Raw genomic sequence first — 72089 nt, forward strand, 5'->3', positions numbered from 1 at the left:
AAGTTGCTGATCTTTATACTGGGTTTCTTCCCCAATATGGCAATTTGGAAATTTTGAAGGCTCTAGCATTACAGTCTATTTATAAAATCATAATACTTGAAAAGGGAGACACTGATATTTAATGTGGCCCACGAGCACTTTAAAACCTACTAGGTCAAAGAGAATGAGGAAAACATTAGGTATTCTGCAGCTTTACTAGACTAGCTAACATTTCTCAGCCTCTGCTGACACAACCATTAGTTGGCCATCTGGCTCCGTGTGATTTTATTCATCTTTTGGCCAAATCAGAAACCCCAATCAAGACATCATCAAGACACTATGTCAATTCATGCGGTTTCTCACCCTATATACCCATGGATGGATTTCACAGACTCACATTTGAGCATTTTTCCCATCTTCTGGAAATACACATTAAATGATGTAATTCGAAGATGTTTGTATTAACTTACAATATGTCACGTACAACATTTAGTAAACAGCCCGTTCTATAGCAGCCTTATCCAAGCAAGACACCCATTTGCCCCTACCACTGTAATCACCACACAAGTGTCTCTGAGATACTGTCTAGATACAGCCATCAAGTCTGTGGTCATTATTAGAAGACACCACCAAGGCAGGTTAGACAAGTGCAACTTTGGAGATCAAATAACTACCTGTGGAAAAGGCTAGCAATGCATCATTAATACCTTGCAGCTCCTCCTGAATCTGAAAATACTGCTGCAGCATGCAAAACCATTTTAGGAAAATGAATGGCGAGTGGTGGTAGACCAAGGCTCAAGGGATCCACAGCTAAGTGGAAGAAATCCATCCAAGGCCTTCTCTGCTTCCCTGAACCGTATTATAATAATAATAATAATAGTATTTGTTAAGCACTATGTGTCGAGCACTGTTCTAAACACTGGGATAGATATAAGGTAATCAGGTTGCCCCACATGGGGCTCAGTCTTAATCCCCATTTTATAGATGAAGTAACTGAAGCACAGAATCAATCAATCAATCAGTCGTATTTATTGAGCGCTTACTGTGTGCACAGCACTGTACTAAGCACTTGGGAAGTACAAGTTGGCAACATATAGAGACAGTCCCTACCCAACAGTGGGCTCACAGTCTAAAAGGGGGTGACAGAGAACAAAACCAAACACACTAACAAAATAGAATAATAGAATAGATATGTACAAGCAAAATAGAGTAATAAATATGTACAAACATATATACATATATACAAGTGACTTGCCCAAGGTATTGACATAGTTAACTGTCACCCCTGAAGTTAGTCACAAAGAGTAGTAAAGCGCTCAGATATGAAAGCATGTTTACAAAGATCTCCGAGAAAGGAGGGACTACACCATTGGCTCAAATCTCTGCACTGACTTTTTCCTAAAAATATGGTCTCCTGAGGTTATGTCACAGATCAAAGATCCTACTGTACATCTTAGTCAAGAAGACGGAATTCACTTCTGCTTAACTCACAGTCAGCATCCTCCTGAAAAGTACTTTCAACTGTACATTCCCAGAATCCCAGTGTGACTTCAGATTACAGAGGAGCACAGCAGATATGGTCTTTACTGCGTGACAGATTCAAAAGAATTACAAGGAGCAATATCAAAATCGTGTCAAATGCAGACCTGGGCTCTGGCAACTGGAAAAGTTTTCCAGTTCCTAAGATTACTCCATGATAGTATGGTGAGCTCTGTCGGATCTGAAGGGATTCTGCACGGTTTCTTTTCCCCATCAGCAATGGAGCAGAGCTGGGCTCCGTCTGAGGTTCGGCGCCGCATCTTACAGAGCAAGGTCTGAAGATGCAATCGAGAATCTGAACCCTGATGTCAAAATGATTCTGACGCTGCTTCTCATTTGGTTCTTCCAACAAAGGCAGAAGAACGGATCAGTGTGGTCTAGTGGAGAAGGCCCGGGCCTAGGAGCCCGAGGACCTGGCTTCTAGTCCCGGATCCACTGCTTGGCTGCTGTAGGACCTTAGGCAAGTCACTTACCTTCTCTGTGTCTCAGTTTCCTCAACTGCAAAATGGGGATTCAAATACCTGCTCTCCCTCTTACTTAGACTGTGAGCCCCATGTGGGACAGAAACTGGGTCTGACCTTGCATCTCCCCCAGCACTACCCACAGAAGAAAGCTTGCCACGGAATAGGTGCCTTACGAATACCATAAAAAAGGGCACAATTACCTGGATAGAATTCTGTAAAATGTCAAAAGAAATGGTTGTGAGCATGCACGTCATGTTGAACAAGATATGCATGCTATGCATTTGAATTATTCTTTAAGGCGGGTTTATCAGGAACATGCTTCCTATGTCATAGGAACAAGTGCATTTTGGTTCTGAAGAAGCTGCACTGTTGATCTAATTGCATTTTAGGGCTCTCAAAAAACAAAAATGAGATGTGAATGAGTTGATTTTAAATATATATTACCAAGAAGAGATGCAATGAAAATTCTGAACCGAATGTTTCAGAAGTGTTACGAACATTAATTTCAATATCTAGAAAAATATTGCTCAATTTCAGGCAAGGCCAAAATGAGACTGGCCCAATATATGTCCTTTATACTGTCAATAAAAGCCACGAGTCCGGAGGCATAGATTTTTTTTGTTTTGGTATCTGTTAAATGCTTACTATGTGCCAGGCACTGTGCTAAGCACTGGGGTAGATACACACTAATCAGGTTGGACACAGCCCATGTCCCACATGGAGCTCAGCGCCTTCATCCCCATTTTACAGATGAGGTAACAGACTGTCTACCTTGAGATAGCTATCCTTCAGCAGAAGGGTATAGGAGCTGGCAGTATATACAAGTATATACCTATTGTGCTTGCAAAAAGAAAAATTCTGAGTGTTCATGCAGTCAATTAAAAACACGCATGTTTCATCTTTTTCCCCCTAACCAAAACATACCTGATCCACAACATACTGATAACTTCAAAGCCATTTATTCTTTATTCACGGTTGTGAATCTGTGTTTATATTTATATACACGTACATGTGTACTGGAATTTTGATTATATGCTCCTGATTTATCTCCCCCACAAAGGAAAACCTCATGTAAATTCACCAGTGCACCTATGAAAGCGATATACACAATGTCTGCTGTTGCCAATGAAGTAACTCGTGCATTTTTCAACAAACTCAGGTTGGGATTCATGGTATGGGGTTTTTTAAAATGAAAGTTATAAGCCAAGGCATCATTAAGCAAATAACGAAGACCTTCTCCTCTTAATGGTATCTGTTAAGTGCTCACTATGTGCCAGGCACTGTACTAAACACTGGGGTAGATGCAATCTAATCAGGTTGGGCACAATCCCTACCCTATATGGGGTTCACAGTATTAATCCCCATTTTAAAGGTGTGGAAACTGGGTGAGTGGACAGACAGAAAAACCATCACTTCAAGCGGTCAAAAGAATTCAACAGATAATTCATTCAATCACATTTATTGAGCGCTTACTCTGTGCAGAGCACGGTACTAAGGGCTTAAAGCTCTGTACTAATTCAAGAACTTTAGACCCAAAGTGGTTTTGTTTTTTGTGACCACACCAAAATTAAATTTTAAAGAATGTAATCTGAACTGTAATGCTTTCATAAACTTTTCCCCCAAATCTAAATGAAATGCAACACGTTTTGGGAGATGTTGCGTCATTAACCCCAGGTTCTAACCCAAAAAAGCAAGGGTTTCCAGGCTCCAGAATCTGAACTTCTTTCCTACCTATGTCTCTAACAGGTTCATTTTGGGAAATGTCATTCCCATAGCTTTTAGAAAGTTATATTGAACCTAATATACCTGGGGAAATCATGAAAGGATGCAGCACCCTAACATCCTTCCTCTTTTCCATTCTCCTTCAGTCATTTTACCATATTTCAAAGACAAGTAGAATTGGCCTTACTGGTGAATGCTGTTTTGAAGGACACTGCCTCTTGGAGGTGCACTTATTCACATACCACTAGAGATCTCTGGCAGCATATTTCTGCACTCTTACATAAAATCAACTACAAAATCCTGCCAGATTTTTCTGCACATTTCCCGGGTCCGCCAGTTCCCCTTCACCCAAACGGCCACAACTCTCGTCTCGGGGACTCGTCATAACCTACTTTATCGCTCTCTTCGTTCACCTTCCTACCTCCTGCCCCTCCCCACTTGAATCCATGTAGACGTAGCTGCCTGGCTCATCTTGAAATCTGCTTGGCACACATCTCTCCCTTCCTCAAAAACCTCCACGGGCTACTCATCCCTTTCCGCAACAAACCAAAACTCCTCACTGGGGGCTTCAAGGTTTCTCTTACCAAATATTCCCCAGCTCACCTTCCTCTTTGCTCCTTCCACACTCACCTTCTCTAGCTACACCTCACTTTCAAATCTCCCACGCCTCAGTCTCTGATCCCCTGGCCCGAAGCGCCCTCCCGCCAAACCACAGCTCGCCCTATCTTCAAAGCTATCTCATCCTCTCCAGGAAGTCTTCCACGATTAATTACTCACACCTTAATTGTGCCAACCCAACAGCCACCCTTGGGCCTTACACGTTTGATTCCTATCCTCAGCACTTATATTGGCACTTGAATGCTTTACATGCGGCTCTCCTTCGGGTCACCGAGGAGACCCAAATCCATCGTGCCTTGCACCACCATGAAGCCTCCGCGAATCCTCGGGAAAGCTGTGACGGCTGCCTGAGTGGCCACTGTGGCTATGATGGTGACCACTGGCCTCTGACCCCTGAGAAGCCACAGGACCCTGCTGGTTTTCATTTTGACTTGGTGTCTTTGCCCTTACCTTTATGTTGTCTTAGGGTTTGATTTCGACGCTCCCTATGTGTTTGTCACTAGTCCACTCTCCCCCTTTATATTTTTAAGACGGTGAGCTCCCCAAAGTCCAGGGACTGTGTCTAATTCTCTCCTGTGTATTCTTTACCAGCACCCAGTACGACGCTTTGCAAAAGTCAGGAGCTAATACTGACAGTACTAGTACTCACTTCACCCTGACTTACTTGTACTACTTCCTGTTGTATCCTTGCTGCTCACACTATTTATAAATAATTTTTATTGGTCTGCCCTATTAGACTGGAAGCTCCTTTAGGGCTGAGGCCATGTATCTTGTCTGGTTGCCTTCTCCCAACTGCTTATAGCGTGCCTTGAACTGAGCAGGAGTTCCGAAATGCTAGGAAAAAAAAATGCATAAATTACTAAATTTAGTTAATTAGCCAAACTCAGCTTTGAAATCTAAGGATTTAACAGAAACTCTCAATCTCCACAGCAAACACTCCAGACAAAAAGAAGGCTGGTCTCTAAGGTAGCCTGGATCTATGTCTCCCTGAACTTGAAGAAAATTATTGCTGTGAATTATACTTCCAAGTCAATGCTAGCCTGCTGCTCTACTGCATGACCCTATTCAATTTTTAAGCAGCTGACCTCTAAAACAACCAAATTTAAGAGTGCTAAGAGCAGTCTCCAAAAGAGTAGTAGGCGGGATTACAGATTAGAAAGACTAGGTTAATTCCAGGTGGCTCTGAGTGCCTTTTCAATCATGACTAATTGAAAATTGACAGCTCCAGATGCATTCCTCTAAAGCAGCTGAATTCTCATCAACAGAAAACATCATCATTCTTGCCATCAGATCCTCGGCTTTCCCTACACCTACCTCCTCACTTTAATCTTGATGCTTTCATAAAGCACTCTGAACTTCTTGGGCAGGTCCAGGGAGACAGATGAGCCTGCGGCATGTATGCCTGAACTTCCATGTCTGCTAAAAGGTCAACTTCATTTATGAACCGTGTATGAATAACCAAGGGTAAAAGTAAATATAAAGGGCAGGGGGTAACCGATAAATTCTGCCTGAGGAAAGATTTAAGGAGGTAGAAACAGAAGAGCAACTGATAGAGTGGGAATGGCAAAAAAAAATTTTTTTTTAACAGTCATGGGTAAAGGAGTAGAGTGATCCAAAGATGAAATTCTAAAGATGTGAAGAAATTCTATATGATGCTTTTAAAGCCAAAAATTATGCATGGAAGTTAAATTTGCTCTGGGAATTGGTGTCCCATGGGAAAACAAATGGAGAATTGTTTAGGAGGAGCTCGGAAGACAGATAGGGTGTTATGAAAACCTTCACAACATCGCTAAATCTGCCCTTTCCTCTACATCCAAACTGCTTTTAGACTGTGAGCCCACTGCTGGGTAGGGACTGTCTCTGTATGTTGCCAATTTGTACTTCCCAAGCGCTTAGTACAGGGCTCTGCACATAGTAAGCGCTCAATAAATACGATTGATGATGATGATGCTACCACCTTGGCCTGCTTGCTGACCTCCCTGCTTCCTGCCTCTCCCCACTTCGGCCCATACTTCTCTCTGCTGCCGCATCATTTTTCCACAAAACCATTCAGTCCATGTTTCTCCCTCTTCAAGAACTTCCAGTAGTTGCCTACCCTCTCAGCATCAAAGAGAAACTCCTTACCACAGGCTTTCAAGCACTCAATCACCTTGCCCCCTCTTAGCTTTCCTGATTTCCTACTACCACCCAGCCCGGGCGACCCCTCCCACACATCCTCCTCTGGCCTGTATCTCCTTCCCTCTTCACTTCTGACAGATCATCACTCTTCCCACCTTCAAAGGCTCATTAAGAGACCATCACCTTCAAGAGGCCTTCCCTGCCTGAGCTCTTACGTTTTTCTCTTCTCCCACTCCCTTCTGCGTTGCTCTTGCACTTGGATTTGCACCCTTTATTCATCACTCCCCTCGGTCCCACAGCAATCATGTACGTATCCATAATTTATTTATTTAATGCCTGCCTCCCCCTCTAGACTGTGGGCAGGGATCACGTCTACCAACTCTATTATACTGAACTCCCCGTGCACATAATACAGGGCTCTGCACAGAGTAAGTACTCAATAAATACAATTAAGTAATAAATAGAAAGAGCACTGGAAGATCAGAAGAGAAATCCCAATAGTACTTGTAATTTGCTCTTTAACTGGATAATTTTTGTTGAGACAAAATAAAGAAAAACTTTCTGATGGGAGCTAAATCTAAGTACCCTCTCTACAGATGCATATAACACCTTGTAATGTCATAGCTTTACCAGCATCGTTTTGAAACATCTAGAAGGAACAGACCACTGAAGTACAATTCCTCCTCATACAACAGAGTACATCAAAAATCCCTGGCTGATTAGAGTGATCGGCACGTTCACCTCCTTATCAACACAAAGGATCAGCAGCCCAATCCCATATCAGCAGACTATCCTACTCAAAGCTACGGGAAGTGCCTCAATAATAAGGAAGACTCCAGAATTTTAAAACTAGTTCTCCAGAACCTTTTCACTCTTGAAGATGACCACTGGCCAGGCCAGGAGTACCAGGAAAGCTGTGGGTTTTTTTAAAAAAATTATCAACTTATGTCCCTTGATTTACCCACTGCCCTCCTAAAATTTGCCTAACTTAAGGAGAGAAGTACACAGGTTTCTTCCTAAACACAAGACATCCATGGCAAAAGTCCATGTGAGGTTCTTAGAAAGCCCCTAAACGCAGTATGTGGCACCCCTTCACACATCTGTGACCACACGACAGAGGTGAGGGAGAAGCCAACAATTCTTCCATTACAGCTACGATCAGATTTTATCAAGAAAATCTGCACCAGAGTGGGTTTTTAAACACAATGAGAAACACAAGCACAAATACGTTTTTGACTCGACCGAAGAATAAAATTCAAAACCGAACAGAATGGTGAATGCCCTTGATCTTAAAGTGAGATCAACCTGTAACGATCATTTTTAAATGGCTTGACAAACACATTTAAAAACAAAAACAAAACAAAACTGTTTCATTCCTGGTAGCTCAAGATACCTGATGGCCCAAAGAGTTGGAAACTAAATACAAGGCTCGTCACTTCTACCCAGACAATTCAAAACCACAGGCCCAAGCAAGGACCTAAAAAGAAGTGCCTCCTGTTCAAACCACCAGTTTAGAAAAACTTTTAGACTTCTTGGAAAACAGGTTCAAATTCCAACAGGGTCAACTCTACCTTTGGTCTTTATGAGATAGTAACCAGAACAGGGCTGAATTTTTGTGGCCGGCTTTTAGAACAGGACACGGAAAATGAAGGTTTTAGCTGAACACAACACGTATACCTAGAAACGCCTTCTAACACTATAAGCTTGCCTTCTTTACCAAACCTGACCATCCTGGCTGAAAATTGTGGACATGAGGAAACCTGGCTTTTACCGTACTTAGTTGCCATAACTCTAAGAGGTGCATTCTCCTAAATGTATTACACCAAGTAGATGAGAAGTGGGCTGTCAGTCAGTTGCCAGTACCTAGTGTGCGTTAGTCTGCCAGTAAGGGAGAAAATTGCTCACTTTTCTCAGTTGCACCAGCTCCTTCAGGCCACCAAGATCCAATTTGTAGAAAAGCATCTTTTCCAATGTCCTGAAAGGTACTCTAGTAGCCTGAAAGAGTAAATACAGCTTCAAAACATGAACAATTTACTTTTTCTCACTGGTAGACCGTGCCTGATCATTAGTGGCAAACATAGTAGCTCATTAAAAGCCCGTGTTGGCAGGCTCAACAAGAAAGACATGAATTAAAATTAACAATGAGAGTATCATTGGGAGAGTAAACTTTTCTCTCACACCCAAGAGCGGTTCTTCAAGGAAGAGGCCAGGTTTGGGGTTTTGAGGAGAAACTGGGGCTTTCTGCTGCCCATGATGCACCTCATATTTATCCAAATACAGAAGGTATCACTTTCCAGAACTGTCACCCAGCACTTTTTTTCTCCAACTTATAAAGCTTCCCAAATGCCTACTTCCTGTTAAAAATCCTCAGGACGGATTTTCTAGAAAGATCACAAGGGGGAGGCCTGGAGATCAGGGAGGAATATAAAGGAGCGGGATTCATCGGGAATAAAAGCTGGATCCTCCCCGCTTCTGTTTCAAATTTCCCAGGGCCATTCTCCAGGTGTGAAGGCAGAGCACAGCCACAGATCCCGGCGGGCCTCCAAGTCCTGGCCTCCAAGCCCCAACCTCCGCTAACGGGGTGTCTGGCTGTGCGGGCTGTGAGTGAATAAGGCAAGATGAGACTTTTAAACACTTCTAACTGCCCGTACTCAATTTGAGAGAAAAGATCTACTGTGCCATCTATTTTGCCAACTTTTCAAAAAGAAAAATATTCCCGGCAAAGTCGTCTTAAGGAATTATCCCACACGAAATTATACTCTAAATACGATCTGTACTCTCCCAAGGGCTTTGTACAGTGCTCTGCGTGACCATTTTCAAAAGGAACGTTTTAAGATGCAATTAAGAATATAGAACTTTGAGCGATTCCTGCCTTCTTACAATATTCTAGAAGTACCAACGTTTACCAACTATCAGCTGAACATCTTCTGCTTCAATTATATCCATCTGTGCTCAATAAATACGACTGAATGAATGAATTATAATCACGAGAGTACTGCTCTGGTGTACTTCCACATACAGCCCTATAGAGAAGTACCTTATATATCAGCAAATATCCAGATCGTCTTTTGTGTATTTTAAACGAATAATCTAAAATGCTGTGAAGGTGTGTGGAGCGATGCTACTGGATGAGAAAGCAATGATACTAAAATAGCTGGGAGATAAGGAATTACTCAAGAAAAGTCATTAAGTGTTTAGAAAATGGACAGTAAAATAATTTTTTAAAATACAGTTAACTGTGAGCCCCATGTGGGACAGGGGCTGTGTTCAACCTGACTACCTCGCATTCTCCCCCCAGCACGTGAGACAGTGTTTGACACATAATAGGCGCTTCAATACCATTAAAAAAGAAAAAGAAAAAAAGAAACCTGGGCTATTGCCCGTGATTTATAAATAACTGAATGAAAGGGGCAAAATCCCTATTCTCTAACCCTGGTCTAGCTGGAATGTCACTAATACAGATCCTCTAGACTATAAACTCGGTGTGGGCAGGGACTACATTGCTGAATTGTACTTTCCAAGCACTCAACAGAGTGCTCTGCACACAGTAAGCGCTCAATAAATACGATTGAATGAATGAATCCTTCTTGGTTTGAGGGATTTTCCAACATGAGAAGAGCACTTTACACTGGTCACTCACCACTCCTGACAATTTCTGGACCTGCTTTTCTGGTACAGGTCTAGAGGGCAAATGTGAAAAGTAACAGAAAAGAAATTCAGAGTTTCAAAAGATGGGAGACAATACTTTTAGCACTGGAAAGCTGCAACTGGTGTGTATTTCGCCGGCAGATTTTAAAAGAGCTGCCTGAAAAACTCATTTAAGAATCCTGGATTTTGTGGATCAATTTAAAAAAAAAATGTCTAGAGAGACCCCCCAGTGAGTTCCGTATACTGGGTAATTTGAAAGGAGTGAGAAACAAAGAGTAGCTTTGAACTAAATGGTCAGAGGTTATCAGAAAGAAGATATATAAACACCTGCGGTAGATGATAAAGAGGGCCAGTCCACTGGAAAACATGTGGTGGCCAGAGAAGCTGAGGCTGGACTTGTCAGATAAAGCAAAAAACACTTCAAATTACCCCTACATCTGTAAAGAGTACATTCTTAAATTATTTATAACGCACCTCATCAGAAAGGCTATTTAAGAGGCACTGCACATAGTACTTGAGTGAGTCAAATTGGGCCCTCCTAATGAAATTCATACATCTCTCGCCAGCATTTTATGCACTGCCCAACATTTTTTTTCATTTAGGTAAAGCTCCTGGGAGTTATTTCCCACAAAATCTTTGGTGAGGTAGAACGTCTGTGTTCCTCAATGAGAAAACGTGAATCTTCATAAGGCACACCAAGTTCCCAAGCCTGCACCAGGGAAAGATAGTCGGGACACCTGACTTGACATTTGCAATCCAGCACTCTGTTCTCCAGGCAACTTTTCTTGTACTGCTGCGACACTCTAAAACAGGCAGCCTTAAATATTCACCATTAGAGTTAACGATAATATTTACTACTAAATAACACCGCACTCTCCTGCTTTGAAAAGGGTTTCTTTATCTCATGAACACTTACGCCTCTGGAGTTTTGCAGTTAAGAGAACATGTGAATGAATTTATCTGGAGCATTAATATACATTAATGCACGTCGCCTGCATCACACAAACTAAAAGCTGGAAGTCACTTTTCTCTAAAATTAGGTGAGTTACATTCTAAAAGATCCGATTTTCCAGTTTCTGCAAAGAGTGAACTATCCAGTGGTCTGGGAATAAAAGAGAAGTTCAAGCTTATATATATATGTATATATATATATATATATATATATATATATATATATATATATATATATATATATATATAAAAGAACATTCTAATGAATAGGAGACTTCTTGGATGAACCCTCTGAGACAGTTGGGATGAAATACCATATATACACACACAGACCACCCATCCGATGCCCCAGAGAGAGGAGGGTGGTGGTACGAGGGTGGCTTTGCAGTCCGGGCCTCCCAATCCCCTTCCCCAGGGGAAAGGAGAAGTTAGAGAGGTCAAAACGTTCTCCAGGCAATATCTGGGGTGCAGACAAGACCCAGGAGATTTGAGGCAACTAACTGGTCAATCAATCAATCAATCAATCGTATTTATTGAGCACTTACTGTGCGCAGAGCACTGTACTAAGCGCTTGGGAAGTACAAGTCGGCAACATATAGAGACAGTCCCTACCCAACAGTGGGCTCACAGTCTAAAAGGGGGAGACAGAGAACAAAACCAAACAGACTAACAAAATAAAATAAATAGAATAGATATGTACAAGTAAAATAAATAAATAGAGTAATAAATATGTACAAACATATATACACAGTGTGGTCAGTGTGAGGGTCCTCCCACAACTGGTTGGGAAGGATAAATTTATTTATTTTATTTTGTTAGTATGTTTGGTTTTGTCTCCCCCTTTTAGGCTGTGAGCCCACTGTTGGGTAGGGACTGTATATGTTGCCAATTTGTACTTCCCAAGCGCTTAGTACAGTGCTCTGCACACAGTAAGCGCTCAATAAATACGATTGATGATGATGATGACGACGAACCCAGTAGGCGGTTGAGCGATTATTGCCGGGGACGGGGCATGGATCTCCCCTGAACATGTTCTGCAACCCTAACAGGAAGAAGGGCAGGGGGGCTTTGGGGTAATGATAATAATAATAATTACTATTAATATTATTTTTACCTCCTCCGGGCACTGCAGGACCCACCACCCCTCCCCCTAAAAACCAAATACAATAGTAATGATGGTAATTCGTTAAGCGCTTACCTCATGCCAAGCGCTGTTCACAGTCTTCATTCCCATTTGACAGATGAGGTCAATGCGGCCCAGAGAAGCGAAGCGACTTGCCTGAGGTCACCCAGCATTCAACTGTCGGAGCTGGGATTAGAACCCAGGACCTCTGAATCCCCAGCCCGGAGAAGCAACGTGGCTTGGTGGTAAGGGCCCGGGCTTGGGAGTCCGAGGCTGTGGGTTCTAATCCCAGCTCTGCCGCTTGTCTGCTGGGTGACCCTGGGAAAGCCACTTCACTTCTCTGGGCCTCAGTTCCCTCACCTGCAAAATGGGGATGAAGCCTGTGAGCCCCATGTGGGATCACCTAATGACCTTGTATCTCCCCCCTGAGCTTAGAACAGTGCTTGACACATAGTAAGCGCTCAATAAATACGGCTGAATGAAAGAATGAATACCCACCATCAGTGCTCTGCATTCATTCATTCATTCCACAGTATTTATTGAGCACTTACTGTGTGCAGAGCACTACACTAAGCGCTTGGGAAGTACAAGTTGGCAAAATATAGTCTGAACCCCTGAGTCAGTGCTCTGCATATAGTAAGCACTCAATAAATATGGTTGAATGAATGACTGAATGAACCCCCACCACCACCCCGTCAGCACTCTGCATATAGTAAGCGCTCAATACGGTTGAATGAATTAATGAACCCCATGTCAGTGCTCTGCAATATAGTAAGCGCTCAATAAATACGGTTGGATGAATGAATGAACCCCCCAGTCAGTGCTCTGCATATAGTAAGCGCTCAAGTCATTCATTCCATCGTACTGAATGAGCGCTTACTGTGTGCAGAGCACTGTACTAAGCGCTTGGGAAGTACAAGTCGGCAACATATAGAGACGGTCCCGACCCAACAACGGGCTCACAGCGGTGGAATGAATGAATGAATGAACCCCACCCCCAGTCAGTGCTGTGCATATATGATAAGCGCTCAATAAATGCAGTTGAGTGAATGAATGAATGAATCCCACCTCCCCCACACCGGTCAGTGCTCTGTATAAAGTAAGCGCTCAATAGATACGGTTGAATGACTGACTGAATGGATGAAGCCCCCGGTCAGCGCTCTGCACATAGTAAGCGCTCACTAGATACGGTTGAATGACTGACTGAATGAAGGAAGCCCCCGGTCAGTGCTCTGCACAGAGTAAGCGCTCAATAGATACGGTTGAATGACTGACTGAATGAATGAAGCCCCCGGTCAGTGCTCTGCACATAGGAAGCGCTCACTAGATATGGTTGAATGACTGACTGAATGAATGATGCCCCCAGTCAGTGCTCTGCACATAGTAAGCGCTCAATAGATACGGTTGAATGACTGACTGAATGGATGAAGCCCCCAGTCAGTGCTCTGCACGTAGCAAGCGCTCACTAGATACGGTTGAATGACTGACTGAATGAAGGAAGCCCCCGATCAGTGCTCTGCACATAGTAAGTGCTCAATAGATACGGTTGAATGACTGAATGAATGAAGCCCCCAGTCAGTGTTCTGCACAAAGTAAGCACTCAATAGATACGGCTGAATGACTGACTGAATGAAGGAAGCCCCCGGTCAGTGCTCTGCACATAATAAGTGCTCACTAGATACGGTCGAATGACTGACTGAATGAAGGAAGCCCCCGATCAGTGCTCTGCACATAGTAAGTGCTCAATAGATACGGTTGAATAACTGACTGAATGAATGAAGCCCCCGGTCAGTGCTCTGCACAGAGTAAGCGCTCACTAGATACGGTTGAATGACTGACTGAATGAAGGAAGCCCCCGGTCAGCGCTCTGCACATAGTAAGCGCTCACTAGATACGGTTGAATGACTGACTGAATGGATGAAGCCCCCGGTTAGTGCTCTGCACACAGTAAGCGCTCACTAGATATGGTTGAATGACTGACTGAATGAATGAAGCCCCCGGTCAGTGCTCTGCACAGAGTAAGCGCTCACTAGATACGGTAGAATGACTGACTGAATGCATGATGCCCCCGGTCAGTGCTCTGCACATAGTAAGCGCTCAATAGATACGGTTGAATGACTGACTGAATGGATGAGGCCCCCGGTCAGTGCTCTGCACATAGTAAGCGCTCAATAGATACGGTTGAATGACTGACTGAATGGATGAAGCCCCCGGTCAGTGCTCTGCACATAGTAAGCGCTCAATAGATACAGTTGAATGACTGATTGAATGGATGAAGCCCCCGGTCAGTGCTCTGCACATAGTAAGCGCTCAATAGATACAGTTGAATGACTGATTGAATGGATGAAGCCCCCAGTCAGTGCTCTGCACACAGTAAGCGCTCAATAGATATGGTTGACTGACTGACTGAGTGAAGGAAGCACCCGGTCAGTGCTCTGCACATAGGAAGCGCTCAATAGATACGGTTGAATGACTGACTGAATGAATGAAGCCCCCGGTCAGTGCTGTGCACACAGTAAGCGCGCAGTAGATACAGTTGAATGACTGACTGAATGGATGAAGCCCCCGGTCAGTGCTCTGCACATAGTAAGCGCTCACTACATATGGTTGAATGACTGACTGAATAAATGAAGCCCCCAGTCAGTGCTCTGCACATAGTAAGCGCTCACTACATATGGTTGAATGACTGACTGAATAAATGAAGCCCCCAGTCAGTGCTCTGCACATAGTAAGCGCTCACTACATATGGTTGAATGACTGACTGAATGGATGAAGCCCCCGGTCAGTGCTCTGCACATAGTAAGCGCTCACTACATATGGTTGAATGACTGACTGAAGAAATGAAGACCCCAGTCAGTGCTCTGCACATAGTAAGCGCTCAATAGATATGGTTGACTGACTGAGTGAAGGAAGCACCCGGTCAGTGCTCTGCACATAGTAAGCGCTCAATAGATACGGCTGAGTGACTGACTGAATGGATGAAGCCCTCAGTCAGTGCTCTGCACACAGTAAGCGCTCACTAGATACAGTTGAATGCCTGACTGGATAAATGAAGCCCCCAGTCAGGGCTCTGCACGTAGTAAGCGCTCACTAGATACGGTTGAATGACTGACTGAATGAATGATGCCCCTGGTCAGTGTTCTGCACATAGTAAGTGCTCAACAGATACGGTTGAATGACTGAATGAATGAAGCCCCCAGTCAGTGTTCTGCACATAGTAAGCGCTCACTAGATACGGTTGAAAGACTGAATGAATGAATGAAAGAAACCCCCGGTCAGTGCTCTGCATATAGTAAGCGCTCAATACGGCTCAATGAATGAACCCCCACCCCCCCACCCCGGTCAGTGCTCTACATTCATTCATTCCATCGTACTTATTGAGCGCTTCCTGTGTGCAGAGCACTGCACTGAGCGCTCGGGAAAGTACAAGTCGGCAACAGATAGAGCCGGTCCCGACCCAACAACGGGCTCACAGCGGTTGAATGAATGAATGAATGAACCCCCCCCCCCCCGCCCGGTCACATTCATTCATTCATTCACGCAATCATATTTATTGAGCGCTTACTGCATGCAGAGCACTCTACTCAGCGTTTGGGAAGTCATTCACTCAATCGTATTTATTGAGCACTTACTGCGTGCAGAGCACTGTACTCAGCGCTTGGGAAGTCACTCAATGGTATTTATTGAGCGCTTACTGCATGCGGAGCACTGTACTAAGCGCTTGGGAAGGCACTCAATCGAATTTATTGAGCGCTTACTGCGTGCGGAGCACTGTACTAAGCACTTGGGAAGTCATTCACTCAATCGCATTCATTGAGCACTTACTGTGTGCGGAGCCCTGTACTAAGCGCTTGGGAAGTCATTCACTCAATCGTATTCATTGAGCGCTTACAGCGTGCGGAGCACTATACTAAGCGCTTGGGAAGTCATTCGTTCAATTGTATTAATTGAGCGCTTACTGTGTGCGGAGCACTGTACTGAGCTCTTGGGAAGTCCAAGTTGGCAACGTATAGGGACGGTCCCTACCCAACAGCGGGCTGAGCGCTTACTGTGTGCGGAGCACTGTGCTGAGTGCTTGGGAAGTCCAAGTCGGCAACGTAGCTGCTCCAGAGAAGCAGCGTGGCTCAGTGGAAAGAGCCCGGGCTTTGGAGTCTGAGGTCATGGGTTCGAATCCCCGCTCCGCCACCTGTCTGCTGTGTGACGTTAGGCAAGTCACTTCACTTCTCCGAGCCTCAGTTCCCTCATCTGGAAAATGGGGATGAAGACTGTGAGCCCCACGTGGGACAACCTGATCACTTTGTATCCCCCCCCCCGCCCCCCCCCCCCAGCGCTTACATCAGTGCAGTGCTTTTAGACTGTGAGCCCACTGTTGGGTAGGGACTGTCTTTATATGTAGCCAATTTGTTCTTCCCAAGCGCTTAGCACAGTGCTGTGCACACAGTAAGTGCTCAATAAATACGATTGATGATGATGATGATGATGACTGTCTATGTTGCCGACTTGTACTTCCCAAGCACTTAGTCCAGTACTCTGCGCACAGTAAGCGCTCAATCAATACGATTGGTTGATTGATTGATTTGCACATAATAATAATAATAATAATAATGGCATTTATTAAGCGCTTACTATGTGCAAGGCACTGCTCTAAGCGCTGGGAAGGTTACAAGGCGATCAGGTTGTCCCACGGGGGGGGGGGGGGGGGGTTTCCCCGTCTTCACCCCCGTTTTACAGATAAGGTAACTGAGGCCCAGAGATGTGAAGTGACTTGCCCAAAGTCACACAGCTGACAATTGGCAGAGCCGGGATTTGAACCCATGACCTCTGACTCCAAAGGCCGGGCCCTTTCCACCGGGCCACGCTGCGCATACTAAGCGCTGAACAAATGCCACCATTATTATTACCATTATGATTAGGGACTGTCTCTAGACTTTTAGACTGTGAGCCCACTGTTGGGTAGGGACTGTCTCTCTGTGTTGCCAATTTGTACTTCCCAAGCGCTTAGTCCGGTGCTCTGCACATAGTAAGCGCTCAACAAATACGATTGATGATGATGATGTCTCTATATGATGTTGCCAATTTGTACTTCCCAAGCGCTTAGTCCAGTGCTCTGCACATAGTAAGCGCTCAATAAATACGATTAATGATGATGATGATGTCTCTCTATGTTGCCAATTTGTACTTCCCAAGCGCTTAGTCCGGTGCTCTGCACATAGTAAGCGCTCAACAAATACGATTGATGATGATGTCTCTATATGTTGCCAATTTGTACTTCCCAAGCGCTTAGTCCAGTGCTCTGCACATGGTAAGCACTCAATAAATATGATTGAGGGTGATGATGTCTATGTTGCCAATTTGTACTTCCCAAGTGCTTAGTCCGGTGCTCCCAAGTGCTTAGTCCGGTGCTCTGCACACAGCAGGCGCTCAATAAATACGATCGATGATGATGATGCTGTCTCTGTATGATGTTGCCAATTTGTACTTCCCAAGCGCTTAGCCCGGTGCTCTGCACATAGTAAGCGCTCAATAAATACGATTGATGATGATGTCTCTATGTGATGTTGCCAATTTGTACTTCCCAAGCGCTTAGCCCGGTGCTCTGCACATAGTAAGCTCTCAGTAAATACGATTGATGATGACGATGTCTCCATATGATGTTGCCAATTTGTACTTCCCAAGCGCTTAGCCCGGTGCTCCGCACATAGTAAGCGCTCAATAAAGGCGCTTAGTCCAGTGCTCTGCACATGGTAAGCGCTCAATAAATACGATTAATGATGATGATGATGTCTCTGTATGTTGCCAATTTGTACTTCCCAAGCGCTTAGTCCGGTGCTCCGCACATAGTAAGCGCTCAATAAAGGCGCTTAGTCCAGTGCTCTGCACATGGTAAGCGCTCAATAAATACGATTAATGATGATGATGATGTCGTCTCTGGATGTTGCCAATTTGTACTTCCCAAGCGCTTAGCCCAGTGCTCCGCACATAATAAGCGCTCAATAAAGGCGCTCAGTCCAGTGCTCTGCACATGGTAAGCGCTCAATAAATATGATTAATGATGATGATGATGTCTCTGTATGTTGCCAATTTGTACTTCCCAAGCGCTTAGTCCAGTGCTCCGCACATAGTAAGCGCTCAATAAAGGCGCTTAGTCCAGTGCTCTGCACATGGTAAGCGCTCAATAAATACGATTAATGATGATGATGATGTCTCTGTATGTTGCCAATTTGTACTTCCCAAGCGCTTAGTCCGGTGCTCCGCACCTAGTAAGCGCTCAATAAAGGCGCTCAGTCCAGTGCTCTGCACATGGTAAGCGCTCAATAAATACGATTAATGATGATGATGATGTCTCTGTATGTTGCCAATTTGTACTTCCCAAGCGCTTAGTCCGGCGCTCCGCACCTAGTAAGCGCTCAACAAATACGCTCAGTCCAGTGCTCTGCACATGGTAAGCGCTCAATAAATACGATTAATGATGATGATGATGTCTCTGTATGTTGCCAATTTGTACTTCCCAAGCGCTTAGCCCGGTGCTCCGCACATAATAAGCGCTCAATAAATGCGCTTAGTCCAGTGCTCTGCACATGGTAAGCGCTCAATAAATACGATTAATGATGATGATGATGTCTCTGTATGTTGCCAATTTGTACTTCCCAAGTGCTTAGTCCGGTGCTCCGCACATAATAAGCGCTCAATAAATGCGCTCAGTCCAGTGCTCTGCACATGGTAAGCGCTCAATAAGTACGATTAATGATGATGATGATGTCTCTGTATGTTGCCAATTTGTACTTCCCAAGCGCTTAGCCCGGTGCTCCGCACATAATAAGCGCTCAATAAATGCGCTTAGTCCAGTGCTCTGCACATGGTAAGCGCTCAATAAATACGATTAATGATGATGATGATGTCTCTGTATGTTGCCAATTTGTACTTCCCAAGCGCTTAGCCCGGCGCTCCGCACATAGTAAGCGCTCAATAAAGGCGCTTAGTCCAGTGCTCTGCACATGGTAAGCGCTCAATAAATACGATTAATGATGATGATGATGTCTCTGTATGTTGCCAATTTGTACTTCCCAAGCGCTTAGCCCGGTGCTCCGCACATAATAAGCGCTCAATAAATGCGCTTAGTCCAGTGCTCTGCACATGGTAAGCGCTCAATAAGTACGATTAATGATGATGATGATGTCTCTGTATGTTGCCAATTTGTACTTCCCAAGCGCTGAGCCCGGTGCTCCGCACCTAGTAAGCGCTCAATAAAGGCGCTCAGTCCAGTGCTCTGCACATGGTAAGCGCTCAATAAATACGATTAATGATGATGATGATGATGATGTCTCTGGATGTTGCCAATTTGTACTTCCCAAGCGCTTAGTCCGGCGCTCCGCACCTAGTAAGCGCTCAATAAATACGACTGACGACGACTACGGGGACGGCCCCTACCCGGCGGGGGGGCTCACGGTGTAGGAGGGGGAGGGGGTCACCGGGGCAACGCGGATGAAGAGGAGGAAATAAAGGGAAATACGCGCATTTGGGGGGGGGGGGGGTGGAGTGCGGTGACTTACGCTTTGGGGGTCGCTGGGGCGGGTGGGGAGGGGGGTCGGCTTTCGTCCTCGTTCTCCCCCTCCCCGGGGGCTCGGAGGGATGGAGGGATGGAGGGATGGAGGGATGGAGGGAGGGAGGGCGTCCCCGCCCGGGAGGGAGGGGTCCCGGGCGGAGAGCCGCTTCACATGGGCTCCCCTCGTCCGTCCCGCCGTCGGTCAGTCCGCCGCCCGCCGGTCGGGGCTCAGGCGACGGCCGGGGGGGGCGGCGGCGGCGGCCCGGCTCCGGCCGCTCCTCCGCCACGACGGCGCCCGCCCCGCCTCCGGCATGGGGATGGGACCCGGACCGGGACCGGGACCGGGACCGGGACCGGGACCGGGACCGCCTCCTCCGCCGTCCTCCTCCTCCTCCTCCTGCCCGGCTCCGGTCTCCCTCCGGAGAGGACGGGCGGGACGGACGGAGGGAGGGAGGAGCGGCGCGGGCCGATGACGTCGGTCGCCTAGCAACGACGGCCCCGCTCCCTCCCGCCCCCCCGGTCCGCCCGCTCGCTCGCTCCCCGGCCGCCGGCGCAGGCCGATGACGTAGGCGCGGAACGGGAATTCGGCCCGGGAGCCCGGGAGGGGAGGGGGGAGGGGGAGAGGGGCTTCCTTCCCGGGCCCGCTAATGCCAATAATAACCATCACCATAATGACCGTAATCCGAATATTCATTCCATCGGACTTGTTGAGCGCTTTACTGCGCTGTACTGGGCGCTCGGGGAGTACAAGCCGGCAACATGTAGAGACGGTCCCTACCCAACATTTATTCATTCATTCATTCCATCGTATTTATTGAGCGCCCACTGCGCGCGGTGCGCTGTACTGGGCGCTCGGGGAGTGCAGGTCGGCAACATGTAGAGAGGGTCCCTACCCAACATTTATTCATTCATTCATTCATTCGTATTTATTGAGCGCCCACTGCGCGCGGTGCGCTGTACTGGGCGCTCGGGGAGTACAAGCCGGCAACCTATACAGACGGTCCCTACCCAACATTTATTCATTCATTCATTCATTCATTCAATCGTATTTATTGAGCGCCCACTGCGCGTGGTGCGCTGTACTGGCCGCTCGGGGAGTACAAGCCGGCAACATATAGAGACGGTCCCTACCCAACATTAATTAATTAATTAATTAATTCATTCATTCATTCATTCATTCCATCGTATTTATTGAGCGCCCACTGCGCGGGGTGCGCTGTACTGGGCGCTCAGGGAGTGCAAGCCGGCAACATGTAGAGACGGTCCCTACCCAGCATTCATTCATTCATTCATTCAATCGTATTTATTGAGCGCCCACTGCGCGCGGTGCGCTGTACTGGGCGCTCGGGGAGTACAGGCCGGCAACATATAGAGACGGTCCCTACCCAACATTTATTCATTCATTCATTCATTCAATCATTCATTCATTCATTCCATCGTATTTATTGAGCACTTACTGCGCGCGGTGCGCTGTACTGGGCGCTCGGGGAGTGCAGGTCGGCAACAGAGACGGTCCCTACCCAACATTTATTCATTCATTCATTCAGTCAGTCGTATTTTTTGAGCGCCTACTGCGCGCGGTGCGCTGTACTGGCCGCTCGGGGAGTACAAGCCGGCAACATATAGAGATGGTCCCTACCTAACATTAATTAATTAATTAATTAATTCATTCATTCAATCGTGTTTATTGAGCGCTTACTGCGCGCGGTGCGCTGTACTGGGCGCTCGGGGAGTGCAAGTCGGCAACATATAGAGACGGTCCCTACCCAGCATTTATTCATTCATTCATTCATTCATTCCATCGTATTTATTGAGCACTTACTGCGCAGGGTGCGCTGTACTGGGCGCTCGGGGAGTGCAAGTGGGCTACAGAGACGGTCCCTACCCAACATTCATTCATTCATTCATTCATTCAATCGTATTTATTGAGCGCTGACTGTGCGCGGTGCGCTGTACTGGGCGCTCGGGGAGTACAAGCCGGCAACATAGAGAGACGGGCCCTACCCAACATTCATTCATTCATTCATTCATTCATTCATTTATTCAATCCATCGTATTTATTGAGCGCTTACTGCGCACGGTGCGCTGTACTGGGCGCTCGGGGAGTACAAGCCGGCAACATAGAGAGACGGGCCCTACCCAACATTCATTCATTCATTCATTCATTCATTCATTTATTCAATCCATCGTATTTATTGAGCGCTTACTGCGCACGGTGCGCTGTACTGGGCGCTCGGGGAGTACAGGTCGGCAACATAGAGAGGCGGTCCCTACCCAACATTCATTCATTCATTCATTCATTCATTCATTCATTCATTCATTCGTGTTTATTGAGCGCTTACTGTGCGCGCTGCGCTGCACTGGGCGCTCGGGGAGTACAAGTCGGCAACAGAGACAGTCCCTACCCAACATTCATTCATTCATTCATTCATTCATTCATTCCATCGTATTTTTTGAGCGCTTACTGCGCGCACGCTGCGCTGTACTGGGCGCTCGGGGAGTACAAGTGGGCAACAGAGACGGTCCCTACCCAACGTTTATTTATTCATTCATTCATCCATTCATTCATTCCATCATATATATTGAGCGCCCACTGCGCGCGGTGCGCTGTACTGGGCGCTCGGGGAGTACAAGCCGGCAACATATAGAGACGGTCCCTACCCAACATTAATTCATTCATTCATTCATCCATTCATTCATTCCATCGTATATATTGAGCGCTTACTGCGCGCGGTGCACTGTACTGGGCGCTCGGGGAGTACAAGCCGGCAACCTAGAGAGACGGTCCCTACCCAACACTCATTCATTCATTCATTCATCCATTCATTCATTCAATCGTATATATTGAGCGCTTACTGCTCGCGGTGCGCTGTACTGGGCGCTCGGGGAGTACAAGCCGGCAACATATAGAGACGGTCCCTACCCAACATTTATTCATTCATTCATTCATTCATTCAATCGTATATATTGAGCGCTTACTGCGCGCGGTGCGCTGTACTGGGCGCTCCGGGAGTGCAGGTCGGCAACAGAGACGGTCCCTACCCAACATCATTCATTCATTGATTGATTGATTCATTCATTCATTCATTCAATCGTGTTTATTGAGCGCTTACTGCGCGCGGTGCGCTGTACTGGGCGCTCGGGGAGTACAAGTTGGCAATACAGACGGTCCCTACCCAATATTTATTTATTCATTCATTCATTCATTCATTCATTCAATCGTATTTATTGAGCGCCCACTGCGCGCGGTGCGCTGTACTGGGCGCTCGGGGAGTACAGGTCGGCAACAGAGACGGTCCCTACCCAACATTTATTCATTCATTCATTCATTCAATCATTCATTCATTCATTCCATCGTATTTATTGAGCACTTACTGCGCGCGGTGCGCTGTACTGGGCGCTCGGGGAGTGCAGGTCGGCAACAGAGACGGTCCCTACCCAACATTTATTCATTCATTCAGTCAGTCAGTCGTATTTTTTGAGCGCCTACTGCGCGCGGTGCGCTGTACTGGCCGCTCGGGGAGTACAAGCCGGCAACATATAGAGACGGTCCCTACCCAACATTAATTAATTAATTCATTCATTCATTCATTCATTCATTCATTCATTCATTCATTCCATCGTATTTATTGAGCGCCCACTGCGCGCGGTGCGCTGTACTGGGCGCTCGGGGAGTACAAGCTGGCAACCTAGAGAGACGGGCCCTACCCAACACTCATTCATTCATTCATTCATTCATTCATTTATTCAATCGTATTTATTGAGCTCTTACTGCACGCGGTGCGCTGTACTGGGCGCTCGGGGAGTACAAGCCGGCAACATAGAGAGACGGTCCCTACCCAACATTCATTCATTCATTCATTCATTCATTCATTTATTCAATCCATCGTATTTATTGAGCACTTACTGCGCGCGGTGCGCTGTACTGGGCGCTCGGGGAGTACAAGCCGGCAACCTAGAGAGACGGTCCCTACCCAACATTCATTCATTCATTCATTCATTCATTCATTCAATCGTATTTATTGAGCACTTACTGCGCGGGGTGCGCTGTACTGGGCGCTCGGGGAGTACAAGCCGGCAACATGTAGAGACGGTCCCTACCCAACATTTATTCATTCATTCATTCATTCATTCAATCGTATTTATTGAGCGCCCACTGCGCGCGGTGCGCTGTACTGGGCGCTCGGGGAGTACAGGCCGGCAACATATAGAGACGGTCCCTACCCAACATTTATTCATTCATTCATTCATTCATCCATCCATTCATTCATTCAATCGTATTTATTGAGCGCTTACTGCGCACGGTGCACTGTACTGGGCGCTCGGGGAGTACAGGTCGGCAACATAGAGAGGCGGTCCCTACCCAACATTTATTCATTCATTCATTCATCCATTCATTCATTCCATCATATATATTGAGCGCTTACTGCGCGCGGTGCACTGTACTGGGCGCTCGGGGAGTACAAGCTGGCAACCTAGAGAGACGGTCCCTACCCAACACTCATTCATTCATTCATTCATTCATCCATTCATTCATTCAATCGTATATATTGAGCGCTTACTGCGCGCGGTGCGCTGTACTGGGCGCTCGGGGAGTACAAGCCGGCAACCTATAGAGAGGGTCCCTACCCAACACTCATTCATTCATTCATCCATTCATTCATTCAATCGTATACATTGAGCGCTTACTGCACGCGGTGCGCTGTACTGGGCGCTCGGGGAGTACAAGCCGGCAACCTATAGAGAGGGTCCCTACCCAACACTCATTCATTCATTCACTCATTCAATCAATCGTATTTATTGAGCGCTTACTGCGCACGGTGCACTGTACTGGGCGCTCGGGGAGTACAAGCCGGCAACCTAGAGAGAGGGTCCCTACCCAACACTCATTCATTCATTCATTCATTCAATCAATCAATCCATCGTATTTATTGAGCGCTTACTGCGCGCGGTGCGCTGTACTGGCCGCTCGGGGAGTACAAGCCGGCAACCTATAGAGAGGGTCCCTACCCAACACTCATTCATTCATTCATTCATTCATTCATTCGTGTTTATTGAGCGCTTACTGCGCGCCGTGCGCTGTACTGGGCGCTCGGGGAGTACAAGCCGGCAACAGAGACAGTCCCTACCCAACATTCATTCATTCATTCATCCATTCATTCATTCCATCGTATTTTTTGAGCGCTTACTGCTCGCGGTGCGCTGTGCTGGGCGCTCGGGGAGTACAAGCCGGCAACAGAGACGGTCCCTACCCAACATTCATTCATTCATTCATTCATTCATTCATTCAATCGTATTTATTGAGCGCTTACTGCGCGCACGCTGCGCTGTACTGGGCGCTCGGGGAGTACAGGTCGGCAACAGAGACGGTCCCTACCCAACATTTATTCATTCATTCATTCATTCAGTCGTATTTATTGAGCGCCTACTGCGCGCGGTGCGCTGTACTGGCCGCTCGGGGAGTACAAGCCGGCAACATATAGAGACGGTCCCTACCCAACATTAATTAATTAATTAATTCATTCATTCATTCATTCATTCATTCATTCAATCGTATTTATTGAGCGCCCACTGTGCGCGGTGCGCTGTACTGGGCGCTCGGGGAGTGCAGGTCGGCAACAGAGACGGTCCCTACCCAACATTTATTCATTCATTCATTCAATCAATCATTCATTCATTCATTCCATCGTATTTATTGAGCACTTACTGCGCGCGGTGCGCTGTACTGGGCGCTCGGGGAGTGCAGGTCGGCAACAGAGACGGTCCCTACCCAACATTTATTCATTCATTCATTCAGTCGTATTTATTGAGCGCCTACTGCGCGCGGTGCGCTGTACTGGCCGCTCGGGGAGTACAAGCCGGCAACATATAGAGACGGTCCCTACCCAACATTAATTAATTAATTAATTCATTCATTCATTCATTCATTCAATCGTATTTATTGAGCGCTTACTGCACGCGGTGCGCTGTACTGGGCGCTCGGGGAGTACAAGTCGGCAACATAGAGGGACGTACTTTACCCAACATTCATTCATTCATTCATTCCATCGTATTTATTGAGCGCTTACTGCGTGCGGTGCACTGTACTAAGCGCTTGGGACGTACAAGTCGGCAACATATAGAGACGGGCCCAACCCAACATTCATTCATTCATTCATTCATTCCATCGCATACGCAACATTCATTCATTCATTCCATCGTATTTATTGAGCGCTTACTGTATGCAGTGTACTGTGCTAAGCGCTTGGGAAGTACAAGTCGGCAACATATAGAGACGGTCCCTACCCAACATTCATTCATTCATTCATTCCATTGCATTTATTGAGCGCTTACTGTACGCAGTGTACTGTGCTAACCGCTTGGGAAGTACAAGTCGGCAACATATAGAGACAGTCCCTACCCAACTTTCATTCATTCATTCATTCATTCATATTTGTTGAGCGCTTACTGCGCGCAGTGCACTGTACTAAGCGCTTGGGAAGTACAAGTTGGCAACATATAGAGACAGTCCCTACCCAACTTTCATTCATTCATTCATTCCATCGTATTTATTGAGCGCTTACTGCGCGCAGTGCACTGTACTAAGCGCTTTGGGAAGTGCAAGTCGGCAACAGACGGTCCCTACCCAACATTCATTCATTCATTCATTCCATCGTACTTATGGAGCTCTTACTGAGCGCAGTGCACTGTACTAAGCGCTTGGGAAGTACAAGTCGGCAACATATAGAGACGGTCCCTACCCAACATTCATTCATTCATTCATTCATTCATTCCATCATATTTATGGAGCGCTTACTGAGCGCAGTGCACTGTACTCGGCGCTTGGGAAGTACAAGTTGGCAACATATAGAGACGGTCCCTACCCAACTTTCATTCATTCAATCATATTTATTGAGCGCTTACTGCATGCAGTGCACTGTACTAAGCGCTTGGGAAGTACAAGTCACCGCTTAGAACAGTGCTTTGCACATAGTAAGTGCCAAATAAATGCCATTATTATTATTACAAGTCAGCAACATATAGAGACGGTCCCTACCCAACCAACATTCATTCATTCATTCATTCCATCGTATTTATTGAGCGCTTACTGTGTGCAGAGCACTGTACTAAGCGCTTAGGAAGTACAATTCGGCAACAGAGACGGTCCCTCCCCAATAACGGGCTCCCAATCTAGAAGGGGGAGTGTGTCTGCCTGTCTCGCCCCCACCCCCCAGGGAAGGGACACAGACCCCCAGGTCAATCAATCAATCAATCAATCGTATTTATTGAGCGCTTACTGTGTGCAGAGCACTGTACTAAGCGCTTGGGAAGTACAAGTTGGCAACATATAGAGACAGTCCCTACCCTACAGTGGGCTCACAGTCCAAAAGGGTCGTGGGTTCTAATCCCAGCTCCGCCACTTACCAGCTGTGTGACCTTGGGCAAGCCACTTAGCTTCTCTGTGCCTCAGTTACCTCATCTGGACAATGGGGGTTAAGACGGTGAGCCCCACGTGGGACAACCTGATGACCTTGTATCTACCCCCGGCGCTTAGACCAGCGCTTGACACATAGTAAGCGCTTAACAAATGCCATCATCGTTATCATTACAGGTGCTCCTCCAGGCCTGATAAGATAATCGATCTGGTTGTTACTAATAATATAAACTTTTATATCCGGTATAGCTGACGACAGAAGAGTCTGGTGACATTTGTGGATTTGTCTTTGGTTGTCATTTAGTTTAAATCTGCAAAGTCTTCGTAGAAAAGCAGATGTCAACCTTCTCTAAACTGATTCCAACTTTTTTCCTATTTATTCTTTTCCTTCCCACTGACCTCCAGAGTCCCCTTCTCTCACCTCCTGGTATTTTGATCTGGGCTCCAGTTTGAGGGATGAGATACACGCCCAATTAACCTTCTTCCTTACTTTTTCTTCCCTCCTCCATTGCCTCCTATTGCCCATGTTCAGGTGATATCTAGCACAGCGGTTTCAGTGATGCCGATTTTTCTTTTGAAAAGCAATTCATGAATGAGTTGATGCTAATAATAATAATTGTGGTGTTAGTTAAGTACTTGCTATGCGTAAAGCACTGTGCTAAAAGCCCGAGTAGAAGCAACCAGTAAGCACTCAATATGATCGACTAAGTCAGGAGAAGAAGAATTTGATCCCCATTTTACAAAGGAATAATAATAATAATGATGGCATTTGTTGAGCGCTTACTATGTGCAAAGCACTGTTCTAAGAGCTGGGGGGGATACAGGGTGATCGGGTTGTCCCGCGTGGGGCTCACAGTCTTAATCCCCATTTTGCAGATGAGGTAACTGAGGCACAGAGAAGTTAACTGACGTGCCCAAAGTCACACAGCTGACAAGCGGCGGAGCTGGGATTTGAACCCATGACCTCTGACTCCCAAGCCCATCCTCTTTCCACTGAGCCACGCTGCTTCTCTGTGCTCTGCACCCTGTAAGCGCTCAATAAATAAGATTGACTGACCGAAGTGACTTGCCCAAGGCCACCCAGCTGGTAAGTGGTGGAGCCAGGATTAGGACCCAGATCCTTTGATTCCCAGGCCTGGGCTCTTTCCATGTGGACACACCGCTTCCCAAGCCCAAATTTCCAGTGTAGGACTTTGCAGAATTCCGCTAAGGAAGGATGGACCTGGCTTGTGACTAAATGATGAACGTGCTGTGGAAGAATGAAGTCCCAATAAATACCACTGATTGATTGAACTGGAGATATATGGATATATGTATATATGTTTGTACATATTTATTACTCTGTTTATTCATTTATTTTACTTGTACATATCTATTCTATTTATTTTATTTTGTTAATATGTTTGCTTTTGTTCTCTGTCTCCTCCTTTTAGACTGTGAGCCCACTGTTGGGTAGGGGCTGTCTCCATGTGTTGCCAACTTGGACTTCCCAAGCGCTTAGTACAGTGCTCTGCACACAGTAAGCGCTCAATAAATACGATTGATGATGATGATGAGTAGATAGACGATAACCAGGTTGGACCCAGGCCCTGTCCATCTTGGGGTTTACAGTCAAAGTTGGAAAGAGAAGGTATTTAATCCCCATTTTGCAGACGAGAAACCCGTGGTATAGAAAAGTAAAGTGACCTGTCCACGGTCACTTTAGAACCCAAGTTCCCTGACTCTGAGGCTCTTGCTCTTTCCACTCGGCCATGCTGATGTATTATTTGGTAAGTTATAGTGGAGATTAAAGTGTGGCTTGAAATGAATTTAATTCAAACAAAACTGGGCTGATTCTAAAGAAACATCAAATGCGCTAATTACACGAGGAAAAAATGGGAGAAGGAAATTACTCAGGCAAAGGAAGTAATCCAAAAGTTCTCTCAAATAGATGTCACCCAGGGCAAGAGCTACATTTAAAGAATAGTGATTGTTTTAAAATCTCGATTGTTTTCTTTCTGAAACACAGATTCATTGTAATTTCCATTAGGATACACTAATGTTCTTATGTATATTTATAGATTCATTAGTCAGTAATTTCATGCTATTTGTTCGGCTGTTGTTGTGTCCTCATTCTTCCTCCTGCTCCCCCCCATTTATAAAATCTTTTTGTCGGCCAAGCCCATTCGATTGTAAATTCCTCGAGGATCGGACTGTGTGTCTTTCTTCTGTTTTACTCTCTCAAATGCTTCAAACAGTACCCTGCCCTCAGAGGCTCAGTAAATACCATTTGATGTAGCACAATCACATTCATAAAAGTCATCACAAATGTTTGAAGTTGTAAGGCCTATTTCAAAATTAGGAAAGCATTTAGGCAATACAGTAGTGTCATGGGATGTCAAAGTACTGTAGGTTCTGAAAGTTGGGATTTGTCCTCTAATCCTGAAAGATCATAGAAAAGCATCGCCTCTCCTAGAATCGAGATAGAAATTCTTGTGCAAAAATACACCTTTAGACCCTTCTCTTCAGCTAACATTTCACTATTTGATTCTTTAAATCTTTGCTATTTTATCTCATATGAAAGATCAAACGCCATGCTCTGCAGTCTGCATAGAGTAAGCTTTCAATAAATGCGATTGATTCATTCATTCATTTTAAGTGATAGCTTAGCAGAAATGACCTCATACTTCATCACTGTGTCAAACCTGAAGCAGATTTTCCTGTCCATTTTTCTTCAGCCTTAGTGATATGTAGTTTTTCTAGTAATCAAGGCCACCCTGAAGTTTCATTCAACAATTTACCCGTAAGCAGTGTGTAGACAATAATTTTTATTTTAGTAAGAAATAGGTGGGATATTTTCCCTTCCCATATAATGTAATGTCTGTAATGCCAAGAAAGCTAAAAATTTCCAAGAAAAAATCTGCTTCCAAATAATAATAATGATGGCATTTATTAAGCGCTTACTATGTGCAAAGCACTATTCTAAGCACTGGGGAGGTTACAAGGTGTCCCACGAGGGGCTCACAGTAGCGTGGCTCAGTGGAAAGAGCACGGACTTTGGAGTCAGAGGTCATGGGTTCAAATCCCCGCTCCGCCAATTGTCAACTGTGTGACTGTGGGCAAGTCACTTAACTTCTCTGTGCCTCAGTTCCCTCATCTGTAAAATGGGGATTGAGTCACTTAACTTCTCTGTGCCTCAGTTCCCTCATCTGTAAAATGGGGATTAAAACTGTGAGCCCCATGTGGGACAACCTGATCACCTTGTAACCTCCCCAGCGCTTAGAACAGTGCTTTGCACATAGTAAGCGCTTAATAAATGCCATTATTATTATCTTTTAGACTGTGAGCCCACTGTTGCGTAGGGACTGTCTCTATATGTTGCCAACTTGTACTTCCCCAGCGCTTAGTACAGTGCTCTGCACATAGTAAGAGCTCAATAAATACGATTGATGATGACTGTCTCTATATGTTGCCAACTTGTACTTCCCAAGTGCTTAGTACAGTGCTCTGCACACAGTAAGCGCTCAATAAATACGATTGATTGATTGATTGATTAATCCCCCATTTTACAGATGAGGTAACTGAAGTGACTGGCCCAAAGTCACACAGCTGACAATTGGCAGAGCCAGGATTTGAACCCACGACCTTTAACTCCAAAGCCCGGGCTCTTTCCACTGAGCCACGCTGCTTCTCGCTTCCAAACTGCTTCCAAACCGATGTCATGATTTCACTCTACCCTCTACAGAAGAACTTGGAAATACTCCTTTGCAAGCGCGTCTCGTCTTAATGCCGTCGAGTAGTTCCCGACCCATAGCGACAGCCTGGACACATCTCTCCCAGAACGCCCCTCTCTCCATCTGCAGTCAATCAATCAATCAATAAATCAATCGTATTTATTGAACACTTACTGGGTGCAGAGCACTGTACTAAGCGCTTGGGAAGTACAAGTTGACAACCTATAGAGACAGTCCCTACCCAACAGGGGGCTCACAGTCTAAAAGGGGGAGACGGAGGACAAAACCAAACTTACTAACAAAATAAAATAAATAGAATAGATATGTACAAGTAAAATAAATAGAGTAATAAATATGTACAAGCATATATACACGTATACAGTCATTCTGGTGGTGTATCCAGAGAGCTTTCTTGGTCAAAATACAGAAGCGGTTTACTATTGCCTCCTTCCGCGCAGTGTGTCTCCGCCCTCGATTCTCTCCCGTGACGCTGCTGCCCCATCTGCAGTCAATCAATCAATCAATCAATCAATCATATTTATTGAGCACTTACTGTGTGCAGAGCACTGGACTAAGTGCTTGGGAAATACAAGTTGGCAACCTATAGAGACGGTCCCTACCCAACAGGGGGCTCACAGTCTAAAAGGGGGAGACGGAGAACAAAACCAAACTTACGAACAAAATTAAATAAATAGAATAGATATGTACAAGTAAAATAAATAAATAAATAAAGTAATAAATATGTACAGACATATATACACATATACAGTCGTTCTGGTGGTGTATCCAGAGAGCTTTCTTGGACAAAATACAGAAGCGGTTTACTATTGCCTCCTTCCGCGCAGTGTGTCTCCGCCCTCGATTCTCTCCCGTGACGCTGCTACCCCATCTGCAGTCAATCCATCAATCAATCAATCAATCGTATTTATTGAGCACTTACTGTGTGCAGAGCACTGGACTAAGCGCTTGGGAAGTACAAGTTGGCAACATATAGAGACAGTCCCTACCCAACAGGCGGCTCACAGTCTAAAAGGGGGAGAGAGAGAACAAAACCAAACTTACTAACAAAATAAAATAAATAGAATAGATATGTACAAGTAAAATAAATAAATAAATAGAGTAATAAATATATACAAACATATATACACATATACAGTCGTTCGGGTGGTGTATCCAGAGAGCTTTCTTGGTCAAAATACAGAAGCGGTTTACTATTGCCTCCTTCCGCGCAGTGTGTCTCCACCCTCGATTCTCTCCCGTGACGCTGCTGCCCCATCTGCAGTCAATCAATCAATCAATCAATCAATCGTATTTATTGAGCACTTACTGTGTGCAGAGCACTGTACCAAGCGCTTGGGAAGTACAAGCTGGCAACCTATAGAGACAGTCCCTACCCAACAGGGGGCTCACAGTCTGAAAGGGGGAGACGGAGAACAAAACCAAACTTACGAACAAAATAAAATAAATAGAATAGATATGTACAAGTTAAATAAATAAATAAATAAATAAATGGAGTAATAAATATGTACAAACATATATACATATATACAGTCGTTCTGGTGGTGTATCCAGAGAGCTTTCTTGGACAAAATACAGAAGCGGTTTATTATTGCCTCCTTCCGCGCAGTGTGTATCCGCCCTCGATTCTCGATTCTTTTAGACTGTGAGCCCACTGTTGGGTAGGGACTGTCTCTATGTGATGCCAATTTGTACTTCCCAAGCGCTTAGTACAGTGCTCTGCACATAGTAAGCGCTCAATAAATACGATTGATTGATTGATTGATTGATTGATTCTCTCCCGTGATGCTGCTGCCCAGCACAGGGGAGTTTTGACTTTGACACAGATTGCCTTCCACTCGCTAGCCACTGCCCCAGCTAGGAATGGAATGGGTAGGCCTCTACTTGACTCTCCCCTCCCATAGCCGAGACTGGTAGAGAACTGGAAATTCTCCAGGTGTGAACCTGAGAGGGGCTTTGCAAATAATAATAATAATAATGATGATAGCATTTATTAAGCACTTACTATGTGCAAAGCACTGTTCTAAGCGCTGGGGAGATTACAAGGTGATCAGGTTGCCCCACAGGGGGGCTCACAGTCTTCATCCCCATTTTACAGATGAGGCACAGAGAAGTGAAGTGACTTGCCCAAAGTCACACAGCTGACAAGTGGCGGAGCCGGGATTTGAACCCATGACCTCTGACTCCAAAGCCCAGGCTCTTTCCACTGAGCCATGCTGTTTCCCAGTTGAAACAGCATGTTTGCGTTTCCCAAATGACCGCCGTTGTTATTCCTAACTTCCCCGGAGCAAACTTTTATTTTACTATGGGTAAATAGTAAACGAATAGGATAGGTGAAGATGGGGGAACATTTTTTTTTTCCATTAAAACAGTTTGATGATTTTCCTTCTGGTGAAAGTCAGAAAATATACTGGAAGATTATTCAACGTCCCCTGCAGAGTAGTACTGAGTCCTAGAGAGACCACTGAGTCGCCCCTACCCACCCCCTAGAAGAATTCCACCACTGAACCAGTCCATCATGCTATTATACCTTTATATATGTATATATGTTTGTACATATTTATTACTCTATTTATTTATTTTGCTTGTACATATCTATTCTATTTTATTTTGTTAGTATGTTTGGTTTTGTTCTCTGTCTCCCCTTCTAGACTGTGAGCCCACTGTTGGGTAGGGACTGTCTCTATATGTTGCCAGCTTGTACTTCCCAAGGGCTTAGTACAGTGCTCTGCACACAGTAAGCGCTCAATAAATACGATTGATTGATTGATTGATTAGGCACTGACCTTCAGCCCCACATGGAGCTAGGTGGTTGCGGGAAAGTGCCCTAGGCTGCGGATGGGGGACATTAAGCCCATTCTGGAATCCTTCGAACCATCATAAGAGATCCAGTGCTTAGAACAGTGCTTTGCACATAGTAAGCACTTAACAAATGCCATTATCATTATTATCTGTTCTGGAGGAACAGCTTTTAGACTGTGAGCCCACTTTTAGACTGTGAGCCCACTGTTGGGTAGGGACTGTCTCTATATGTTGCCAAATTGTGCTTCCCAAGTGCTTAGTACAGTGCTCTGCACACAGTAAGCGCTCAATAAATACGATTGATTGATTGACCCCTCTGGTGGATTGGGAAGCAAGGGGAAGAGCTGAGATCTGGAGGTTTTGAACCACAAAAGATGGTCACGGGAGTCTAGTTGCTTTCAGTCTGACAGGACCATGCCCAGTGGATCAGAGCTACCGGGGGCTTTCTAGGATGGGACTACCGCCTGGACCCCTGGGAGCAGCCGGGGCCTGAAGCCGATTACACAACATAGAGCTGGATAGGAGCAGGTTGTCCAGACTTCCTCCTAAATTCCCAAAATAGCCTCAGAAACTCCAGGATGGGCTTGGAATTTCAAGGCACGGTCAAGATGTTGTGTTGCCTGAAGGAGCGTTGCCTAGTGGCTAGAGCATGGGCTGGGAATCAGAAGGACCTGGGTTCTGATCCTAGCTCCACCACTTATATCACATCACTTCACTTCTCTGTACCTCAGTTACATCATCTGTAAAGTGGGGATTAAGCCTGTGAGCCCCATGAGGGACATGGACTGTGTCCAACCGGATTAGCTTGTATTTACCTCAGCTCTTGGTACAGTGCACTTCACAGATATCATAAAAATAAGGAGACAACTGGATGGAGCTCACCCTAAATGTATGTCTCCCCACTCTGGCCCATTTGTGCGAGCTTCTCTGACTGTACAGTTTCTCCCCTTCAGCGGTAACCTAAAGAAACATTCTGTTTTTCATTGGTTCTTTTTTTATTTCACACCCCTAAAAAGATTTAATTTTTTTTAAAAAAACCCTGAATTGCCAAAGTAGGCGTCTTCTAACTGTTGTATTCTCCCAAAGCTCTTAGTACAGTGCTCTGCACGTAGTAAATGCTCAATAAATACCATTGATTGATAGTAATAACAGTAATGGGATTAACACTTACTGTGTGCAGACTACCGTACTAAGCTCTGAGAGAGTACTCAGGTGGGAATTTGGAGTTTGGATATGAATGGGAACAGGGGGATGGGGTGATAGCTGAAATCAGCTGTGGAATTTAAAAGAGGGCTTTTTTCAAATGGGGAGACACAACAGGTGTATGTTCTTAGCAGAACAGACCCAGAATTGTTCTTAAACCCATGATAATGAGTATAAAAGGAGTCAGGAAAATTACATGTAAACGCAAGCTGTAAAAATCACCATTTCCCAATTAGAGAAACCCAAGTTTTCAGCATGTTTTCTGACATCTTTGGTATTTCTTTAAGAACAAAGTTGTCTTCTCACCAATAAGAACCAAGCACAGTAGGTCTGAAGAATAGTTACATTTTCCAAACTTCTATGAGATTGGGAGATTTTAGCTTGCCGCCAGTTTCTAGAGCAGTTCTGTCCCAGCCACGTACGTGTCAAATTCCACGTCAGATGACAAGACAGGATCACCATCCGTGATGTTCTGATGTCCTGATGTCCTATCAACCCACCAGTATCAAAATAATGATGTTTAGATCATAATCTCACTGAGTGGCACCCGTGAGGAAAGCACAGTAGCTGGTTGTTGAGGCTTAATGAAAGGAAGAGGCTGATTCATTAAGGAATATGGAATTCCATGTGTGATAACAGGGAGACCCAAGGTTGTCTTGGAGGCAATTATGGGCCAGAGAACTTCGGCTGTATGTAAATTAATGAAAATAAACCAGAATAAGGATTTTTTAAAGACTGGATATTCCCCAGTGGTCAAAAATCCTGTTTTAGTTATTCCTGAATGTTATGAACCCCTTCCCCCTGAAATAATTATTCACCTAGCTACTGAATGTATCATCAACCTGTCACTCAAAATACACGTGCTGACGGCAGCAATTGTTTGTCAGAAAGATGTCCCTTAGTAATAGAAAATTAATACCAGATGGAGGCGGTTGCTTTGTATTCTTATCTTTTCTGAGGGTTGTGGAGTTTATTTTCTCAGCAGGAATGCAGCTGACAAAAAGTGATTGTGTATTTCATAGGGGCTCACATTCTTGGCAATTTAATAATCGTGTCGGCAGGCCTGCTTTTTAGTAGCTTACCCTTTTGGAAAAAATAAAAACACTGGGCGGTAAGAAAGATAGTATCTGGATTATCATTGTGTGACTGTTAATCTTTGGCTTAATTGTTCAAATCAATCAATCAATCATATTTATTGAGCACTTACTGTGTGCAGAGCACTGTACTAAGTGCTTGGGAAGTACAAGTTGGCAACATATAGAGACAGTCCCTACCCAACAGTGGGCTCACAGTCTAAAAGGGGGAGACAGAGAACAGAACCAAACATACTAACAAAATAAAATAAATAGAATAGATATGTACACCATCTCCGCAGGCTTGGTGATGTCATAGTCCATCTTCCAGTTTAAATATGTTGGGTCTCATGAATCTGATTTTGACACCTGTCTACATGTTTTGTTTGTTGTCTGTCTCCCCATGCTAGACTGTGAGCCCGTTGTTGGGTAGGGACCGTCTCTATATGTTGCCGACTTGTACTTCCCAAGCGCTTAGTACAGTGCTCTGCACACTGTAAGCGCTCAATAAATACGATTAAATGAATGAATGAATGAATCTGGAAATGAGTAAATTCAAGAAAAACTCAAATTGCCTAATGGAAAATTTAGCTGAAAGCTAGATATAGACTATTTGAGTGTTTTGCTATGTCTTTGATGGTATTTATTCATGACCAATAACCACAGAGTGCAAATAAGGCTGTTGGTACTTTTTCAATACAGAAACTAAATAGATGAGTCGGTTCTGGCATCCGGGATGTACACAGTCTCAAGCTGTGCCCTTCTATTCTAATCAAGACACTCCACGAAGATCAGCAGAAGACCAACCCCTTATCTCACTGTCTGCTGGGCTCAGTGGATTTGAGAAAAATAGGAGATAGCCACTTTCGGTTATCTCCTATTTCTCTCAAATCCACTGAGTCCCGAGATAACCGAAAGTGGCTATCTCTGCTCCCATTCATTCATTCAGTAGCCTGTTGGGTGCAAAGCACCGTACTAGATGTTTGGAAGAATAGAATAAAATGAGAGACACGTTCCCTGTTTTAGTAATAGTTATGGTATTTAGTGAGACCCTTCTGAGTGTGGTGCACTGCACTAAGAAGCACTGGAGAGATACAAATAAGCACAAGGCATGGAGTGTTTGACCTTTAACCAGCACCTCCAACTCCTCCATCAAGCCGGGTAGCAAAGCTTTTATGATGCATATGGAAGCCCAAACTCCATTTATTTCTGGTCAGCACTGCCTTCCACTTTTAGGTCTGTAATTGGCTTCTAGATCTTCTCTGCCAGAAAAAGTTTAAGTAGAGGGAAAAGTAACCCTGTAGCTAGAATGTCCATTAGGAAGGCTTTCAGGGAGGGCAACTATTTCACTCCAAGTATCCTGTTGCCACAGTTGGAGACAGAATACTATGCTAGAAGGATCGTTGGTTTGAACAAGCGATGGCAATTTATGTGTTGGAGATCCTATACAGCTGCTCCGGAGGAGGCAACAAGGAATCTAGAAACGCATGTCAGAATACAATTCTTTTCCTCCAGGAAATTATTCTGCCCCAATCAACAAAATGTTGAAAATGGGCAGTCAGCTTAAAGACAGCAATATGTACCAGCTTTCAACTCGAACACCCTACACCACGCCAGAGTTCTCGGTTGTTGCTATCAGTTGAATCTTGTCATTGAATTCTACCACCTAGGCGGTTTGTTGTCCGATGATGCGAGGCTAAACCCAGAGATAGACAACAGAAACAAGAAGGTTATATGCCCTATTGGAGACTGACACCAATGTGGCTTCAAGCTTCAGACCAAACTAAAGGCCTGAAGAATAGTTATATTTTCCAAACTTCTATGAGACTGGAAGATTTTAGTTTGCTGCCAGTTTCTAGAGTAGTTCTGTCCCAGCCACGTACGTGCCAAATTTCACGTCAGATGACAAGACAGGATCACCGACCATGGTGTTCTGATGTCCTGTTGTCCTTTCAATCCACCAGTATCAAAACAGTGATCTTAGGTCATAATCTCATTGTGTGGGACCCGTGAGGAAAGTTGGACATCACCAGAATTTCTAGAAAACTGTTGAGTGGTAAACTAAAATGGGGACGTTAGATAGATGAAGGCTAAAGGAATGTTTGAAAGACATAATGGATTCCCGATGTTGTATATCCATAAACAACAGCAGTAGGACCACTTGGGAGAGTACAATATAAGTAGTCGACCTGAACCCTGTCTAACGAAGTTTACAATCCAGCCAGAGGAAACAGATGCTAAACCAAATTACCAATGGGAGAAAATGATAGACTGTGTAGAGAAGCAGCATGGCTCAGTGGAAAGAGCATGGGCTTGGGAGTCGGAGGTCATGGGTTCAAATCCCGGCTCCACCACCTGTCAGCTGTGTGACTTTGGGCAAGTCACTTCACTTCTCTGTGCCTCGGTTACCTCATCTGTAAAATGGGGATTAAGACTGTGAGCCCCATGTGGGACAACCTGATCACCTTGTATCCTCCACAGAGCTTAGAACAGTGCTTTGCATATAGTAAGCGCTTAACAAATGCCATGATGATTATTATTATTATTATTATATGTGTGTAAGTGTCACAGGAGGTTGTGAGAATTTGAAGTACTGCTATGGGAGTTGGTGGGATTAGAGAAGCAGCATGGCGTAGTGGATAGAGCACTGGCCTGGGAGTTGGAAGGTCGTGGGTTCTAATCCGGGGTTCGCCACTTGTCTGCTGTGTGACCTTGGGCAAGTTATTTCACTTCTCTGTGCCTCAGTTACCTCATCTGGAAAATGGGGATTGGGACTGGAGGCCCCATGTGGGACAGGGACTCTATCCAACCCGATTTGCTTGTATCCACCCCAGCGCTTAGTACAGTGCCTGGTACAGAGTAAGTGCTTGATACCACAATCATCATCATTAGAAGCTATCTGAGAAAATCCTGCTGCGAAGATGAGATTTCCAAAGGGTTTCGAGGACGCGGGGAGCTGGATCTGTCTGATATGATGGAAGAGGGAGTTCCTAGCAGTAAGGAGGACATGAATAAGAGATCAGCAGTGGGAGAAACAAGAAGAGGGCACAGCGGATCTCAGTTTTTCAGTGGTTAGAAAATTTAGGAATATTAGATGGTACCACCGCAACCATGAGGATGGACGTCAAAGAGAGCAGCCATTATACTACTACCATCCTGCTAGAAGTTCTGTTCATCTGCTGCAAAGGGGAGGGTAGAAGAGAGAAGTAAGGAGATCTCCAAATGGATGTATATGTACAGTTGGTCTTTTATTCAAGGAGAGCACTATGAATGTGTGTGGGGGGGTCGGTGTGGCTGACAAGGTCCATGTGAGATTCCCATAGATGGCCTTTACTACTTGGGGATGGCTCAGGCATTTGACTGGAAGGGATTGCAAAAGTAGTAGGAAACAATTCATCAGCTTGGCAGAAAGAGGGTGAGGAGAGGTAGTGGGGAAAGAGCAAGTAAGTCTTAGGAAGAGTGTGAAAATATTTGAAAGTAGAAACACCCATCATTCTAGTAAACATTTTGAGACTTTTTTTTCCAGATCCTGCTAAGATTTGTGTTTGAAAAGCAACTGGTGCAATGTCCATCACTAGAGCAGAGTTTGGTTTAAACTTTCATCACTGGAAGCATTTTGTTCTCACATGTGAGCATTCCTGGGTTCTCCCGCTCCTTCTCTCTATCTAGGTTGCTTTATTTTTACATTTCTGATTCATAAGTGAAAATTGTGGTTCATGTTGGTAGTTTTTCTCTTCTCAACCTTCTTTTCCTTTAGGTAGCTTCACACTTTAGTTTTCATTCTATACCTCTTTCCAAGTTCTAATGTTGACTTAGCTACGATTGTATTTTGAACTCATCCCTGATTTTTTTTTACAATCAAAGAACAGTGCTTCGCACATAGTAAGCGCTTAACAAATGCCATTCTTATTATTATTGTTAAAACAACTCTGCCTTTCTTCTGCTCCATCCATTCCCACAATCCCCAGTCAGTCAACTCTACCTATGTTCCTTTTTTCCCCTTCTCATCTCCTAGCTACTCAAGCTATCTCCCCACGGGTGCGAAGTGCAGTTCTCCTGACTCCAGCGCTCTGTGACCATAGACTGTATATCTGACTCTGATAATGAGGGAAAAGAAGTAGAGCTTAAACTGAGATTCTCGTCTGGTCTTTTTGTTACACAGCGTCTCATTTAGCTTGTTTGCTAGACCATTTGGGGAAAATGGTCCCTTGGAAGGTAAAATAATAAGAAGAAGAAGAAGAATGGCATTTATTAAGCACTTACTATGTGCAAAGCACTGTTCTAAGCACTGAGGAGGTTACAAGGTGATCAGGTTGTCCCACAGGGGCTCAAGGTCTTAATCCCCATTTTACAGATGAGGTAACTGAGGCACAGAGAAGTTAAGTGACTTGCCCAAAGTCACACAGCTGACAATTGGCAGAGCCGGGATTCAAACCCATGACCTCTGACTCCAAAGCCCGTGCTCTTCCCACTGAGCCACGCTGCTTCAAAAGGAGAGAAGAAGAGGCTCTGGTTCTGGATCCTTTGTTGTTGGATTTTAAAGCCCATAAATCCCTGAAAAATGTTACATCTGAATTGGATCTGTACCAAATGGAACTCCCCTGTGCAGCTGGGAATAGTGGCAGGTCCTAGAGGGATTTGCTTTACCAGTGACCCAAAATGAACCATCCAACACCCAATAAATCAAACAATGGTATTTACTGGGCACTTACTGTATACAGAGCACTGTACTAAGTGCTTGGGAAAGTACAATGCAACAGAGTTGGTAGACACAATTCTTGCCTACAATGTAGAACTTAACAATCTACCTAACTCTTTCCTCTCCAACCTTGACTTTCCAGCCCAGTGACCCAGCACAGACCATCCAAGCATCCTGAAACTCTTCGATTTCTGATCCCCAGCAATCCAGCATGGACCATCCAATTTCCCTAATTCTCTCTTCACCTTTCCTGCCTTTCCCCAGGTTATTTAAGCACCAGTTTATCTACATAACCATTTTCCCCTTCTCTTCTACTTACCAATGAACTTGTGTCTGTCTCCCCTTCTAGACTTTAAACCAGCTCCTTGCAGGGATCTTGTCTTCTTGAGCTATCCAGTACCAGCTCTGAACACAGTAAGTGCTCAATAAATGCTATCGATTGAAAAGTTAGCAACAGTATGTAATCAGTAACCTTTTTTAAGCGACTGTTGTTGCAGAACACTGAACTAGGAAGTTGGGAAATAAACCCTGCCCTTGTGGATCTTACATTCTAATGGAGAAGACAGGTGTGTCTTAACTCGAGCGGAAAAAATAGATACAAATTATAGGCAGAAGAATAAGCAGGTAAGAGACTTAAATACTAAAGTGGTTGGTAGGAAGGTAGAAGGAATTATGGGGAAAGAGAGTTTGCTGCTTCCCACTGCTTTGTAAAAAGGAAACAGCAAGAGAGGAGTTTTCATTTGAAGAACAGTTGGGGAAGTGCTTTGGTTAGGGGGATGAACTACTAAAAGAAATTTTAACATTTTCATCAGTATTTTTATTAAAATCCCCAAACCAAAAGATCAATGAAATGCTACCAAGTGTCTTTCTCAGATTAGTAATCTGGAGTCTTCAGATCCCCCTCCTTTCCAGAGAAATGTGTTCTGATTTGGAGACAGTAGCACGTTTATGCTACTGACCCAATTCAGGCATGAACTCACCAATACCAACCCCCCAGGACAGTAGAAGAAAGGTTACTTAATTCATATTCTGCAGTTTAGTGCACTAATTTACAGCCCTTCAAGTGTGGGCAGGGGATGGACTGCTCTTGTTTTATTGAAGGACCTTTTTGTCCTTTGTTGGGGACTCTTCCAGCAATTTAACAATTGGCTCTAAAAGAATCTTATGAATAAAACTAATGAAAACATAAAGAAATGAACTCTGCAGCTTAATCATACAGTAGCTTATTGTTTTCTGGAGAATAGAAAATACCTTTGCTCACAAGGTGCTGTGGTATGACCAGTAACACAATAGTCTAAAGATAAAAGGGTGTTCCAGGAGACTTAATATTCCTGAAATCTAACTTGTCAACAATAACACAAAACTTTAAGGGAAAATGTTTTTCAACCTATAAATGAACTCATTTTGCTTGCGAGATTGTCAGTAAGATAGGCGAATATTGACAGGAGCTCTTCTCCCTTCATCTGAATCAAGTGAGTAATTTCCATTGGAAGCCGCAAAACAGATGGAATGTTTTTCCACTTTTACTTCAGCCAACTTTCAATTACCCGAGGTATGGATAATTGAAATCCACAGATTATCCCGAAATCTTATTTTACCCCAAACTCCAACCGTATTCCCCACTCACTTTTTAATCACAACCGTGAACGAGTATCCAAACAGCGAGCCAAGCAGGGTGACATGATTTCCATTTCATCGCCCGGCCCCTTTCCACTCTGGCAGAACAGTGGATCAGAAGCAGGCTAATACACTGGAGTCTGCTGTATTTTTCTCTCTCACTTCAGTATCGGACAAATCTAAGCAGGAGAAGTCCAGCCTTCCCAGGCAGGAGGCTAAACCAGCACCACAACTGTAAGCTAGTCCCTATCTAGGGAGAACATGAAAATCCCCACCACCACCTCCCCTCTCCTCAAGAAAAGAAAAACTTCTTCTCTGTGGGGGTGGGAAGGATCTTGCTCATGGTGGCCCCAGTTTCTGGCACCAGAATAGTGCTAAAACCGTGCTGGAATGGAGGAAAAACTGAAAGCGGGCTAGAGGTATGCCCATGCCTTGTGATAGTCATTCATTCATTCATTCATTCATATTTGTTGAGTGCTTACTGTATGTAAAGCACTGTACTAAGCACTTGGGAGAGTACAGTACAACAACAAACAAGACACATTCCCTGCCCACAGTGAGCTCTCAGTGCTGTTTTAGAACTGCTTTGTTACCAGAGATTGGTGGTTGCTGGCAAGGGGGGAGTTTAAGGACTAAATGGGGGAGGGGATGGTGGGCCACCATCAGGGACTCCCTGGTGGTGTATTGTGCTTTCCAAGCGCTTAGTACAGTGCTCTGCACAGAGTAAGCACTCTGCACATAGTAGACCTTCCCAGACTGAGCCGCCCCCAGCCCTTTCCTCTGCTCCTCCTCCCCTCCCCATCGCCCCCACTCCCTCCCTCTGCCTTACTCCCTTCCCCTCCCCACAGTACTTGTGTATATTTGTACATATTTTTTACTCTATTTTATTAATGTTGTGTATACATCTATAATTCTATTTATCTATTTTGATGGTACTGACACCTGTCTACTTGTTTTGTTTTGTTGTCTGTCTCCCCCTTCTAGACCGTGAGCCCGTTGTTGGATAAGGACTGTCTCTGTTGCCGAATTGTCCTTTCCAAGTGCTTAGTACAGTGCTCTACACACAGTAAGCGCTCAATAAATATGATTGAATGAATGAATGAAATATGATTGAATGAGTGAATGAATGGCCACACAGAGCCTGTAGAACACACTGATCTAATGTAAGTGGACTATAAGTACTTTATAGCTTAAAATCCTTTCCTAAATTGTAGCTAGATGGTATAGTTCTGAAAATCTGAGGCCGTTTGGCAAAACTTTAGTTCCACTCCAGTGTCATAGATTAACAAGATTGGACTCAATATGTCCAAGACTGAACTCCTTATCTTCCCTCCCAAACCCTGCCCTCTCCCTGACTTTCCCATCACTGTAGACAGCACTACCATCCTTCCCGTCTCACAAGCCCGCAACCTTGGTGTGATCCTCAACTCCGCTCTCTTGTTCATCCTTCACATCCAATCCGTAACCAAAACCTGCCAGTCTCACCTCCACAACGTTGCCAAGATCCTCCCTTTCCTCTCCATCCAAAACACTACCCTGCTGGTTCAATCTCTCATCCTATCCCGACTGGATTACTGCATCAACCTCCTCTCTGATCTCCCATCCTCCTGTCTCTCCTCACTTCAATCTATACTTCACGCTGCTGCCCAGATCATTTTTGTGCAGAAACACTCTGGGCATGTTACTCCCCTCCTCAAAAATCTCCAGTGGCTACCAGTCAACCTATGCATCAAGCAAAAACTCCTCACTCTCCGCTTCAAGGCTGTCCATCACCTCTCCCCCTCCTACCTCACCTCCCTTCTTTCCTTCTACAGCCCAGCCCACACCCTCCGCTCCTCTACCGCTAACCTCCTCACTGTGCCTCATTCTCGCCTGTCCCACCGTCGACTCCCGGCCCACATCCTCCCCCTGGCCTGGAATGCCCTCCCTCCGCACATCCGCCAAGCTAGCTCTCTTCCTCCCTTCAAAGTCCTACTGAGAGCTCACCTCCTCCAGGAGGCCTTCCCAGACTGAGCCCCCTCTATCCCCTCCCCCTCCCCATCCCCCCCCGCCCTACCTCCTTTCCCTCCCCACAGCACTTGTATATATGTTTGTACAGATTTATTACTCTATTTATTTTACTTGTACATATTTACTATTCTATTTATTTTGTTAATGATGTGCATCTAGCTTTACTTCTATTTATTCTGATGACTTGACACCTGTCCACATGTTTTGTTTTGTTGCCTGTCTCCCTCTTCTAGACTGTGAGCCTGTTGTTGGGTAGGGACCCTCTCTATATGTTGCCAGCTTGTACTTCCCAAGCGCTTAGTACAGTGCTCTGCACACAGTAAGTGCTCAATAAACACGATTGAATGAATGAATGAATGAATGAATGAACAAGAAGACGTGCTGGGTCTGGCAGCTTGGCTCCAAGAGTGTTCTGCACAATGGAGAGGCAGTGGGGCCAGAGGATAAAAACAGAAAAATTCCACCACACTCATCACTTCAATGATGGGGAAATGGTATGAAAACTTTGCTTCTTTAGAGGAAAGTCAATCGATCAATTAATCAGTGGTATTTATTGAATGCTTACTGAGAGTAGAGCATTGTACTGTGCTTTTGAGAGTACCAGCAATCAGGCTTAAAATGAATATTAATTTAAGTGAATATTTTAGGTCTAGGAATCCAAATTACCTTGGGTCTATAGTTCCAGTAGCTGAAAGACTTAGACCGAATCCAAGCTAAATATCAGATGGTGGACAAGAAAGTACATTTTTTTAAACATTAAAAATATATTTAACAGCACCAGGACCGTGTTTCAGATACATTACTGGGTGGGAAAGGCTAGAATAATGTTTAGAGCATAGGAAAAAACTTCTGGAAAAAATGTGCCAAACATCTTGCAGTTGATCAGTAAAAATTGGGGATGACAAATCAGCACCTGGATGATAAGCGTGAGGGAGCTACTGAAAGCGTTCTGGGCCAAATACTGGATTCAGGCTTTGCTAAATGTGGGGAACTAAGGGCCTCAGTTTGTTCCTCACCAACGTAGTCTCACCAAGGCCAGACTAGGGGTACAGGTTAACCAGGGTAGCAGGCTACCCAGGGCTGGACTAAGAAGTCCTGGTAGGAGATGCGAGAGCAGGGTTGTGTTTGAGGAATGAAAGTTCCTTTATTTCCAACAGGCCATTCTCCTACCTGGTTTTGAGTGACTCCCCAGGGCCCAGGTGGTGCAAGACTTCCAGTAGCCACACAGTTTGACGGGACCAGTACTGGCCCTGTGGGATTTTCAGTCCGAGCCCTGGGGTCCGTAGAGAGTCAGGGCTCAGGGCTATTGCTCCATCTCACCACGTGAATCCAGGATCCCGGCAGAAACAAGGACAAGGAAGTGAGGATCGGAGCCAGGATGCAGACTGCCTCGGGGAGGAGTCAGGCCTCAGGAGCCAGGACGGGTGTGGACGGGGCAGCAGGGTCTGAACATCTTTCAGAAGTGAGAGTTTGGGGTGGGGATTTGAACGGAGGCCTAGGCAGCAATAGAGGAATCTAGGTCCTAGTTTTGGGTGAGGCTGGAAGCAGAGACTTGAGCTAGATCACGATCATCCGGATGTCGAGCCAAGTCCTAGGACTCCAGCGAGAGTGAAAGTAGGCTCTTGGCCACCCTTAGAGGAACCGAGGGGCAGACACAGAGAACTGTGGGAGTTGCAGCAAAGTCCCACACCAGCTGAGAAGCCATTTGTCTGGTTTTATATTGGTGGACAGTCTGGTTCAGCTAGTCTGACCTGTGTCTCTAGACTGTAAACTCGTTGTGGGAAGGGAATGTGTCTGGTTTTTGTGGTGTTGTACTCTCCCAAGCTCTTAATACAGTGCTCTGCACATGGGAAGCACTCAGTAACTACTATTGACTGACTGACTCTCTTGGTTCTCCAATGGCACAAGATGTCTTTATGGCGGGTGTGTTTATTTTTAAATGTCCAGCCTTCCTCTACCCCGGCTCGTCTTGCCGAGTCCCTCGGCTCAGAAGCATTACCCTTGTTTGCGGGTCCTGAGAGGGGAACGCAATGGCTCTAGAGCAGCGGAGGGGGTACAGAGTCTGACCTGTGACCACTCGCCGAAATCATACAGGCTCTGAGAACTTTCACAAAAATCTTTTTGTGTGTGTCCTTATCAATCAATCAATCAACCAACCAATCAATCAATCAATCGTATTTATTGAGCGCTTACTGTGTGCAGAGCACTGTACTAAGCACTTGAGAAGTACAAGTTGGCAACATATAGAGACAGTCCCTACCCTTATAACACTCTTATGCTCTGTTACAGTATGTACTTTACGGTTACATTACAGGGTAGGCAAAGGGATGTCAGGTATCCTTTTGTGCCATGAGTGGCCACACACTGGACATGAACAACAAGGCCCAGAACATGATGAACTCAGTCCCAGAAGAGGTCACTAGGTTATGGTGAGGGGCACGATTCGGGGCAGAGTTTGGTCCACAGGGTTACTACTGCCAGGATTGACCTGGGTGAAGTCAGGATAGGTTCCCCCAGATCATGATTTCCTAGGGTGAAGTTAGATGGCCATTACAAAGCTCAACTCCAGTTTAGAGGATATCTTACCCTTAGGTTCCCTCCCTCCTCATATCCGACAGACAATTACCCTCCCCTCCTTCAAAGCTTTATTGAAGGCACATCACCTCCAAGAGATCTTCCCTGACCACACCCTCCTTTCCTCTCCTACCACTCCCTTCTTTGTCACCCTGACTTCTCCCTTTATTCATCCTCCCTGAGCCCCACAGCACTTATGTACATATCTGTAATTTATTTATTTATATTAATGCCTATCTCCCCCTCTAGACTGTAAGCCCATTGTCGACAGGGAATGTGTCTGTTTATTGTTGTACTCTCCCAAGTGCTTAGTACCATGCTCTGCACACAGTAAGCTCTCAATAAATACAATTGAATGAATGAATGAATGAATAATGAAAGGGTCAGGCTACCAAGCCTCCAGGCCCCTGGACAAATACAAAAATTTCCACCGGACTATTTTAACACTCGGCCCTGATCTCCTTCCATGTGGAAACCTTCCAACTTGCTTCAGATGTAGCCGAAGACATTGTTAAGCCAGCGGTCCCAGTGTCACCCTCTCATTTGTCAGCCCCTCGGGCAGATTTGGTTGATGGTTATGGGAGATGCCTGATCCGGTATGTGTTTTTCAGTTCAGTGAAAAATTTGAGCACATTATCTTTTCTCGCAAGGAAGATGTTTTCATGTGTGTAATTGCACGAATGAGTTCTCATTTTTCTTTTAGGTATGTGGTGCTTCATAACTCTCCCAATCAGGCTATCACTTTGACTTCCACTAAACTACTTGAAGCCCAGCTTTCTGGACTATAAAGACAATACAGTTTTTACAGAATCCAGTGGATTGTTTGCTATTGTAATACTTAAGGACAAAATTCAGGCAAGAGGAGCTTCCTTGAGAGAGATTTGTGTGGATGGGAGGTGATTGTCCATCACACAGCCAGAGCAATCACTTTCTTCAGTCACTTTCCTTGATTCTCTAGACCGTAAGCTCACTGTGGGCAGGAAATGTGTCTACCAATCTCTGTTTTATTGTGCTCTCTGAAGCATTTAGTACAGTGCTCTGCATACTGTAAGTGCTCAAAAAATATCATCGATTGATTGATTGAATCCATGGAACAGAAGCAGATCCTGAAATGAATCCCAAATTTTTATCCCAGAGGCAGACCAGCTCCAGTGTTTCATTGGTAACCAAGGGGCATTTTTAAGCTATTTTATCTTTTTATCCTCTGGTCCTAGACAAGAATATCACTGTGAAAAGGTAACATCCAGTCAAAGCTCTAACCTAATGCCACCTTCAGGTTAATTATGCTGAGATAGGCATATCAGGAACAAGAAAAGCCACTACTTCCTTATTCATTTTGAACCTGCAGAACAAAGCTATGAATCTCTTCTAACTAAACCAATGTTTACTTCAAAGGGCACTAAAGGAGTACTTGGGGTGGGGAAAACACAAAACCCTCAGTGTGTATGAAACCTCAGTTCTCAGGAGCATGACACACAGAGAGACAAGTAACTGTTTAAGTTAATTTAAAACAATGGCTTTTGCCCTGCAACAATCCAGGTCACCTCAGGGCTTAGTTGAGGTAGGTGCTTCAGGCCGAGAAGCCTCTTTGCTTACTGCTTTGGAAACTTTGCCCGTTTTTATTTTAGCTACATGATTCACAATTATGTTTCCTGATCTGATCGTTTTCAGGGCTTTTTCCTCAGTTTATGTCATTCTAATTGTTTGTGTTTTAACCCCGTTAAACTAAGACTGACTAAGAATTAGTTGATCCTACCAACACTAAAAAATGGTATATCACAAACTAAACAAATTATGACTAGAATTCCAGCACTGTAACTCTCAAGCAGGGCAAAAAAAATGAAGGCGGGTAAGGCCCAAAGTTGCACCTCCTTGGTTCAGCTGTATGTTTTAATGGGGTCCCTGGACCCCAGAGAAAAGTGGCACCTTTAACTAGTCTTTTGTCCACGAAGAACAGTGTATTGTAACTATAGTTTCTGTAACCTGGATCAGTGAGAAGTCTGAGAACCCTCCCCCTTAAATACTGTTTTAGCCACTTAATTTTCATTGTTCAATCATTCATTCGTTCAATCTTATTTATTGAGTGCTTACTGTGTGCAGAGCTTGGGAAAGCTTGGGAGAGTACAATACAACAATAAAGAAAGACAATCCGTGCCCACAACAAACTCACAATCTAGAGGTGGGGAGACAGACATCAATACAAGTAAACAGGCCTCAATATAAATAAATAAATAAAATTACAGCTATATATATAAGTGCTGTTCATTCTTTATTGTTGACTATTTCAATTTGCTCCTATTCCCTATTCAGTCCTTTTTTCTATGGGTCTGTCTTCCTTCACTTTGATTGTGAGCACTTTTGAATTATTTATCTGAATTGTTTACCTTGAATTCATCACAGTGTTTGGTGATGATGATGATTCATAGATTGAGAGCCCCTCCAGGGACGGGGTTGTGTCTAATTCACACTTGTTTTATTCTCTCCCAGCACTTATTGCAGTGCTCTGTGTACAGTAAGAGCTTAATAAATACTATTACTACTTGGCACCACATAAATGTTCAATAAATGCGATGATAATGGTGATAGTAGCAGTTGAGAAGTGCCACACCCTTCCTTTTGTCAGATTTTGCCCTTATACCTTCATGCGAGGAAATACAGAACCCTGCACTTCAAGGGATTGAGGAGACTGTAAGATATTGAGGGCAGAAATTGTGTCAGCCAACTCTATTGTACTGTAATCTCCCAAGCACTTGGAACATTGCTTGGCACACTGTAAGTGATCAACAACTATCATAAATTGATTGAGAGATTAACTGAGAGGCTCCAAGTTTTACCCCTGGTCCCTAATCCCCCCCGCCCTACCTCCTTTCCCTCCCCACAGCACCTGTATATATGTTTCTACAGATTTATTACTCTATTTTACTTGTACATATTTACTATTCTATTAATTTTGTTAATGATGTGCATCTAGCTTTATTTCTATTTATTCTGATGACTTAACCCCTGTCCACATGTTTTGTTTTGTTGTCTGTCTCCCCCTTCTAGACTGTGAGCCCGTTGTTGGGTAGGGACCGTCTCTATATGTTGCCAACTTGTACTTCCCAAGCGCTTAGTACAGTGCTCTGCACACAGTAAGCGCTCAGTAAGTACGATTGAATGAATGATGGATGAATAATATGATTTTGCAGTTTGGGAGCAAGTTGTGACTTTGTGTGAAGCAGGTAGCAGTTGGTATCATATGTGTTCCTGTTTAGAGGCATTTTGTTTTGTTTTCCAAAAGGTTCTGTTTCCCCCTTCCTCTCCCACATCGTGCTGAGAATCTCTTGTCCAGATTATATAGGTCTTTAACAAGTATTATGAGAAGACACCCTGAAGCCTATGGACATTTAAACTAGATATTTGAGGACTTCTCTGAAAATAGTTTGGGTAAGACTTCAGTAGAGCTAATCCTTAGGGTTATTTGCTAACCCTAATAGAATAATAGCATTCAAGAGATCATATTAAAAACCTTTTTTTTAATACAAGCATTTGACAACTTGTCCAGTCTCTCGTGTGTCTTCACTGTTTTCTGATCTTAGGCTGCCATCTCTCACACATTAGTGGGTGTCATGGTAACTGAGAAATAGTTGGTTGGAAAGACCAGAAAATAAGGAAGAGGTTTTGATTTCATTAAAAACAAAAAAGGGTGGTGTACTGAATTTATTTTTTGAGAATCATAAAACCACAACGTCTTCATTCTTGTGCACTTGTTATAATAATTCCTAAATCTCATGGTAGCTCTAAATTAAAGACTAAATCTGACTACTGTTTCTCATGCCTCTTCCTCCTTCTCTCTGATTGTCATAAACTGAGCATTTACGATGTGCTTCTGTGTCTCCCCAGTCTTGTAGGAGCCATGATAGCCAGAGACGTTTCTAGCCTGTTTTCTCCAAACTTTGAGGGATTTTTATCACTGTGGAAGACCTGCTCCCCCTTTTCAAGGGCTGCTTCCTGAACTGAAGGGATTTGGGGGGTTATCTGGGGGTGTTTGTGCTGTGACTAGGCAAGTGCTGAAGGAGGAATAATGCAAGAAACAAGGGGAGGGAGTAATTGAGAAGTGAGGAATGGAAAGTGAGAGGTGGAAATAGGCACAAGGAATGTGTAAGAGGGAGGAAGGAGGAAGGATGAAAGAGAATAAGGGGTTTGGGTATGTGTGAAGAAGGGTGGAATGGGGCTAAAAAGAGTGCCTTCTCTAACAAAATCAGTAGCCATTGCACTCAAACTTGCAGCACAAAACAAAATCAGTAACTGAATAGCAACTGGGAGCCTAATAGTCATTATCTAAGGAAGGACAAGGGCTTTGGAAAATTAACTCCTTATTTTATTTATATATGTTAACTAACATCTCCAAAATAGTTAAGTGAATTTAATCCGAGTGTGAGATCTTCAGAAGAGAATGTTAAAAGCAGGAAAGAGGCCTAAATGAGACTCCAGTCATACTACACTGGACTGGAGTTACAGAAATTCTCACGTCAATTCTCATACATACCTCACGTCAATTCTCAGACATACCTCACTGGGAAAACAGAAACAATCGAGGCATAAGAAAGCATTCGCAAACATATTTAGAGCTGGAAGCAATGGATCATTTGATAATTATGGGACAAAACGGTGAAATCCAGTCTGCCAGATCTCATGTTTTCCGATGTATGTTTGGGCTAGAATGTGATTAAGGAACTTTCTCCCAACACTACCACGGTGGCTGGGCTTGGTGTACTGTAATAATAATAATAGCAATAATTAATATTTTAAACCACCTATAATGTGCCTAGCACTGTACTTGGCACTGGAGTAGATACAAGATATCTTTTCCCACACAGGGCTTACCGTCCAAGTGAAAGGAAGTAGGATTTAGTCCCGATTTTAGGGATGAGGAAACTGAGGCCCGGAAACGTTGTGACTCACCCAAACTCACACAGCAGACAAGTGGCATCAGTAGTAGTTATTAAATGCTTACTCTGTGGAGAATTCATTCACTCATTAATTCATTCATTCATTCAATCATATTTATTGAGCAATTACTGTGTGCAGAGGACTGTACTAAGTGCTTGGGAAGTACAGTTCAGCAACAAATAGAGACAATCCCTGCCCACAATGGACTCACAGTCTAGAAAGTGGGAGATAGACATCAAAACAAGTCAACAGGCATCAAAAGCATCATTATAAATAAATAGAATTATAGAACACTGTACCAAGCAATGGGAAAAGTACATTAGAATTAATAAACACGATTCTTGTCCTCATGGAGTTTACAATCAGCTGTGGAAGACCTTCCCTAAAATAAATTACTGACAGGAGGAAACAGTAGAGTATAAAGATATTCATTCCATCGTATTTATTGAGCGCTCTCTGTGTGCAGAGCACTATACTAAGCACTTAGCATGTACATGATGAGTCACTTTTCTGGATGGAGAAGTGCAGATAAGTGGGTCTCTCAGCAGTCAATACTAGGATGAAATGGGGGGGTGATTGAAATTTCCCCCATTTTGCAAACACAAAAGGAAACAGTAGAGTATTAAAGATGTGTACAAAAGTGCCATGGAGAGGTGGAGTACCTAAGTTTATTGCAGAAACTGCTGGCACACTTGCACATGACATCAAAATGGGTGAGTTCTACAGAAAGTTTTTTTTTTAACACAAGGCTTGCTAGAATGCTACCTTCCTCTTAAAGGAGAACAGAGTGTACCCTCAGGGATGAGTGAGATGTAGACAAGCGACTCAATGCATTCTGTAGTTTAGTGAGAAAGATGTGAGGGTGATTCCCACTCCCAGATAATTTCATCGTAGCTGACAGGTCAGATGACCTGATCAAAATATGTGTTAAATACACTGTTGCATTTACACCAGATTATTAATCAATAAATAAGTCATACATCATTGGGCTGTGGTGGCATTCAGCTGAAACTGCTAGAGAAATTCAGATGGGAAGTTGTGGAGGTGTGACAGTAGTTTGTAATCTAGTGTTAAAACAGCTACTGTTCTAGACGTCTGTACGGTCATCCAAGCAGTCTCTTCTAAGTATGAAAAAGGCTCCAGAGGGATCTCGGGAAATATAGGTCAGCGAGTCTCACTTCCATGTATGGAGAGCTGGAAAAAGCATAATGGAGTCTAGAATCAGGGAGCATTTAGAAAAACACAACCTATTGGCAGAAAAATATAGTGGCTTTTGTAAGAGAATACGATGCCGTTATCTCTTGCTAGAGTCCTTCAAAAACCTCAACAAGCATATGATTGGAAGGAACTATTGGGCATAATCTATTTAGATTTTCAAATCCCATTTGAAAAAATGTGCACCCCATGTAGGACAGGGATGGTGTTTGACCTGATTACCACCTATCTACCCCAGAATTGACTACAGTCCTTAGCACATAGCAAGCACTTAACAAGTACCACAATTATTATAGGCCTTTTGAAAACCTGAGTAATTATGCAATTGGAGGGAATATTACCAAGGCTAGGGAAAGTAGGCCACTCTCTGGATGAAGATATGTAATTAAGAGAGTCTTCCAGCAGTCAATCCTAGGGCTAAATGGGTATATGGATGAAATTTTACAAAATTTACAAAGTGTTTGAATAGGGTAAACACAAAATTGTTGCCACTACATCCCAAACACTGGAAGCTGCGTGGCCTAGTGGAAAGACCACAGACTGGGGAGTCAGAGGACACAGGTTCTAATCCCTGCTCTGCTATGTGTATGCTGTGTGACCTTAACCAAGTTACATAACCTCTCTGTGCCTCAGTTTCCTCTGTAAAAGACATTAAAAATCTGCTCTCCCTTCTACTAAGATTATGAGCCCCATGTCAGACTTGTGTCTCATGATCTTTCCCTCTAGATTGTAAGCTTCTTGTGGGTAGGGAACATGTCTACCTGCCCTTGCAGGGCTGGTAGGCATATTGTTATATTGTATTTTTCCAAGCATTTGGTACAGCAATCCACATGCAGCAAGTGCTCAATAAATATGATTGATTGAAGGGGACGTTCATTTAATGTTTTTTAAGGTGATAGGTTTGTGATGGAGAAACACTTCTTCATATAGCACATAGTGGGCATGTGGAGTTTACTACCACTTGAAGTCCAAAATCTGAATCAGTTCAAGAAGGGTAAAGATAAATTCACAAACAAGACGTAGAGGGAAAATTGAATTCATCGAGAAAATTCAAGAAGATTTAAATAGAGTGATAGAAAAAAAGAGCTTGAAGAGTTGAGGTGGGGAATGTTTAGAGATAGCAGTCTGTCCCTAACCATAAGGGTATTCTTTTTGGCATCATTTGGCAATGTAACAAAGATGCTGTGTCCTAGGCTGATTGACCCAATAGGCATTTGTTTAAAGCCTAATGTGTTTTATAACCGGAAAGCTTCTGTTGATTCTTTTGTATCCTCTCAAAAGATTAGTACAGTGCTCTGCACACAATAAGTGCTCAATAAATACAACCGAATGAATATAAGCTCATTATAGGCAGGGAATGTGTCAGCCAACTCTGTTGTATTGTACAAGCTCTTAGTACAGTGTTCTGCATATAGTAAGCATTCAATAAATATCATTAATCGATTGAGCCATCATTTTCAGGGCAGGTAAAATGGGCTGAGTATGAAGAGGGATTATTCCAAAACTGCCAACTTGGACCAATGCTGGCCAAGGACACCAAGATGGCCACGGAGCTTTTCAAGCGCAGCCATTGTCATTCAGTCTGTTCCAGCCTAGATAGCAGCCGCTGCTGCCACCTTCCCAAATCCCAGACGGGCTTTAGCAGTGTTCAGATTGAGCCTAATCTGTGAGGAAACGGAGGTTCCACTATGGACAGTCGACTTCACCACCTTGCAAAATCATGGTGTTATCATGTGCCCACCCACGGCTGAGCCCAAGCATCCGACTGGTTCACTATCCACTTTCTAGGACGTAGATTGGGCCACCTGCACAAATCTTGATGGCATTTCTTTTCAATTAATGTCCTAATAAATGTGACGTAATTTCAACAATGGTGGCTTGCTTAAAGACAAAGGCTAATGTGTTCATTCAGCCTCAGTCACCTTAGCCTTCAAATACATGTTATTTATTTAATGATTTGTATCCTCCCACTCTTATCTACAGTATTGCACCTTTGGCCATGTGCCTGAAAGCCCTTCAAAGTCAGGAACTCTGTCTTTTAGACTATAAACTCACTGTAGGCAGGGAATGTGTCTGCCAACTCTGTTGTAGCATACTCTCCCAAGTGCTTAGTACAGTGCTCTGCACACAGTAAGTGCTCAATGGATACGATTGATTGATTTTACAATTTTTTTAATACATGAAAGAAAGCAGCGTAATAATTGTAACGTGGAAGGGAGTGCACTCAAACATTGCTGACAATAATAATGATGGCATTTGTTAAGCGCTTACTATGTGCAAAGCACTGTTCTAGGCGCTGGGGGTGGTAACTTCTTACTGGCAGTCATCCCTGTGAACCCTGTAAAATGCATCAGGCCTCTCCCATCATGGTGGAGCAGGACACTAGATCATCTGTAATGGTGCTCACGCAACTGCAATTACAATGACTGATTTCTTTTTTTCTTTCTTTCTTTATATGTCATCTTACCATTTTAAGATATGTAAGTTACGGGGTAAAAAATAAGGGCATAAAGTTAAATGAAGTCATAGCTCACCAAGAAGCTGAAGTTATGAGATGTTAAATCAATGAGCTCAATTTTCCCCAGCAAGTTTCAGAGGGCACCACACCCCTTAGCCTTGGATTTAGGGAAGCCCCACAGAGCCGTGGGGATTTTACAGCATTTGATAGGAAACGGGATCAAACTGAGCCCCTTCCTTCCTCTCCCCCTCGTCCCCCTCTCCATCCCCCCATCTTACCTCCTTCCCTTCCCCACAGCACCTGTATATATGTATATATGGTTGTACATATTTATTACTCTATTTATTTATTTTACTTGTACGTTTCTATCCTATTTATTTTATTCTGTTGGTATGTTTGGTTCTGTTCTCTGTCTCCCCCGTTTAGACTGTGAGCCCGCTGTTGGGTAGGGACTGTCTCTATGTGTTGCCAATTTGTACTTCCCAAGCGCTTACTACAGTGCTCTGTACATAGTAAGCGCTCAATAAATACGATTGATTGATTGATTGAAACTAGGCAGCCTAACCTGTTAGATAGAGCATCGGCCTGAGTTCTAATCCCAGCTCCGCCATTTGTCTGCTGTGTGATCTTGGGCAAATCACTTAACTTCTCTGTGCCTTAGTCACCTTATCTGCAAAAACAGGGATTAAGACCGTGCGTCCCACGTATGGGACATGGGCTGTGTCCAACCTGATCATCTTGTGTAGTAATAATAATAATGATAATAATGGTACTTGTTAAGCGCTTACTATGTGCCAATCACTTTTCTAAGCACTGGGGTAGATGCAAGTTAATATGATTGGACACAGTCCCTGTCCCACATGGGGCTCACACTCTTAATCCCCGTTTTACAGATGAGGTGACTGAGGCACAGAGAAGTTAAGCATCTTGCCCGAGGTCACACAAAGAAGGATAGCTATTGAAATTAGAAATTGAAATTGAGAGCTCACCTCCTCCAGGAGGCCTTCCCAGACTGAGCCCCCCTTTTCCTCTCCTCCTTCCCATCCCCCGCGCCCTACCTCCTTCCCCTCCCCCCCGCACCTGTATATATGTTTGTACAGATTTATTACTCTATTTATTTTACTTGTACATATTTACTATTCTATTTATTTTGTTAATGATGTGCAGCGGAGAAGCAGTGTGGCTCAGTGGAAAGAGCCCGGGCTTTGGAGTCAGAGGTCATGGGTTCAAATTCCGGCTCCGCCAACTGTCAGCGGCGTGACTTTGGGCAAGTCACTTCACTTCTCTGTGCCTCAGTTACCTCATCTGTAAAATGGGGATTAAAATGGTGAGCCCTCCGTGGGACAACCTGATCACCTTGTAACCTCCCCAGCGCTTAGAACAGTGCTTTGCACATAGTAAGCACTTAACAAATACCATCATCATCAAGTGGCAGAGCCGGGATTAGAATTCAGGCCCTTTTGACTCTCAGGCCTGTGCTCTCTATCCATTAAGCCACACTGCTTTTACCCCCAGCATTTAGCTCAGTGCCTGGCACGTGGTTAATATTTAACGTAGTGCTTTAAAAGAAAAAGAGGGCCCTGAAGGTCTTCTAAGAGCACCAGAGTCCTAGCTACCAAGGAGAAGCAGCGTGGCTCAGTGGAAAGAAGCCGGGCTTTGGAGTCAGAGGTCATGGGTTCAAATCCTGGCTCTGCCAATTGTCAGCTGTGTGACTTTGGGCGAGTCACTTAACTTCTCTGTGCCTCAGTTACCTCATCTGGAAAATGGGGATGAAGACTGTGAGCCCCACGAGGGACAACCTGATCACTTTGTAACCTCCCCAGCGCTTAATAAATGCCATTATTATTATTATTATTACCAAGTGGCTTCTGGCTTTGCCCACAACTCTTCCCAGATACTCAACTCCTTTGGGGCCCAGGTGGCACAGACACAGAGCAGCTCGCGCAGGGCCCGCGCCACAGGTAGTGCATGTGGGAGGAAGTTGGGTCTCTCTCCTATGGGAGGGAAGCCGAGGACACCTGTCCAGGAGTTTGCAGCCATCTGTGCTCTCCCCACCCAAGAAGGGAAGGTTCACGTGCAATGATTAGAACTTGGGAATCAGTCTGTGTCTGGAGCATGAAAGGCAGGTCAGAACCCTCCTTGCAAAGAGCAGGCAAAGCAGGCCCAGGGCAAGCACTGGGAGCTGATGAATCTGTCCAAGAGCTTCTTCTCGCAGGCAAACATTGAATGCGTGCATTGTGTTCAAATTATATCGTGCTTGTGTATATTTGATAAAATAGCGTGGGAGTCAATGTGGAAATCGCTGCAGGGATCATTAAAAAGCTAGAAGTTACTCCCAGGCCAAGATCAGCTCGCTGAGGTGTTGGATGGGATGAAGTGACTCATCCCATACATAAGCCCTCCTAACTCTCCCACCCCCAAACTTAGTATGAGGAACTGGGAAAGGGGGATTGGCAGCATCCCCAACCAGTCTGATCAAGTGAAGCTCAGTTCCTCATCCCTTGCCAGGACTCTACGAAATTAAAGCTGTGTCAAGAGAAAACAAGGAGAAAAAAGATTGTGAGATTAGCAAGCGGCTGAGCTATCACTATAACAATGGCCCTTATAAAGCCGTATTTTTTTTTACCATAATGGCATTTATTATGTGCTGACTGTGGGGTGAGCACTCGGGCAGATCCAAGGTTCTGAAATCAGACACAGTTCCTCTCCCACACAGGGCTCACATCTATTTAATCGCCATTTTACAAATGTGGAAACTGAGACCCAGGTAGGTTAAGTGACTTACCCAAGGCAATGCAGTAGGCAGTTAGCAGTGGTGGGACGCAAACCCGGGTTTCCCAACTCGCAGGGCTGCGCTTTTTCCATCAGGTCACCAACCTGAGTTTGCATTTTTGAGGAATTTAGTGAATGAAGCTGTTCTTTCCTGGAGAGAAGGGAATAAAGGGCTCACTCTTAAGAGTTGGAAAATTTCAGGTTACTTGGTATAATTTCCATGGTTCCCAATTAAGAATTTAAGAGCTAAAAGAATGATCAAAATGGATCATTTACCCCAACATGACTCAGCCTATGCTCCAAGCATGGTGCTACGTGCTTAGGTAGATACAATCTAATCATATCTGACACAGTGTCTGTCCCACCCAGCCTCACTGTCTAAGGGGGGGAATGGAAAACAGATCATTAATCCCCATTTTACAGATGAGGAAACTGAGGCACAGAGAAGCCAACTGACTTGCCCAAGGTCCCACAACAGCCAAATGGAGGAGCGAGGATGAGAACCTCTGTCTCCTGACTGCCAGACTCATGCTCTTTCCACTAGGTCAGGATGTTTCTCTAGTAGACTAGCACTCCAGTCTGGCAAAGATCAAAGATCAATGGTATTTATTGAGCTTTGGCTCTGTGCAGAGCACTGTATTAAGAGCTGGGGAGAGTAAAATACAACAGAGATGGTAGAAATGTTCCCTGCCCACAAGGAGCCTACGGTCAAGTGAGGGAGACTGGCATTAAAATAAAATATGGATCTGTACACAAATGCTATGGGGAGAATATCAAGTGCTTAAAGGGTAATAATAATGATGGTATTTGTTAAGCGCTTACTATGTGCCAAGCACTGTTCTAAGTGCTGGACAGATCCAAGTGCATAGGTGACACCAGGAGACGATCCAAATCATAGCAGGAGCTGAATGCTTTTTATTGCTCCCGTTTCCTTGGAGAAAAGTCGAGAGGGATGAGAATATGAACAAAGTTGACGAAGGGCATCAAACCCAGGCTTAGGGTAAAAGCAGCTTTCTTAGAGACATTGGGCAAAGTTTTCCCTTTGTTTTTCTTCCTTCACGCCTGAGCTCTTTCAGATAAAGCTGACAGAATCCATGGCAGAGAACAGACCCAGTGTTCACAACGTGGGATACATAAGATTCATCTGGGATTCGGTTTTCAGACCTCTGGCTTGGAGCCTAGAGACGACTGTATAAGCTTTGGGAACCCTCCTGGGGATTGCAATGTTCAAAGGCTGCCATGACCTTGGGCAAGTCACTTAACTTCTCTGAGCCTCAGTTACCTCATCTGTAAAATGGGAATTAAGACAGTGAGCCCCACGTGGGACAACCTGATTACCTTGTATCCCCCCCAGCACATAGAACAGTGCTTTGCACATAGTAAACGCTTAACAAATGCCATCATTATCATTATTATTGTTATTATCCCCTACACTAACATCACCTTTGTGTGGTTTGCAAAGCCCATCAGCTGTCCAGTCAGGGCCTTCTGAGCCCCTGATCACCAGAAATCAAGGCAGCAGAGCTCTCGTACCCACTCACTGCCGCCATCCCTTTCCGCTCGATGGTCTCCACCTCCCCTTTTCCAATTAGCTTTACTGGAGCTTCAGCCTTTTTGTCTGGTTCTGCCGGAAAGGTATTTGTCACCTTGTGCTCCTAGCACTCTGCCCGTCCAGCAGAGTGATCATCGGCATTCTCCAATCTATTTAAAGAGGCCATTTCAGCAAATCCAATTAGTCCCAGATGGACCTTCGGAAAGGATGTTTGAACTCCGCTAGACTTCCCTTTGCATCTCGCTCGTGGAGTCTATAATGAGTAGTTCTTTCCCTCCCACTTTAGCCAGCCGAGGATGACAGCTCCCCTGAATTGCTTCTGGGTCCATGCCAGGTGTGTCCCACAAATCGTTCAAAAGTAAGGAAACCTGGAGATGCTCATACCAGTTCAGCTGTTGGAATCAGCTTGACAACGGATTCCCAATGAGAAATAGAGGGATCAAAGCAGGTGGTTTTATAATGCATGTACGGTATTCAGCAATCACACCTTTCCAAGTCTGAAAAGTAGGGTATATGGGGTTAGGGAACTAAGGCCATGTTGGAGAAGAAACTTTGGGCAGCAAAAAACTGGAAAGGGACATGAGTTGGTGGGACTCTCTTTGGTCAGTAAAATTCACAGGAAGGACTTGTTGGGGACAGAGTAGAGCACTAATTGCTTGGGAGAGTACAACAGAGGTAGAAGATGTAAGCCCTGATCCCTAGGAGATCCTAGTCTGAGGATTACAGACATACAACAATGTACAGGAGGAAGAAGTCCTTAAATCGTTAGGTATGTACATGGATGTGTACACAACCAGGAGTGGTTATGAGTGGGTAAGTGCAGAGGAGGTGGTTGGGAGGATATTACCTGGGAAGAAGAAAAATTAATTGGGGATAGAAAGCCTCTTTGGGGAGGTATGATTTCTTCAGGGGCCTTGAAGATGGTGAGAGCTGTGGTCTGGCAGATTTGAAGGGGAAGGAATTTGAGGTAGGATACATGGGTGAGCAAGGCGTTGGGAAGTGAGGGAGCCAAGAACGAGGCACAGTGAGAAGGAGGATTGAAGAGTTTGAGGTGTATAGTAGAGGAAGGCAATAGTAGATAGAGGTGGAAAATACTGAGAGAATGCTTCATTGGTCAGGATAGCTGCTTGATGTGGAGAGAAATAGATAAACATTGAAGGTTTTGGAGGCTTGGAGACATTTTGGAAGATGAGTCAATAGTATCTGTTGAGGGCTCCCTCTTTGCAGAGCACCAAACTAAATGTTTGGGTATCTTAAACTTTCCTTCTCTTCTCAAGGAAAATGTTTCATTCCAGCTGAATTGAGGGTAAATTCCTAAGCCCAAATCTTTCTTTATATGTTCATGTAATCAGGCCAAAGGCTGCTGTTAGAAGGCTACATAGGGAGCTGTCATTTGGGATGGGGGAGAATTTGGGGTCAAGCACACGACCTCCATGCGAGTAATCCCAAAAGAAGGAAAGTCCAAAGTGTGGCCCACCCCCATGCCTTGTCCTTGGCTGGTTGCCCCCACCTTGGACCCAAGATGAGACTGATAACTCACCAGCCCTCCCTCCTCTCTAGGGGGCCCCCAATCTTCGGCCTCAAATTATTCCCCTGGCTGGCCCTCGGTCCCCCAGGCATCCAGACCCAGATTAAGGGCAGGCAAAGCTAGCCACGGGTTTACACGATGTAAGGGGTCCTGATTATTTGGGCTCACGTGCATCCTCCTCTGAGCCAGTTTTGGGATTGACCCCCAAACCCAGCTGACTGTGAGCGAGTGAATGAGCACTAGTGTGGACTCATCTGGGGGAACTTGGCATCTCAAAGTCCCAGGAGTGGAGGAGAAGGTGAGTTTACGGAACAGAAGAAGTGCTTGCCCTTGAAACCAACATTTGGCGGAACTACTGGAGCAGCAGGTAGTTCTGCCTTTAAGTCCCTCTCACCCCTCCCCGCAATCCGGACCAGACCGCAACAGCAGCTTTGCCTGGAGCCATCAGAGTGCTAGCAGTGCCCAGGAGTAGGGAAAGGGATTAACTCAGAGATTGTCCTGATTCCACCCCAAGGGGACTCCTGTTGGGGGAGGAAACAGTGGAAGCAGAAGAAGGGTGGAGCAGTCACCCCGGGTGTAGCCAAGAATCATTCGTTCAGTGGTATTTATTGAGCGTTCACCGTACTCAGAGCACTGTACTGAGCACTTGTGAGAGTTACAGTACAATAGAGTTGGTAGGCATGATTCCTGCCCACAAGGAGCTTACAACCTAGAAGGAAGAGGAAATGCAGGAAGGGTCTCCTCCCTTCCGCCCATTTCCCATGCTCTGCTGGCCTTGCCTCTTCCTGGGCAGCAGCAGAGGAAGCATGGATGAGTGTGCTGGGTGGAGACCCTCCCTGTTTTTCAACACCAAACACTGGAGAGGGTCTCAGTGAGCAAAAATCTGGGAGGAGGCAAAACTGCCACTCCCAAACCTGGAGATGAAAATTCCCCACTGCAAAGTGACATCTCCAGGCTGCCCCAGGGGGGTCTGAAAACCTCCCTCCCACTGTCTCCCCACTTCCCACCTCCAGCAGGAGATGTCTGTGCAGCTGCCGTGGGTAGAGAGGGTCCCAGAAGGAGCCTATAGGTGCTGGGAACGCCTCCACGAATCCTCAAGTCCACCTGGAAGGTACTTGGGGTGTAGGTATACCTGGGGCCCTGGATGTGGTTTTTATTGGTTTTCCCTTTTCATCAAAAGGATCACATTTGGTGTTCCAAACTTGTATTTCAGTAACATCCTAATGACTAATCCTGAAGAGGCTAGGAGCAGGGAACAGGCCCACACTTCACTCTGCGACTCTAAGCTCCTCCTCTAGGCTGTAAACTCGCTGTGGGCTGGGAACAGGGTCTACCAACTCTGTTATTTTGTACTCACCCAAGCGCTTAGTACAGTGCTCTGCATGCAGTAATCGCTCAATAAAAATGATTGACTAATTGGCGCCCTGCACAGCTATGGAAGACTGTCGGGGTGGCGGTGCTGGTGGCAATGAGATGCCCCTCTGAGCCCCAAGTTCTAAGCAGGCATTCCCTGGCACCCAATCTTATTGGGTGTTCCTTGGAGGTTCGGAGGTTCTTGGTCACACAGACATGCACTCAGGAGGAAAAAACCTCCCTTTGTTTTGACCACTAATCCATTTCTGGTGAAATGTGTTCTTTTTCCTTTTATTTCTTACTCATACAGTGAATCCCAATGTTTTTTTGGAAACCTGGCCTCCGAACCAAGCCCTAAGATGCTTAGATTCTAAGAAACTAAAATACTTCACAGCCTGACAAAGAGTGCAAGAATCAGTAAGCCCCACAATATTTCTTTTCCAAACGACTTTAATCCCCTACTCTGTGCAGCACTTTGCATGTTCATAGATCAAACAAAGCTTCATTGTTTATGACTACATTACCTCTTGAAAATGAATCTGTGTCTTTTTTCTCTCAACGGGAGCTAGCGAGCCCTTTGCCAAAATCACACACAGAGAAAGATGGAACAATTTGCTGTGAGGTTTCAAGAACAACAACATATAATTACTGCACTTTTAAGTGAATAAAGACTCTATTCTTTGCAACATCTTCCTTTGGATTTGACCTTTTTTCGTTGAATTTCTTGTCACGGCCCGGATAAGCAGAGACATTCCCCACAGTGTCAGTAAGGTAAGGTGTGGTTTCAGACTTTCTGTGAGAATCCAGAAGATGTTTTTCAGCAGAGCACTTTTCAGGATTGGCTTAAAATTACAACTCAGCTGGAAAATGGGGATTGTAACTGTGAGCCTATATGGGACATGGACTGTGTCCAATCTGATTAGCCTGTGTCTACCCCAGCGCTTAGTACAGTGCCTGGCACATAGTAAGCCCTTAACAAATACCATAAAAAAGGAAGCCTCTAGTGAGTGAGCGCCTACTCCCTCCATGTTCTAAATCAAACATTAGTATTTTCTGAGCGAGTGCCAAGCACTGTACTAAGTGCTTGCAAGGGAGGCAACTGTAAGCCTCTCATGAGCAAGGATTGTGTCTGCCCACTCTACCATACTAGCCGAAGTGCTCAGTACAGTGCTCTGCACTCAATAAATACCATTGATTAATCAAGGAGGCATGCATTCTAGCCGTCAGTGGGGGAGACAGACATTGAAATAATTTACTAACAGGAGGAAAGAGAGAGGGCTATGTACATGAATTAGGGTATGTAAGATAATAATAATAATGATGATGATATTCGTTAAGCGCTTACTATGTGCCAAGCACTGTTCTAAGCACTGGGGTAGATACAAGGTAATAGGGTTGTCCCATGTAGGGCTCATAGTCTTCATCCCCTTTTTACAGATGAGTAACAGAGACACAGAGAAGTTAAGTGGCTTGCCCAAGGTCACACAGCAGACAAGTGGCGGAGCCAAGATCAGAACCCACACCCTCTGACTCCCAAGTCCGTGCTCTTTCAGCTAAGCCACGCTGCTTCTCTTGAGCAACTGTGATCTCACAACATCCCATTAAACTTAGGGACATCACTGTTGGATTTGGGAAGGGTCCCAGGGAGTTCCAGCCCAGGGCCGGGGAGTAGCATGAGGGGAAAGAATCAAGAATGAGATACAGTTACACAAGTCATGCTGTGACCCTGGGTTTCTATGACTCAAATCCCTATGTTTCCCACACATCTTGACAAAGAAACAACCTAAAACATGTTCAAAAACGTCTGCATTTTTCTCACTTGCAGTGTTTATCTACTGCTTTGTAGACTGCTGCAATTAAATGACTCAAAAAAGGAGATCTTTCCCTCTGATTGGCAAAGGTGAAAAATCTCATCTTCCCCTTTGTGAATTACTCCTCCGAATTGACTCGTTATATTTAGCATTTCGTGTCTGCATTGCATTAGAACTGTGTCACACATCATCGGGTATGGCCGCATTTCCCTTTCACATAACTGCCCTAGTTCTTTACTCTCCAGTTTCAATTCTCCCCAGATACGCTTCTCCATCCAAGCTCTAAAATGTACTAGTCTTACTCTTTCTCCCCTGAGGCCAACACATAATCTAGACCCTTGGAAAATTTGGACAAAGGACAAAGGTTTATTGCAGTTTAGGAAAACTCCTTGCCTCACCTGCACTACTGACAAATCCCAGGATGGGTCTCAGATCCGAGGGCCATGTTAAGCAAATAAATCACCGGGCTTCAGGCCAGGGCATCAGGCCCTCTGGTAAAGTGCACATTTAAACCGTTCCCCCATGATGCCATCTAGACATAACCTCATTATGAGCAGGGAATGTGTCTGCTAATTATGTTGTACTGTACTTTCCCAAGCTCTGAGAAGCAGCAGGGTGCAATGGATAAAGCACGGCCCTGCGATTTAGAAGGTCATGGGTTCTAAGATCACTCGTCTGCTATGTGATCTTGGGTAAGTCACTTTCACTTCCCTGTGCCTCAGTTACCTCATCTATAAAATGGGGATTGAGACTGTGAGCCCCACATGGGACAGGGACTGTGTCCAATATTATTTGCTTGTGTCCACCCCAGCATTTAGTACTGTGCCTGGCACATAGTAAGCCCTTACCAAAAACCACTGTTAAGAAGAAGCAGCATGGCTCAGGGGAAAGAACCCGGGCTTGGGAGTCAGAGGTCATGAGTTCTAATCCTAGCTCTGCCACTTGTCAGCTGTGTGACTTTGGCCAAGTCACCTCACTTCTCTGTGCCTCCGTTACCTCATCTGGAAAATGGGGATTAAGACTGTGAGCCCCATGTGGGACAACCTGATTACCTTGTATCCCTGCAGCACTTAGAACAGTGCTTTGCACATAGTAAGCGCTTAACAAATGCCATCATTTATTTACCATTTTTTTCTCTGCACATAGTAAGTACTCAATAAATGCCACTGATTGATTGATTGATTGATTCATTGAGCTAGGTTCATTTGGACCTTTACTAAATGATCCCAACCTGGCTGAATTGGCTTTCTGTGTTTTAATGACAAGCAAATTCACAACCCGTGGGATGTTTTTGATAGGGCAACTTTAGCATGATAAAAGCATGACAGCCAGGAAGGAGAATTCTTCTGGTAGTATCAGTATTCATTAAGCACTTAGTGTGTGCAGGGCACTGTACTGAGTTCTGAAAGTATGGCAAAGTGACAACAAATAATACTAGTGTGGGGATTGGATGGCTTAGGTTCTTCTCCGAATTTCACCTGTAGTGGTGGAAAGCTTAGAACAGTGCTTTGCACGTAGTAAGCACTTAATAAATGCTATCATTATTACTATTATTATTAACATTTCTCTAGAGCTAACATGACTCCACTGTGACATGCCATGGGCATTGTTGGCTATTTCCTTTATGTTTCAGTGTTTCTCAACCTCATTGTAAATAGAATTTGTGAAGCGCTTTTGTGTGTGGAGCCTGGGTGAGGTGGCCAGGAACAGAGGTATAGGAGACACACAATTGGTTCTAATTCCAGCTCCATCACTTATCTGCTGTGTGACCTTAGGCAAGTCACTTCACTTCTCATGCCTCAGTTACCTCATCTGTAAAATGGGAAATAAGACTGTGAGCCCTATGCGAGACAGGGGCAGTCCAACCCAGTTTGCTTGTATCCACCCAGCACTTAGTACAGTGCCTGGCACATAGTAAGTGCTTAACAAATACCATTATTATTGTTATTATTATTAATCAGTCAGTCCCTGCCTTCGGAGAGCTTTCAATCTAATGGGGGTAACAATCCTAGTATCTCCAGCAGCCATCCAGACCATTTCTAGTCATTCCCTGTAGACCAAAAGGCCAGTAGGAGAGGAGTGGGATTAGAGCTGAAGAAAGAAGCAATATCCACCTGTTTGAGCAGGAAGGGTCTGGAGAGTGGCAAGAGAAGGGTCTAGAGAAGCAGCATGGCTCAGTGGAAAGAATATGGGCTCTGGAGTCAGAGGTCATGGGTTCAAATCCCGGATCCGCCAATTGTCAGTTGTGTGACTTTGGGCAACTCACTTAACTTCCCTGTGCCTCAGTTACCTCATCTGTAAAATGGTGATGAAGACTGTGAGCCCCCCACGGGACAACCTGATCACCTTGTAACCTCCCCAGTGCTTAGAACAGTGCTTTGCACATAGTAAGTGCTTAATAAATACCATTACTATTATTAACTGACTTGTGCTGCATTGGGAGAGATGGTTGTTGCAGGGAAGTACTTCCAATTTCCATCTGAGAGATCTATCTTGGAGGGAGGTATTAAGCTTCCCCCAAATGAGCGTGCAGGTTGGGTGAAGGGGAATGAAGGAGGGGTGGGGGCAGGGTGAAAGGGCCAGTTGTTTTAACAGTTTCTACAGTTTACTGTGAACTCTCCGACCCATGCCCTAGAGAACTCTGTTTGCTGAACCTCCCCAGCTGCTTTGAATGACTCATCTTTCCACAGCTCTGAATGGGGAAGACATTCTCTCCGTAGCCAGTGGTGTTCAGTAGTGTCTCTGCAGCCACTTCACAAATAAACAGCCCAGGGGAAGGCAAGGACCGAGGGCCAAGTTCCTTCCAAAGGGATTACTTAATTCCCCTTTGTCCAGATGGGAGGGGAGGGAGGGTGGGGGCAGAGATAGAAAGAGAGGAAGGAGAACTGTTTTCAAGCCCAAAGGTCATTTCATTGAGATAGCTGATCATATTCATTTTCTTCAGACAGATGGTGCCTTTAAGTGTCCCATGTGCTTGTAGGCCCTGAACATTAATAAATGTGAATAAAAGGCTCTAAATCTGGGGCCTCTTAATTCAAGGGTTTAAAGTTCTGAAAAATTAAGACATGCGTGTGTGCATAAATACTCATACACGCACTCACTCACTCACACAGGTGAGGCGAGTTACCAATGACATTGCAGACATAACCCTGCCCCAGTGAAGCTCCCTAGCCCACTCTGCAGGGTGCCAAGCCAGCCCATAGTTTTTAGGTGTTTTTAACTGCAAAATGTTCTAAACCACATCTATACCTAACTTCCTCTTTCTTAACCACAAACAAAAGGATCGACTGTAGGTAGAGAAGCCGTGCAGCCTGGTGGAAAGAGCAGAGGTGGGAGTGAGAGGACCTGGGTTCTAATCCCGGCTATGCCATGTGTCTGCTATGTGACCTTGGGAAAGTCACTTCAATCAATCAATCAATTGTATTTATTGAGCACTTACTATGTGCAGAGCACTGTACTAAGCGCTTGGGAAGTACAAATTGGCAACATATAGAGACAGTCCCTACCCAACAGTGGGCTCACAGTCTAAAAGGGGGAGACAGAGAACAAAACCAAACATACTAACAAAATAAAATAAATAGAGTAGATATGTACAAGTAAAATAAATAAATAAATAGAGTAATAAATATGTACAAACATATATACAAGTCACTTAACTTCTCTGTTACCTTATCTGTAAAATAGGGATTAAATCCTCCTCCTTCCTACTTAAACTGTGAGCCCCGTGGGGGACAGGGATTGTTTCCAACCTGATTAACTTGTATCTTCCCCAGTACTTAAAACAGTGCTTGGCACAGAGTAAGCACTTAACAAGTACTGTTTTCATTATGCTACATGGTGGGAATATTTCAGGACTGGGCTGAGTGATGTTGGGTTCAGCTGTGAAGGCAGAGGTCATGAGATGGTGTCCCACTGTATACCTCCAGACTGGACCAAGAGCTGCTCGATTGATAGTTGCTGTTTGGTATTGCTGTTGGCTCTGAGCTGCAACCCCTCTTCTAGATGTTCCTGCCTGGCCCGTGGGATCTGCAGGAGAGCGGAGATGTCTCTGGGAGCCAGAAAAGGTAAAATTTTATCAGGAAGCTGATAACTTTAGGGCAGGCTCTGAGGTGGGCCTATCAGCCCAGAGCTCCAGAAGTGGGAAGAGCACGGACCTGAGAGTTAGGGCACTTGGGATCTATCCCCAGCTCTGCCATTTGCCTGCTGTGTGCCCTTGGGCAAGTCATTTAACTTATTTTTATTTGTACCTCAGTTTTCTCATCTGGGAAATGGGGATTTAATAGTTCTCCCTCCCCCTTAGACTTTGAGGCCCTCATCAATCAATCAATCATATTTACTGTATGCAGAGCACTGTACTAAGTGCTTGGGAGAGCACAGTATAATGGAGTTGGTAGACACGTTCCCTGCCCACGAGTTTACAGTCAAGAGGACAGGGGAATGTGTCTGACCTGATTATCTTTTATCTATCATAGCGCTTAGTACACTCATCATCATCATCATCATCAATCGTATTTATTGAGCGCTTACTATGTGCAGAGCACTGTACTAAGCGCTTGGGAAGTACAAATTGGCAACATATAGAGACAGTCCCTACCCAACAGTGGGCTCACAGTCTAAAAGGGGGAGACAGAGAACAAAACCAAACATACTAATAAAATAAATAGAATAGCTATGTACAAGTAAAATAAATAAATAAATAGAGTAATAAATATGTACAAACATATATACATATATACAGGTGCTGTGGGGAAGGGAAGGAGGTAAGATGGGGGGATGGAGAGGGGGACGAGGGGGAGAGGAAGGAAGGGACTCAGTCTGGGAAGGCCTCCTGGAGGAGGTGAGCTCTCAGCAGGGCCTTGAAGGGAGGAAGAGAGCTAGCTTGGCGGATGGGCAGAGGGAGGGCATTCCAGGCCCGGGGGATGACGTGGGCCGGTGGCCTATGTGACACTCCTTGTCACACAGTGAGCACTTACTTCCTTATTACTATTATTAAAACCATTACCTCTGCCTACACAGAGCTTTCCCCACGGGTCCCAGTTTAGGACTGAGATTTGGACTGGCCTCAGGCAGACTCAAGAGACAAGAAGAAGTTTTCAACCTGAAAAATCCTTTGCAAAGAATTTCATCTTCCCCAGTGCAAGAGACAGCCTTAATCATCAGAGCGGCATTGATTTGACATGAATAGGGATGGGAGGGTTTAGATGATGTTTCCAGATGCTGAAAGTCTGTAGGATGTTGGATATTCTGAATTTATCAATGAGGTGTAGCCTTCATTCATTCAAGCACATTTTCAGAGCCTCTCCCAATTCAACTAAATCTTCTTGCTCGGGCCTGTCCCATTGCTGATATAATTGACCTCAGAATAAACCTAATTAAGCTCGTTATAATAATTATGGTATTTGTTAAGCACTATGTGCCAAGCACTGTTCTAAGCGCTGGATTAGATATGAGGTAATCAGGTTGTCCCACGTGGGGCTCACATTCTTAGTCCCCACTTTTACAGATGCACAGAGGCACAGAGAAGTGAAGTGACTTGCCCAAGGTCACACAGCAGACAAGTGGTGGAGCCGGGATTAGAACCCTTGGGCAGGGAATGCGTCTGCTAATTCTATTGTATTGTATTTTCCCAAACGTTTATTACAGTGCTCTACACAGAGTAAGTGCTCAATAAATATGATTGATTGATTGATACCAGTTGTTTGTAAATTGAATTTTAAATAGATAAATATTTCAAACCTACTAACTCTTTGGAGATTTTTGCCAGTCGTTTGATTCCCCCATCCCTCGGAGCACTGTAATTCTCACTATATCCTATTATTGTTGTTTAACCCCAAACTGACACCTTTACTTTTCTGATGCAAAGTTGAACACTTTTACATATGGATTCAAATCTTCAAAACTCAGCGGTAAGTGTCAACTAGGAAAGATGCCTCTGTGTTGCACAACATCCAGTTGTGTAACAAATGAATTGCGTTTTGTTCCTGACAGGGAAAACCTGGTCTTTATAGTCGCTTTGTGCACTTCACTGTGCTGGCACCTTTGACCATCCATCACCAGATTGAAAATTCAGATCTCTGAGTGTTCCACCCCCTAGATTCCAGCTAATGTTGCAAGCAGGCATTGGCAGGGGGACAAATTAACACATCCAAGGCCAGGTGTGCCAAGTCTAAACCATTTTTGGCAGTATCGACTAGCAAAAATAAAGAGTATATAAAGTAAGACCAGCTTCCTGTAAGCCAGTGGGTCTGCAGTCCATGGCAGGGGAGCTTTACCTGGCTCTTCTTGGAACAATGGCTCTGGAGGTGGTATGGAGAGAGAGAAGCTATATACAGGAGGAAGCTGAGTTATTTAAAGCCGCTAGATTCACAATGGTATCTGTCATGTCAATGTGTGTTTAAATTGCAGTTGGCTGTTTGAGCACCAGCTGCACGAAGGTAGATTTCACTTTGTTTGGCTCTTCTACACAAAAAGATTGCCAACCCCTGCTGTAAACTATACATGAGCTGTTACAATGTCTTTGTAACTTGGGGTGCTGGCTTTTCTTTTTCTCAGTTTCTCAGTTAGCTAGTGACTAACACCATAAGCGTGATTGTAGTGATGTTTTAGCCCTGAAAGGGTGACAAGAAGCAAACATGTTAATCCCTGCTTTCCACCCCACCCCTCATTGAATTCAGTTAGTCTTTTCATTCACCTCTTTTCACTCCGCCTTAATAACCCCTCGCTGGGCATAACTGAGAGGGTTAATTGAGTGGTGAGCTGGAGGGGGGGAGAAAGGAAGAGTCTGGTAGCTGATAATTGGTCACTTCTTCCTCATTCACGCCCCTCCTGCCCAAGTGATGATCTGGGAAGAGAGCTCTATGGTCCTGCAGGCAGTCAAGGGCAGAGTTGTCATTACTGTGCACTATACACTCTCATTTTTGCAGAGTAAACACTTCGTTTTAGAAGACAAACAAAAACCCACGAGATGTAAAGTTGTTCTTGTCTGCAGCATCGAGAAAGGCAGGAAAGACAGGGCTTGACTCAGCCTGTGAGTGGGGTAAGAGAGGTACAGAAGACTCTCTCTGCCTTCCCACTAAAAATAAAACAACCCAGCCGGAGATGGCCTGAAGAAGCCCCAGTACACCCGTGGTGCCCCTTCTGCCTGTGCCATGGCAGTGATAGCAATGACAGATCCTTGCCCAGACCCCTCCCTCTCCGGCACACGAGACTGATCGATAGAAGGCTGACGATTTAGGGATCATAGATTTAGGGATCATGGTGTTGGTAATTTTTTTTTAATGGTATGTGTTAAGTGCTATGTGCCAGGTACTGTGCCCCAGGCACTGGGGTAGACACAGGATAATCAGGGGCTAATAGGGCTTACAGTCTTAATCCCCATTTTACAGATGAGGTAACTGAGGCACAGAGAAGTTAAATGCCTTGCCCAAGGTCACACTGCGGACAAGTGGCAGAGCCAGGATTAGAACCCACGTTCTCTTTCCACTAGGCCATGCTGCATCTCGATTTATCTCTAATGATCCTCCGGTGACTTCCGGATCCCGGGACTGAGTGTGCACAGGCCTGTTGTGACATCAGCACTTAGAACAGTGCTTGGCACATAGTAATAATATTAATAATGTTGGTATTTAAGTACTTCTATG

Source organism: Tachyglossus aculeatus, chromosome 12 (assembly GCF_015852505.1).
Source record: "Tachyglossus aculeatus isolate mTacAcu1 chromosome 12, mTacAcu1.pri, whole genome shotgun sequence".
NCBI classification, from domain to species: Eukaryota; Metazoa; Chordata; class Mammalia; order Monotremata; family Tachyglossidae; genus Tachyglossus; species Tachyglossus aculeatus.